Here is a 72,089-nt window from a genome sequence, read left to right as displayed (position 1 = left end):
TCACATTTCCCATTTCTTCCCATGTCTAATAATTTTGCATTAGATATGGTAGAGCATATGCTTTAGGCATTTGAATTGCATCGTCTTCTTTTAAAGACTGTTGCATTTTAATCTTGGCAATTGACAGCCTATACTGTGCTCTCAATGTCATTGTGACTGTTCTCTGCTTTGCCTTACAAAGTCTTATCTTGTGCAGGATGGTCCAGCCTTGACCAGAGCTTTTCCATAGCACTTCCAGAGCCATTCTCTTTATGAAGGGGCTTCCTTTCCAGAACCCTGTCCTTCAAATTCCAGCTGCTTCCTCAGTGTCAAATTCTAGTCTGTCTCCTCATCTCAGCAAGACCATCATGGACTTCACCTTCCTGTGTTTTGTCAGGAAACTGTCCCCACACAGAGTACAATAAACATGAGACTCGTGCATGTCCTGTCTTTCTTATATTTGTATGATGTTTTAAAATAGTTATCTTTAACATTTATTCAGTTATATAGAATTTATGGTGAACAGGTGAGCCTAACACCAGTTACTCCATCTTTGATAAAAACAAGTCTGCCTCCTGTTTTTCCTTCTCCTTTGCCTCTACTATATCTCCTCTGCCCCTCTTAGTTCTCCTGTTTTAAAAAGGTGATGTTACCGTAGCTTATATTTATCATATTTTCTACTTTCTAATTCATGGCACAGTCCCATTGCCATTTCCAATGTGTCAATCAATAGCATTTCCATTATTCTGATTCATTTAATAATAATCAAATCAAAACATAGTAAGTTCTTATATGGACCAGGCATTGTCTTGAATTGTGGAGACCCCAAGAAAGACCACAATATCAGTCTTCAAAGAGTTCATGATCTACTGGAAGTGAAGCATTAAAATAATCAGAATACAGTGAGAGAGTTAATATCAAGAAACAGGCAAACTGTGTTATGAAGAGATTTAAGTGTGGACGGGGAAGGTCAGGGATCTTTTTATAGATAGGATAGTGCTGGAGAGCAGTCCTGGAATAGCAAGAGAGGGATAAGAGATGAGGAAGGTGTCCCAGGTAGAGACCCCCATGTGCAAATACATCGTGGCACACCAAAGTATGTGATATGGCAGCTGCCCAGGTAGTTATTGGGTCTTATGCCTATGCAAGAGCTAGCAGATCATCAGATGGGAAAGGCAGTCTTAGCCTTGTCTTGAAAGACCATCACACAATCTTCCGACAGTAATGGAAATATGAAGACTCTTCCTTCTGCACTAACAGTATGTTTCAAATTAACCAGGATCTCTTTCTCTCCCATGCCAGCTTCTATAACAAAAGATCTGCTGGTCTTATCTCAGTATTATTACCTGCAAGTTGTAATTTATATATCCAGGTAGGAAAAAATGTATTTTGATCCTTACCTTATTCCATACAAAGAAACTAACTTTAGAAAGTTTACAGACCTAAATGTGAAAAGCAGCATAATAATATTTTTAGAGGAAAAGAGGAAAAAACATCTAAAGTCTTGGAATAAGCAGAGGTTCTTTTAAATAGGACACACTAATTGCTACTCATAAAAGAAAAACAGTTGATGAAAGAGAATCAGAATGTCAAGATTGAGAATGCCTACCTATCCATCAAAAGGAATGATAAGTGAAAAGACATTTCCAAGATAGACATTTGCACCTACAGCCTCATGTCAAAAATACATGCATGTACGAGTACACCATGATGAAACCTGCTGTGCTGTATAATAAATAAAAATGAAAAGAGAGAGGGGAAAAAAAAGAAAGAAAGATTATACACACACCCAGACATACCCCAAATTGGATGTAGTGGTACATGCCTGTAATCCCAGTTACCTAGGAGGCTGAGGCAGGAGGACTGCAAGTTTGAGGCTAACTTAGCAAAACTATCTAAAAATGAAATAAATATAAAATAAAATTTTAAAAATGCTGAGGGTGTAGCTCAATGATAGAGTGCTTGCCTAGTATGTGCAAGTACCTGGGTTCAGTTCTCAGTAATACACACACACACACACACACTCAATCTATCTATACATACACACACACACACACACACACACACACACACACATAAAATTCCTACAAATAAAATCAATATAGAAAAAAATAACCTAACAGAAAAATGAGTAAGATAATGGATCAGATAATTCATAAAAAAGAATGTCCAAATGACACTAGTCTTCTAGGGTATACTGATTAAAACTACCATTCAGTACCACTTACACACCCTCCAGGTGGCTAAAATGGCTAAAAGACAAAAAAATCCCAAGAGTTTGTAAAGACATGGACCAACTGGAACACGACTCGTTAACAGTGTAAATCGATGCAGCCACTGTGATAACTGTTCAGCAGTCTGCTCAGGCTGAACTACATATATTCCATGATGCAGAACTTCTACTCCTAGATAGTGTACTCAAGAGAAAGTCATATAGATGGTCACTAAAGATAGTATACTAAGGTGTTTACAGGAGCACAATTTGTAATAGTCCAAAAGTAGACCCTCCCCAACTGCCCATCCATGGTGTAGCCCAGACAAATAAATGGTGGCATGGTGACACCGTGGAATGCTGTGCATGGAGTAGTAGTAGCCTGAAAGCTCAGGTGACAGATGAATGAATCTCACAAGCCTGGCAATTGAAAGAAGTCACCACCCCAAAGTACACACCATCCTTTAGAATATGAAACAGACAAAGCTAATCCATGCTGTTAGCACTAAAGATAGCAGTAACTCATGGGGCAGTGACTGCAAAGAAATAAGAGTGGGACCTTCAGTGGTGTCAATTATGGTCTGTTTAATTTTTTTTTTAATTTCAGAGCTGGTTACATAGGTATATTTGAGTGGTACACAAGATTTGGGTATATATAAATATTAATACGTATATATAAATATTAATTTATCAAATCTACCTCAGTCTCTATCTCTATCTTTGTATATATTTATCTATCTTACTTAATTTTCTTTTTTTGGTTGGCTGGTGGCAGAGCCGACAAAGATTAGTCCCTTTGTTACTGCTGATTGAATTGAACCAAATGAGAATTTTATGGTTATGATCGCTCTTCTGTCTTGAGTGAATGATTCAGTTTGCATTTTCCGCAGCCCCTGTAAGTGCCATTTTAAGGACCAGCGTGGCTTGCAGTGGGTTTGGCAGGTGTCCCAGCTTTTCTCTTCAAGTGGAAGGTGTAATCTGAATTGAGGGCAAACACACCTCAGAAACACGATTGTTCTTTGGCTAAGACCAGTGAGCTTTAGAGCCACGGCTCAGCTCTGCTCAGGGCTTACCGGATGCTCACAGACTTGGAGCTGCTATGTGGAGAACTGGCTCACGTTTACCTCTCTTAATGTCTTTAATTCTAGAAGGGCCAAAGCTCCCCTGCGGAATCCCAGAGAAGTCTGTTCTAGCTCCTCCCTCCTGCAATTTTGTAAGCTCTGCAGTCATTTGCTGCTAAGTTGTGTGTCTTTATAGTCACTTTGCTTCTTTGGCTTTTCTTCATCTTTTAAGGCTCAGTTCAAATGCCAAAAATAATCATGTCAGCCCTTGTTATTATTATTTAAGCAAAGTGTTGGTAGGTCCTTGTGGATCTTAAATTGTGAGCATTTGGAGGGTTGGTGTAGAATCTTTTTTTTTTTTTTTTAATGTCCTTATGAGCTTGACTATTAACAGAGGCATGAAATTTGACCATGTTGTCCACAGCTAGTATATCTCAAACACCTGTGCAGTGCCTGGTAGGGTACATAGCAGGTGCTCGATAATGATTGGTTGAATAAATGTAAGCAAGATACCTGCTACTCATGTTGCAGAGTTAGCTTTTTTCCACATTTTTTCTTTCTTTCTTTCTTTCTTTTTCTTTTTTGCATATAATTCTATTGTAAAATATATTTGGAAAATCTCCATCCTCTACTCCCCTCTTGCACATGTTAGCATTCTAACGGCTCTGAGAAGTCCTGTAGGATTTTTGAATTTGGCATTTCTCAAACTCCCTAATTCAGTGAACTAATTCCTTATACAATACCTGTTAAAATCCCAAAGAATTATTCCACAGAATACAATTAAGGGAATGTATCCCTACATTTACTGAGATTTCTTGACAATTGACGTTCAGCCATCTTTACAGTACCACGGTACCTGCTTTCAAAGACTCTACTGTGCACAATTTGGGGGGATATTATGCAACCTGCACTATTGTAAGAGGTGGTCCTGATTTTGTACCATACTCTGTTTTCCAAGTACTCTGTTTTGCAATTCTTCTAAGGGAAAGGAATGTATTTTCCATTTCTTCCTTCTACTCCAAGTAGCAAAAAGGGCTTTCTTGGCACAGTGTGAAGCTCCTTCTGGACTTCTCTTACAATAGGATGACTTCTCCTATCCCATTAAAGGAAGGCTAGTCTGATGGAGCCAGATATATTATTTCTTCTTTGCATCTCTCTTCCTCCCTCCCTTTCTCTTTGGCAGTATTGGGGACTGAACTTAGGGTGCTCTACCACTGAGCTGCATCTTTTTAAATTTTATTTTGAGACAGGATCTTGCTAGGTTGTCCATACTGACCTGGAACTTTCAATCCTCCTGCCTCAGCCTCTGGAGTAGCTGGGATTAAAGGAGAGGGACACCGTGCCCAGCTTGCAATTTTCTTTTTCTTCCACTCCACTGCATGAATACTACTATGATACTGTGGTCTGAAAGTTTGTGTACAACCCCCAAATTGTATATTGAAGTTCTAGCCCCCAAGTTTGTGGTTAGGAAGTGAGACTTCGAGGTGATGGTTAGGTCATGAGGAAGGAGGCCCCTATGAATGGAATTAGTACCCTTATAAAAGACACCCCAGAAAATGCCTTATCTTTTCCACTGCGTGAAGTTACAGTGAGTCCCTCTATGAATCCATCCATATCTTGATTTTGAACTTCCCAGCTTCTAGAATCGTGAGAAATAAATTTATTTTGTTTCTAGTTCACCCCGTTTGTGGCATTTTGTTATAGAATCTCAAACGGAATATGACAGATACCTTTTTCCCTTCTACTGCAATTTAAAGAAATTCTTACATTGGCCATTTACCCTTTAGTCTGAACTTACATTTTAGTTTGAATTGACTCCTCTTTCCTAGAGGCATTTGTACCTAAAGTTTTATCTTCTTTGATGGAAAGAGAGCATCAGATCTCTGCTAAAGCTACCCCGGGCATTGGTGAGTCAGGCGGGGCCACATTTATGGCAGTGACTCTGAATCACAAGCTAATTGCCAATTTCACCCATGATTAGGCCTAGGCCTGTAGAGGACATCTATTATTTTTGAAGTTCTGCTCCCTCTTACCCTTATTCTTTAAGCACATCCTGGTCTTCCCTTCCCTGGGTTTAGCCTGTGTGCCTGGATAGAGTTCTGTGCCTGCATGGATACAGCTCACCATCAAGGGTCAGTCACAATAGGATCCTTTTGGTCTTGACAATTGGTTCAGGGATGGCACTTGACTTCATCAACTGCAGTGAGACGTGATGAGGTTTTACAGAGAATTCTGGGGCCTTAGCATTAAAGCGGAGGAGATATAAGGTCTATAACAACTGGCACCATCTTGCTCCGATATGGAACCAAAGGATGAAACCAACAGAGGAGAAACTCAATTGAAAGAGAGAAACTGACTCTCCAGACGTGTTTCTCTCTTTCCTGCTGCTTGACAGTTCAAGAAGCAGAATATTTAAGACTGCCTTTTCCAAATAGTGAATTATGGCCATTAGTGAGTTGTGAAAATGTATTCAATGGGTCACTATCAGCATTAAAAAAAAAAAAGTGAAATAGAACAGAAAGGAATAATTGGGTTACAATGCAATGTATTTTCTATTGGGGGTCAGAAAAATATTAAAATGTCACTGCTAGTAAGTGCTAAATTTTGGTTCATTTCTCTCTTTATGTGAAACAATTATTTTAAAAAATCCTGAAGTGACTTAAAAACAACAAATAGCATTTTCTCATTTATAAAAAGAAAGACCCAAGCTATACCTAAAGCCATTCTTACCCCCAGTTTTCTCAGTTGAGTTTGCCTAATAATTTCCTTTTTTTTTTAAGCCGGTATGAGATGGATTTTCTGTCAGTAGTAACAAAAAAACCCAATATATCTAATTGACTGAAACATTAGCCAAAGAGGGGCTCCTGAATTTGTAGGATTTATGATTCCCCTAACTACTTTCTTAGGAGCATATTTAATTCACCATTGTCAAAAGAATAGGAAGAAGAAAGAAAAAAATTATTATTATTTTTTAAAAGTCTACTCAACTCCAGAATTCAAGTAATGCCTCTGGGGGGAGATAGAGGGGCTGACTTTTCTTTTGGGCTCACAACTATGTCGACTCTGATGCTACCTGTGGGAATAGTACCACTCCTCAGAACAACCCCAAAGAAGCCTAATTAACACATGTGCACTTACTCGCAGGTTCATTCGCTCAGGCAACACATCAGGGGAGGCTAAGAGAGACAAAGGGGTTCAGACATGTTTACAAAGCATGAGGCTTGTGCCCCAGTGGCTTTAATCACAGCAAAGTCCAGTCATTTGTCCTTTATTTCTGCAAGGTCCCGTTGCTATTACAGACTGAATTGACCCACATGGACCACAGCGGGTACCTCTTAAACCTTTCCTAGGAAAAAATCTCACCAGTGAGAAACTTCTGAGAGCTTCCCTATATTGCTGTGTTATGTTCCACCCTCCAGTTCCAAACACTTGGGTAGAATCATGGGGGAGGAGGGTGCACCATCTTTTAGGCCATGAGCCTGCAGGGTTACCCTTCAAAAGGATGCTAGGTTCCAAATTATCCACACATTCCAAAGAAGGGAGTTTCTGGAAGAAATCTGAGCTCACAAACAACACCTGGTGACAGGTCCTGCTTTTTCTCTTGTCTGTGTAAGAACGAGGACAAGAGGACAGTAAAAGGAGCCATTTCCCCAGGATTTCCTATTGAAGACTTTGTAACATCCGTTCATCAAGACGAGGATACAAGATATGAAGGAGTAAAGGGTGTTTTGAAATAACTGGCAGGGAGCCAGTGGAATCAAATGCTATTACTCCAAAATCTTTCTCCAAGTCTGAGCAATAACCTAGTGAGGCCCAAGTGCCCCGGCTTTGTTTGTTCTGAAGTTGTTTTTATTATGTATTTTTATTGGTTATTTTCGCCTCTGTCCCCTGTTGATGGAAGGTATGTAACTGTTTATGAATCTGTTTTAGGGTGATGCTTTTGGTTTCCTGCTTTTGGTAAGGCTGAGATCACTGAGATTCTAAGCACATGGCAGTGAGTGGGGAGGATAGAGGAAGGTCACTAAAATGGGCTGAGGGATGGGGACAAGCTCCTGGTGGACCCTCGTGAGCCTGACCTGCACACACACATCATGACATGCCACTGGGCTGCTCAATGCATCAGTGGCTCTTCTCTACTTCAGGATCTAGCCTTAAGGCCTTATTGTGACCTTTTGAGTCTCTCAAGGTCAGATCTCATCTCCTGGCTCTCTGGCTGTGCTACTGCCTCTTTCCAGTTTCTTAAAGCAGCCGTGATTTCTTCTGACTCTGGGCTTGCAAATGCTGTTCCCTTTGCCTGGATCTCTCCCTGTGACCCCATCAGACCAGTTGAGTTTCCCACTTTATGGTCTTCACAGTTTTTTACACTTTTTACCTTCATAGCCTTTGGTCTCAGTTTGAATTCCTCCAAAGCAGAACCAAGTTCAGGATCTGGGAGGTGATTCCAGCCAATGTGTCCACAGATGGCCCAGGGAAGCAGAGAAGTAGGAAAAGAAACAGCTTGGCAATGAATGAGTTACAGTTTTGGCCAATCCCCCTTGGAGCCCCCTGAGACACTTTAGAACAGGGTCTGGGGGTCACCTGCCTGTTTTTGTAGATAAAGTTATGTTGGAACACAGCTACGCTCATTTGTTTATGTATCATCTGGAGAAGAATACTTGTGACAAAAACCATATGGCTTACAAGCCTAAACTATTTACTCTCCAGCCCTTTAAGAGAATATTTGCTGAACTCCGCTCTAGAACATGTCCTCAAATTTTCAACCCAGAGGCAAGGACCTTGGGTATTTACTGGCCAACTTCCTTTCCTCATGGGCTGCAGGTTGTTCCTGGGAATTATTTTTAAGCAGCTCTGTGTGTATATGATTGGTAATAAATATGGAAACTGAGGCTCAGAGCAGTTATGTGTCTTTGCTTAGGTGAAAGAGGTATATGCCCAGATCTTTTGACTGCAAATCAAGGAGTACATTTTCTGTTTCACAAGACAAATTATTATGGATCATCCAATGTGTGGATGATGAGCCAAGAAGAGAAAAGATGTTTAAAACAATCGTGGAGGAGGTGGGTCAAGTTGAACAAATGATCTTGTGCAGAAAGAAAAAGTCTAATGGATCCCTTAGAGTTTCCAGGAAAGGCAAGAGAAGATGGAATTTCACGTGGGAAGTTGTAGCAACAGCCTCATAGAAGCTGGATGGGCTCATCCCATCATAGTGTTATGTTCTTAGGGTACCAGAGAGCATAATCTCACCAAAATGAAGAAGGGGGCAATGAAGTTTGGGTAGATTATTCTGTTAAATAACCCTTTCATTAATTGAGTACTTTCTTTTCTCCAGCATACTAATAATAACAATAATTAATAATACTTCTAGAACTTACTATGTACCAGATATTGTGTAAACTCTTTATATGAATTAAACTGTACTCTTAACCATCTCATGAAGTAGAGGGGATTGTTTTTACGACTGAGGAAATAAAGTCAATGAGAGGTTAAGAATTTTGGCCAAAGTCACACAGCTTCTAAGGACTGGAGCCAGGGTTCAGATCTTGAGAGTCTAGGGGCAGTAATCTCTGGAATTACCGTATCACACTGCCTTGGAGGGCTGGGGTTGGGGGCTGGGTGGAAATTCCACCGGGATGTGTTGGTTGGAATTCTCTAAGGATTGGTGCCCTTCAGCATCTCTGGAAGTCTCAAGTCTACAACTTCTGGATATAAAAATTTTTATGAAACACTTTTCCTGGGGGGAGATTTCCCCTGGAATAGCATCTTCCTTTCAATACAAGGGTGGTTGAGAAAAAGGCTGAGATCACTAGTGTTGGGCCAAAGTAAATGGGGGTAGAATTTTCAAAAGGCATTGTCATCATCAGCCAAGTGGGACAAGTCAGCCAACACCTGTCCTTCCTCAATCCCCACAGGTCCCAGGGACATTTTTAAGGGAGTCCCAGTTTCACCTTAGATTATTCCAGAAATGACTTTGAGCCAAAGATTTAAGTGCAAGTAGTTCATCTGGGAGGAGCAGAAGACACTAGTTAGGTAATAAGGGCAAGGTGCTTATTAGATCAGCTAGGACAGTGGATGGCTAGAGCTTAGTCCTAGAAGACAGTGCTGAGAAATGGTGCTCAACACAGCTCTAGAATTATCCTACCCAAGGGGTGGGGGAGCTGGGATCTTTGTACTCCAATGGTCAACAATCATAGGTCGAGGGCTCCCTGCAGGGTTGTGAGTTCCCCAGCACTTCCAGCCAGCTCTGCAGGGACACTTGTGCCTTCTGGAGGTCTGGGGAAGACCCTCAGGTCAGGTGAGTCACTGAAAGCAGCCTTGAGCTATGGCTGAAGACCAGGTGTATTGGGGTGGTTTATATAATAGCCGGCCTAGGTTTTAGCCCAGGTTCACCTCTTACACACTCTGATCTTGGGCAAGTTACTTAATTTCTCTAAACCTCAGTTCCCTCATCTATCTATACAACATGAGTGCAAAGAGTCCCAGCGTCTCTGGGTCATTGTGAACACTGAGTAAGGTTGCACATGCAGAGCACAAAGCGCTGGGCCCGACTACAAAACACGGCTTCTTATTTCTTTATGATCGTTATCATTTTAATTTAAAGTGATGAGTCCAAGTGGAAAGAGAAAGACTTCAGAAGGAAATTCTGGTCTCTACGGTGCTTCAAGCAACCCAACGCTCGCCAAACAATTTGGAGCTGTCAAAGGCATTGAAACGGCATGAGGCTTCCACAAGAATTTCCTTCTTTTTCCTTCCCCAAAAGGTCAAACATATGCTTCGAGTGGGACATTTCCTTCAATCACTTTCAAAATAGCAATTTGCCAGAACATTTTTATTAACCTTGAAACTTGTCCAATCTGCTGAGGAATAATAGGCTACAGTGATACCGATGATAATAAAATCCCAAACAAACCTGGCCAGCAAATGACACATGGACTCTCTCTTTGCACATAATTAAATGTTTCTTTTTCTTTTCTCTCTCTCTCTTCTCTCTCTCTCTCTCTCTCTCTCTCTCTCTCTCTCTCTCTCTCTCTCTCTCTCTCTCTAATGCCGAATGTGATCAGCACACAGAGTTGATCTTCTCAAGGGGCAGTGTTCATGTGGCAAACTGCCAAAGGAGGATGCAACCCATTTGCTCTAATAAAGAGGTAACAGCAACGGGTCCCTCCTGAGCAGCGACTCCTGGCTTGGAAGCCATTCTGTGTGCACCAGCAGGTGGGAGGATGAGGAGTCCTGGAGCTAAAAGTACAGACTAGAAAGGCCACCCACAGGGAGGCATTCCACAGGTGGAAAATCCTATGGGACCAATTAGGTATGAGAGGGTGTTGTCTCTGACGGTGTCCCCTGGGAACAGATTTGTATGCAGAGGGTTGATGGGGAATAAACTTTTGTAGGAAAGGAGGGAGGGCAGAACCAGGCAAAGGGACAAGCTGATCTTGAACCATCTTATGGGGATCTCTGGAGCTGAGGGAGCCTGTCAGAGGTGTCCCTCAATAGGGGACCTAGCATGAGTCAACAATTCTACAAAAATCATTTTTTAAAAACGATTTTGGCATTATGACACGTCACTTTTTGTTGAATAGCTTCTAGCTTGATTTTTTTTCTTTCTTTCTTCCTATTTAATTGTGACCTTAATGGTTCATGGACATTGATACATATTCACATTTACCTAATTTTTTATTTCTAGAGCTTTTGAAGCCAGTTATTTTTCACAGATCAATATTTTGAGGACTAGAATGTTTGACCAGTATATTTCAGTTTTGTGTTCTTTTATCTTTATTTTTATAATTTTTACTACACACACACACACAGGCATTTCCACCTGTGGATTTTTACCAGGGTCAGGGTTATGGGGCTTATATTTTTTTCTCTCACTTATTTGTTTCCCTTGATTCTTCTCTTTTCTTCAGAGAACAGCCAGTATCTATTGTTCTTTCACTTTTCCTTTAATTTTTTACTTCAATCTTCTCTCCTTCTCCCTCATAATCATCACATCCTACATCACTTCTGTTCTGTCTCTGGGTACTATTTGAAATTGTAAACCCTTTTGCAAACTTACTGTTTTTATTCTAGCTTGATGTTTTTAAAGTTTTTTTAGATGTTGATGGACCTTTATTTTTTTCATTCGTTTGCATATGGTGCTGAGAATCGAACCCCGTGCCTCACACGTGCTAGGCAAGCGCTCTACCACTGAGCCACAACCTCAGTCCCCCCAGCTTGATTTTTAGCTCAGAGCTATACAGACACATGCCAGGTGGGCCTCTAGGCACAGTCCTGCCCTGGGCCTTACAACACTAAGGCGGCGTGAAGGATGGAGGTCCACAGAGGTGGACACAGGTGTGAGTTAGCACAAGCAAGGAGGGCAAGCACTACCAGATTTTGTCTGCTAGACGTAGGCATAGTTGATAGTGCCCTGTATGTGCACTGAATCTAGACAAACTGAACCCAGAACCTGTATTCACAGTATGGCCTCAAGTCTAGGGTGAAACAGGAACCTGGTCAATCAGAAGATGCTTGTATCCATCTCTCTATGTGCTGAAAGTCCAAGAGAATTTTCTTGATTTTCCTGACATTTTTTTAACCATGTTTCTTCTTATATTTGACTTATTCTGTCTCTGATATGAGCTGATATACCCCGGTTAACATTAAAATTACCTCATGTGTATCTTATCTTTTCTCAGGACTAGAATTAGAATATAAATTCTCTGATGCCAGGGATCCTGCCATATTCATCTCTCTATTCCCTTCTATTAGTTGTCTTTTGCTATGCAACACATCTGCATGAGCGTTATCAGCTTAAAACAAGAGGAAGTTATTGTTTCACCATTTCTGTGCGTTGTAGGTCTTGGCTAGGGTGCTTTTCCAAGCTTGCTGGTTATTGGCTGAATTTATTTCCTTGTATCTGTAGGACTGAGTTCCCATTTTCCTGTTACTCATTTGCCAGGACCTACAGCTCCTAAGAGATGCCCATAGTTCCTTGCCACATGGCTCCATGGACAGGTCATAGCATGGATGTCTGCTTTATGCCAGGCTTTCTGGAGTGCATCTGTCTGATTTTCCTTTAAAATCTGATTTTAAAGCACTCCTATGATTAGGTCAGTTTCCCAGGGTAATCTCTCCCTTTTGCCATAAAAAATAACAATCGAAAGTGTGATATAACCATATTCACAGGTTCAACCCAAACACAGAGGGGAAGAGATTTTTACGAGGTTCAGGGTTATGAGGCTTATAGAATTCTCCTACATTACCCTCTACCATCTGAAATGTATCCCATTGAAGTTTGCCCCATAGCTAACAATTCCTCATTTAATTTCCCCATTTAATTTGCATGTGGCACGAGGGCAAACAAAAATTCAGAATGCCTAAATTCTTTCAGTCTGGAGATAAAAGAAGGTTCCATTGTTAAAGAGTCCAGGGCGATTTTTTTTTTTTTGCCTTTATTTCTCTAATCTAATGTTTCCCAAAACAAATATATTGCTGATGAAAGATGATTTTAAGTGGTGCATAGGTATGGCATTAAATAATATTGAAGTCCGGGGTTAGAAATGCACTTCTGCTTTAATTCTTTCCCAGTACCTGCTATTATATTAAGGGGAAAGTCTGTTTGATGTCAATGTGTCAATACCCCTACACTTGTGGGTTTTCCTTTTTAACAAAGAGAAGGCAAGACTTAGGCTTAGACACTTAAAGGGGAAATGATATCAAAGCAGTATTGAACAGTTTTTTGTTTCTATTATTCTTATTTTTTAGTTATAGCAAATAGTACCAGCTTTGGCTTATAGTATTAAAAAAGATTTATTAAAAGTTTGTTTTAAAATTTTTTTTAAAAAAACTTCTATTTAGTGTCAACTTAAATAAAAGTATTACATTAAAAAATGGTTGGGTAGTCCATGAAAGTGCTAAAAGTTACTGATGTATGATGTGAAGGGTGAAAGTTGGGAAACAATGCCCTAATCCAGATGTGGTTTCTGGGATGGTGCTGGACCCGTGGATGAGGGTTAAGGGGAGGCTGGCTTTGGGAAAGGAAGTGGGAAGAGGCCTTGTGAGTGGCCTGGGAATTGGGAGCCTGGCTTCTTGTCCTGGCTTTAGCCATATCCCAATGGGTTGGCTTTGAGCATTTATTTTCTTTTCAGGATCTGGAGGATCCCCATTGTAGAAGAAGACTTTCAACTTGATGAGTTCTAGCCTTCTGCCTGACTTTCTGTGTTCTGTCAAGGAGGCAAGCCGTAGTAGAGAAAAATCTCAATCTTTATCACCTGCATTTTAATGTTACTATGAAAAAGAATCCCTTCATGCTCCATCACTGAAAGCAGGGTTTCTCAATGTTTTCACTGTTGACACTGGGGGCCAGATAATGATTTATTGTGAGTCTGTCTTCTTCATTGTATATTGTTTACAATAATCCCTGGACTCTACCCCCTAGGTGCTAGTAATAACGCCAGTTATGATGACCAAAAATGTCTCAAACACATTGGCATATATCCCCTGGCAGGCAAAATTATCATTTGGGAATTTGGGGGGAAACTCATTTTGTGTGTGTGTGTGTATGTGTGATATCTGTTCCATTGACTCTGGTAGCAAGTCATTCAAACTCTACTTAGCTCTACCTTTAGACTCCTATGGAGCAGTAAGAGTTAGTAAGCCACCAGATTGATTGATTGATTCTTTCATTCATTAATTCACTTACTAATCATTTACTGATCACTAACGGGCATACAACAGCAAACAAGAACTTTCAAGAACTCTCAGCTGGCTACTATTGATTTATGCATCATTTCTTGCAAGCCATATTAATTAATCTATGACTTAAATGCCTGTTTTACATCTAACCAATATTTCTTACATGTCTAATTTTTGTCAAGTACTGTGTTAAAGCAGAGAAACAATGAATAAGGCAGTCATGCTACTTGCCCTTAAGGGATCCTAGCCTGCAGGGCCCTGAGACACTCTTGGGCACTTGATGACTATGATGAATTAATGTGAATATGATGGATATGAGGCTACTTCAAATAGGCTCCAATTTAGTGAGGACAGTTAGGCTACACCTGAGTCTTGGAAGACAAGAAATGGGAGAGATTTATTTTGGCTAGGGAGAGTTCACAATGTTTGAACTGGTTAGCAAAGCTTTTATCAGGTGTTACGGTGTCCCGTCCGGCAGGTATGCCCATTTTAGAGATGTGAAAACTTCTTCAGAAGGCTAAAGAAATTGCATAAGATTACCTCCATAATGGAATCCAGCCAATGAAGTGAGAGGTGGAAGAAGGCAGTTGGGTGCAAGCAATTTACCTGGCAACAACCACCTCATGGACTGGTCTACTTTCCCAGCCAGACACTAAAGGGAGAGAATACAGTAGCCGCAGCAGAAGAGCTGAGCACATTCTGAAAGAAGAGAAATTAGCGGCCAAGTTCAAAGTGAGCTGCACAGAACATAGAATTTTCTGGCTTTAGTTGTTCAGATCCATGAGTCCTTATAGGATGTGACATCACATAATTGCTCCCTCTTCATGAAACTTTTATTAAAGTCAGCTTTTTCTCATCCTTACTGTTAGCCTAGGTATTCTCCTAAAATTTGCTTGCAAAACAAATCCACATCTCAAAGACTTCACGTATTATGGAGACAGACATCTCTGCAGGTTCCTTGCAGGTCTCACTACTGAGTGAACTGTATAACCACGGAGATGATTTTACACATTTGGCTAAGGAGCAGGGGAGCGTTTTCAGTACACGCTGCACATAACCCAAGCCTGTGTTCCTATAATGTGCTTTCATCTCTGCTTGCTGCCCCCTCCCCCTGTGATTTCTGATTTCCTCATAAATAATACAAAATTTGAGAGCAAATGGAAGAATTTTATCTTGTTCCATCAAAAGAATTTCTGTGGGAGTGGGGATTTTTTCTTTTTTCTTTTTGCTAATGGTCTTGAAAGACCAGTTGTGTCTAGCCACAAATAGCTTAATGTTGGAAAAAAAATTACCCAAGAACCCTCTTAGAGTGTGGGTCTTGAAAATATAATAAGGTAGAACATTTAAAGTAGGTGGAATGATTGCTGCATTATTACAAATTGTCAACCTATCAATCTTTGAGAATTAAACCTTTGGGAAACTCATTGTATTTACTTTGATGTGCTCTAAATAACACTAAGTACCAAGGCTGATGCAGGGTGTTTTTTTTTTTTTCTTCTTCTTCTTCTTTCTTTTAAACCAAAGCAATTAATTAAAGTGCAGGTATTGGTGTCTCCTCTAGATTGTAGACTCACTGAGGTCAGGGAAAGGGGTTTTGCATCTCTCAAACCAACAAGTTGGTGAGTTTCATAAGAGGGTGCTGGCATTGACTTGCACCAGCTGATACAAAATACAGAAATTTGGCAAGTCAGTTGTTCAGCCCTTGGTAGCTTGAAATTAGCCATAATAATATATTGACTCCATAGAAATAAACTAATGCTACATATAAAGGAGGGGGGAGGGGGAGAGAGAGAGAGAGAGAGAGAGAGAGAGAGAGAGAGAGAGAGAGAGAGAGAGAGAGAGATTGATTGTATGTTATTTGTTTGTTTTGAGAGCTGTATTACCAGCACATTACTGTATATAACCAATACTCAGGAAATGTTTGCTCTTCCAGAAATCAGGAACATCTATTTTAGGGAAATAACAATATCTTAAACTAATACATTCTGATTAACTGAGTTGAAATTTTCTCCTTTGTTGCTTGCATGCACCTCTAGACTCCATGTCTTCCTCAACAAAATTTGCACAATATGTATGAAAATATCAGGGTGGAAAATTATCCCAATTTTCCAATGACACTTGTCAAATAGGCTATGTCCACACAATGAAAGCATTTCTAATTCTATGGTGTATTATATTATTTTCATACAGTCTTCTCTCTTTAGAATCAATACTCTGATACTTCACTCATTAGAATTAATACTTTGATATTCATTTTGGAACTCTTCATTATAAAAGGTACTTTCCCAGGAACAACAGGACACTCAATATGATTAAGAGCTAGTTCGTTCAGTGAGATCTCCCTCTTCTGGCAGGAGGAGGAGGGGATACTAGAGCTTGAGGAAATCAGGCCATGGCTATGCTTTCGGATTACTGTGATGTGTGGAGCCAATATCCACACAGAGTGATAGGTCAGAGCCAGGATTATACTTTTAGCTAGAGTTAGAACAAAAACATGAGATAAGGAAGGTGTAGGGAATGGTGGGAGTTGGATCTGATGAATGCTAGAACTGAAAAGTAAGTAATGGGATGATTCAGGAACTAAAGCATGGGCAAGGCAATGGCAGTTTTTTTTCCCCCCAGTTCTTGTGAATGTGGGCATGGGTGAGCTGAGGCCATGGTAAAGTTCTTTAGCAGAGCCTCAGATGGCAAAGAGCTTGAAGTCAGCTCAAAGGGCCACTAAACATGCAGGAAAATGGAGGTCATGATGAAGTCACAAGAAGTAAGCATTAAGTAAGTAGCAATGATTGAAGTCCAGCACATCTCTGGATGGAGAGATGACCATGGATGTCTTCAAGGATGAGGTTAATGTGATATTTGCAGATGCGGATGGTATATGGATCCAACTGACTGAATGGCCATATTTGATAGGAACTTTGGTTAATGGTGTCACTAAAAGGTTTATTTTTCCTACAAATTAAAATGCAATAACATTTTTTTAAATGTTAAAAGAACACAAAAGCATATATTTGAAAATAAAACATAATTGAATGATACTATTTTTAGGTCCTTAAATTATGTACTTCATAGTGATTGTCATTCTTTTCAACACATTTCTGAAAACTAAGTTGGGGGAGTGCCTTCCAAGAGTGGGAGAGAGAGGATTAACATATGTGTCAGAACACAATGAAATCATGAATGCTCTTAAGAGGGATATGGATTTTTAAAACTATAAACAACATTAGGAAGAGATTGTCTGTGACTGGCAGGAATAAGGAAGTTTCATGCAGAGTGGGAAGGATTTAAAACATCTGCTCAGCTTAAAAGTCATCTCGGAAGAGAGGTTACTAAAAGCCAGTGTAGGTCTTTTCTTCCCAGGCATAGCATAGATTTTCTGCCATGAGGAAATCCAGGAAGAATGAAGCACTAGGGGTCCTCAGCCAAGATCTGTGTCTGGAGATCACCATCCTCATTCTACTTCCATTCAGATTGGTTGGTTTTCTTAAGTTCATTGATTCATGAAATATTTCCTGGAGTCTTGTGCCAGGTATTGCTCCAGGAATTGGGGATAAAGAGATTAACAAGACAGACACTATACAGGCCTTCATGGAGCTTATGTTTTCTGAGAAAACAGACATCAATCAAATAATCAGATGAGTACACAATGACAACTGCTAAGTGCTATGAAGGAGAAGAAGCTTGGGAAATGGAAAACTGTCATATCTGGCCAGATCTGGGGGCCCAGGAATCCTTCATAGATAACCAACTGCAATAGAAGAAAAAGTGGAAATTCACTTAGCCAAAGGGACAGTGGGTGGAGGGAACAGCAAACAGAAAGTTGGTGAAATGAGAAGGTCAATATGGCTAGAGAATAAGGAAGGAGAGAAAAGGGATCTACAAAAGACCCGACCTAACATCATACTTGATGTGAGATTGAATGTCTTGACAACCTGAAGGTGAAATTATGAAAACAATTTTATTTACAACAGCATCAAAGTAATAAACTACTTAGGAATAAAATAGACAAAACAAAAGAAACACAGTAATCTACTCTGGCAGCTAAAAAACATTATTGAAAGAAATGTGTCCCGACCGGCAGGACACATCAATGTGGGCATCGAACCTAGATGGGGAGGAATGAAGGGACAAGAGACAGGAAGGATGACAGCAAGACAGGAATTCTGATCAAGCTGCAAACTTTTATTGTTCACACAGGGGTATTTATATGCTGAGGATGGAAAAGGTCTCTAATCAGCAATCGCTGGATGTGGGTGGTAAAACTACCAGCTGCAAGATGTCTGATGATCCTGATAACCCCAGGATGTTCCAAGGAGATAGATAGCTGCAGGGTGTCTCCAAGGGGGCTGTTTCTTGTAAATGTCAGGCTATTCTTTGAAGAAGAATTTCCTTCTAGCCCCTGACAGAAATGAACATCTAAATTAAAGAAAAGATATCCCATGTTCATGGATTAGAATATTTATTTTTAAGATGACAATACTCTCCAAAGCAAACTAGAGATTCAGTGAAATCTTGTCAGTCTTCCAGCTGCCTTTTATACAGAAATTGACAACCAGACCCTAAAATTCATAGTACCTGAAAAGCCCTAGAAACCCTGGAAAAGAAGGAGAAAGTTTGTGGAGTCACACTTCCACATTTCAAAACTTAGTATAAAGCTGCAGTAATCAAGACAGTGTGATATTAACATAAGAACAAATATATGGATTAATGGAATAAAATTAAGAGTCCAAAATAGCTCTTGGCCCTAGCACCATCTTCTTAGAAATCTCTGTGTGTGCCAAGAAAGCCAAGGTAAACAATCCCTAGCGGTGAATTTGGGAGTGGAAGAAACAAATGTGCAGATCAAAGTGCAAAAGAAGGAAGATGAGGCAGAAGTCCAAATAAACCAGATTGCGCACCATGAAGGCCAAAGGCACAAAAATTAGGGATACTGAAGGTAGGGGATGCTGGTAGAAATTGTTGGAGTGCATGCTGTTGTTCAGAATTTGCCTCAATGAATCTAGAACTTCCATTGCCATCTGGTCACCAAGATCATCTCTGAGACACTCACATTACTCATAACAAACAATCCCTGTTGGTCTTTTGCCCTGGACCTCTGAATTCTGGACTAGTTATGTCAGTGTGGCCAAGTGTAATATGTCCACTATAAATAACCTCTTTTGTTGCTTAAAATCTTTTTTAATTTAAAAAAGAGTCCAAAGTAAACTTTATGTCATAATTAATTAAGTTTTATGAGGGTGCCAAGATCATTTAATGGTCAAGAAATATTCTTTTCAACAAGTGGTATCAAATTTTTTTTAAAAAATGGATAAAGTAGATGAATAAATATTTTTCCCGAAAAGATTAAAAATGGTCAAAAAGTGCATGCAAAATGATCATTAGTCATTAGGAAACTGCAAATCAACATAATAATGAGATATGATTTTACGCTTATTAGGATGGCTAACTATGTATCACTAAGAATGTACAGAAATCACATTTTCTAGTGGTCAGACAATGAGATGGTATAGCGGAGGGGAAAACTGGCAAATCTTCAAAAAATTTAAAAATAATAGAATTGCTATGTGATCCAGCAACTCTACTTCTAGGTATCTAACAGAGACAAATGAAATTAAAGTATATGTTCATACATATGAGACACAGGATAGAAAGCCAGTCATAGGAATCTCTAGTCCCTGTCACATCACCCAGTCCCAACCCAGCTCAAGCCCCAGCTGTTGTCAGTGGAACTGGAAATGATGGTGAAGTAGTTTCATTCTAGCAGCCTGTTCTTCCTGAGCATTTCCCCCAGCACAACTAGTTACTGAGCAGATTGCAAAACAAAGCTGACACAGAGCTGGAGTTAAGTAGTGTCATGGTGGCCCTGAAGACAGATCCACAGCTTGGTTGCTTTATTTAAAGCAATTTGGATATTGACTCAACACGGAGGCTTACTTAGTATCCATCCTGGCTCTATGATAAAATATCCTCCATCCTTCAGGTCCTTATTTCAACTCAACTGGCCCCAACTAATGTTCATGGTATTTGCTGAGCAAGGCTTTGCTTCTGTTCAAGCTGTGAGCATAGTATGAATGTTGTGTAGTGCAATTTTCATGACAGTCCATCAGGTCGATATTGTAATTATCCCTATTGTATAGATGAGTACATGGAAGCTCAGAGGTTTAACTAACCTGCTGGAGATCTCCTAACCAGTTAAGGATGAAGTCGTAATTTTTATCCAAGTCTGTCTATTTGCTAAATGCATAATCTTTTTAAAAACTTTTTATTTGTTCTTTTTAATGACATATGTATGTATGTATGTACCATACATACATGGAGTATAACTTCCCATTTTTTGTGGTTGTACATGATGTGGAGTTACACTGGTCATATATGAACATAGGAAAGTTGGGTCCAATTCATTCTACTGTCTTTCGCATTCCCATCCCTCTTTCCTCCCCCCACCCTCCCTGTCCAATCTGGTGAACCTATACTCCTCCACTCCCCTACCCCCATCCCACCACCACTTATTGTGAGTCAGCATCCGCTTATCAAAGAGATCATTCAGGCTTTGGTTTTTTTGGGGGGGGTTGGCTTATTTCACTTAGCATTGTTACCGCTGTTGACGGTGACGAGTCCTTGCTTCCCCAATGTTGAAGAATAACACCAGAGAAGCACGCAGAGGCAAGGTCAGAGTAGAAGTTAGAAGTTTATTAAAGGACAGCAGAAAAGACTTCTCCCAGAGGAAGAAGGGGACCCAAGAGGTGGAATCCATGGAAGTGTGGTTGTCTCCCCTTTTTATAGTTTTAGTGATGGAATGTAAGGGGGAAGGGTTGGGACACAGGTGGGCCAAACAAGTAATCTGGGCAGGAAGGACTTCATTATCACTTCTTTGGGATGGGCTATCTCCAAATCTGTTGGGAGCTGTTTCCTGGGTTCCATTAACATTCCTTTGGGATGGACTTTGGACCTAGGGGCTTTTCAGGGCCTTCATTAACATTCCATGAGTTGTCCTGCATTTCCCCGAATCATTCTCAGCATGGCCTCCATTTTAGATTTCACCCCCTATTAGAACCGATTTACCTAACTACACTGACTACCTAACTTTAAATCTGGCTTCAGCATGATGGTCTACAATTCTATGCATTTACTGGCAAATGGAGCCATAATTTTATTTGTCATTATGGTCGAGTAATATTTCATTGTGTGTATGTACCACATTTTCTTTATCCATTCATCTGTGGAAGAACATTTAGATTGGTTCCATAGCTTAGCTATTGTGAATTGAGCTGCTATCAACATTGATGTGGCCATGTCACTATAGTAGGCTGATTTTAAGTCCTTTGGGTATATGCCAAGGAGTTGGATAACTGGATCAAGTAGTGTTTCCATTTCTGAGGAATCTCCATGCTGCTTTCCAGAGTGGTTGCACCAATTTGTAGTCCCACCAGCGATGTATGAGTGAGTCTTTTTCCCCACGTTCTCGCCAACATGCTAAATGCATAATCTTTTAACTATTTAACATCTTTGTAGGATCAGTTACATAATAACAGCACCTAATGCAAAATGGAAATGCAAGGCCCTTTGTTAAAAAATTATTAAGAATTTCAAGGGGGAGACAGCAGAAGCAGAACATTAAGAACATTAAACAACGAGTGAAGATCTTTGGGTGCAGAGCCCTGTTGGACTATGTGGATGGCTCACTTTTGAAACCAGCTCTGCATCCACGTTTCTCCCGTTGGCCCAATGACAAAACCCATCTCAGGGAGATGCGTTGATTTTACAGATTTTTGGGTCATTGGAGAATCCAATACAAAGGATTTGGGTGGAGCCTTGGAATCTGTTGGTAACAGGTGTCTTCAGCCGTTTTTTGTCAAGCAAATAGGGGATGTTGCAGAATACTTTGCTTTGTGCGTAGCCCTGTGCCAGGCACCGTGTGCACATGTGTGCTTGTGTGCGTGGGCTAAGGTAGTGGGGCTTGATGGTGTTGTGGGGTAGTTCAGGTGGATGCACTATGAAAAACTTTCATCTTGCAAACTTGCCCCCTCCGACACCTCTACATCCAGGAATGGGGTTCCTTTATTCCCCCAAGTTGGAACTGCCTGAATTTTAAAGCACTGCACAATTTATTCAGAGGAAGTCTTTCAAGAAGGAGTGGGAGCTGGGCCGCAGGATTCTAATCTTGAATATTCAGGGAAAGCAGCATGTCCTATTCAACACGGCTGATCAATAATGAGTGCATTCATACTCTAAATGTGTGCATTATGTACAGATACAAAATATACAATGCCCCCAAAACGGGGAAAGACATTTCTGATTGAATTTTTTTGTTTGGGTTTATAAAAATAACTTGTGGTGCATCAATTACTCTCCATTTCCATGGATACAGGCAATACTTTATTATGTAACTCTACAGCTGTGCCGGTTTTTAATATAAAACCCAGATTTTTTCATCTATTTCTCTTTCATAGTTACTGAACTGAGATAATAACATCTTTTACCTATGAATGTATTCAATTCCCTTTTTTTTTTCCCCCACCATCCTGCAAACTATTATTGATTAGAATTTCATTTTGTGGCTTTTGTAATAAAATCTCCAGTAAATGTTACCATAGCAGGCAGTGGAAGGGTGGAGTGGGGGAAGGTCATTCTTTACGTATATTGTGTGTAAATATGTGTGTATAAAGAACCCAGCGAGTGTGTGCACATCCTTCCAGTTCTAACAAGAGAGTGTCTGGGCCTTCTACTGACTTCAGATTTGCTCAAGGGCAGCTTTCAAATGGTTGTTTATTTCATTTGAAATATTCCCCTACACTTAAAAAAAAAAAAAGAACCTGCCTCCCCTCCTGTTTTAAGAACAGAGCTCTATCTCTGTGCTCTACAATTTATAATTCAGCACCATTATGTTTACCTTCCTAGTGATACTCAAAAAAGTTGATTGACATGAGGTAGATTTTTCTAGGTCTCCCTGCATAGAAATGGCCTCCCACCATCCTAGCAGTGGTTGGAGCAGAGAGTGATGGAAAAGAGGAAGCGGAGAAGTGGTCTAAAAATTGGAGGCATGTCTGAAGTGGGACAGATTAGAAGAATGAAGCTGGGTGGGATTTGAGGAGCTACAGGCAGCGGAAGGGTTTACAAATTGTAGAGCACAGAGATAGAGCTCTGTTCTTAAAACAGGAGGGGTGGCAGGTTCTTTGTTTTTTAAAAAAAAATAAAAAGTGTAGGGGAATATTTCAAATGAAATAATACAGGGAGGACTTTTGCCTCTGCAAATGATTGGTCTTTAGGAATTCTCCCTGCTCGAGGTTCAAATCCTTTGTGCAAACATGACTAATCTTGGGGCCTGGAATGGATCTGAGGCTCCCAAGGATCCCTGGAAATTTTATGTGAAAAATTGCACGTGTCTGTGGATGTACTCTTTTGGAGGAGAGAATCTCTTATAGGACAATTTTGGGTGGCTGCCTAGTTGACAACAACCCTTGGAGAGGTCATTATCCCTTTTGATGAGAGATCTTACAAAGACCGGTTGGTGTTATTACGCCGATCAGCCAATCATCACTGTCCTGGTGAGAGCCGATGGAATGGGTACCCGACCCAAAATGAGTCCATAAGAATCCTTTCTTGGGAATTTTCCAAGTTCACTGGGAAGAAAGCACTCATGCCCATCTCTAGTGGACGGTATGAGGAGTCAGCTCTGTCTCTGCCAGGTGGCGCAAACCCATCTACAACAGGAGGGGACCAGGCTGTCAATCAGAACACAGCAGAGGTGAGAGCGAGCCCCAGAGCAAATTGGAAATCAGTGCAAGTCGGAGGAGTGAGGTCTGGGAAACCCCAAAAAGACTGCCAGCAACACTCCACAGATCTGAACACCCCTTGGGCCAACTCCACCCAGGTGTCTTCTAAATTTGAATATTTGAATCAATAAATGGCCTTTTGGGCATAAGCTAATTCCTCTGGGAACGTGCCACTGACAGCTGACAGAATCCATAGCTTTCATCAGATTTGCATGGCCCCAAGTGGGGTGAGCACACCCCTGTACAGCCTCCTCTCCTGATGATCGTCTTAAATTGTCACCGTTTCTGGGAGGGATGCTCAGGAAGGGATAAACAAAACCTGGTGGTGTGAATAGAGAGGAGATGATTAGATGTTTTCTCCATTGATAAGATCCTGGGAATGAATGCAGGGCCTCCCAGGACTTGCTTACTTTACAGTTTTGCTTGGGATAATCCCTGGAGAGATGCCGCTGACTTTGAATAAGCACTTATTAAGCACTGCATGCATAGCTCTGGTTTGGTACTGAAGCCAGAATTAGACAGGCAGTCAGTGTAGATAGGTAAATCGAGTCAGGGCGGATCTAGGAGGCCAATTTTGAGCGAGTCTGGGAAGTTTGGAGACTGTGCCCTTCGGGACCTTATCAAGAACCTGCCCCTGCTCCAACCTGTGGCCAAGGTAACCTGTCCCAGGAATTTCCCCTCCCTACAGGGGGCTATAAGTTTGTTAATGTGTCCTGGGCTGCTCCATCCTGCCCTTCCCCCTTCAGCCCACCTGTTTCCCACCTTTTGGCCATCCCACCGAGCATTCCTGGGCCTAGTCACATCCACAGGAAGGAGAAAGATAAGGGGAAAAAACAGGAGAACACAGGAAGCCTAGGACATGTAAAAAGGGCAGAATACCTTGCTCTTGGGAGAAGTCTATGTTACCCCTTTTTAAAAATAAACCCTGCTTCGTAAGCTTGCCTCAGAGTGCTTCTCTAATGTTCAAACTTTAACACATGGGGAAGTAGGAAACCCGCGGTATCAGTACTGTGGGATGTGGAGTGAGGACCCCAAAATGCCTTTACATCAATCCCAGCATTCTTTCTGCCTCAGTCTGAATGCGTTCAAACCTTTCTGGCTCAACTGGAGGATTTTTTTCAACACAGCTCTCCATGCAGCCTCTACCACCCATTGGAACCGGTATGTAAAAGGAAACCCGACTGTGGTCCCCGATCTAGGTTCTTGAATGGTTTGTGTCAGGGTTTCAGGTTTGGGGATCAATTTTCTAAGTAATCACAGGGGAGGGATAAAGATATAATGACATGTTACCAAGACAGGGACAAAGTGGTGTAACTGTTAGGCAAACACAAACAAGAAATTAGGAGTTAGGAGAAAGGGGTTGCATTTTGGTTATTTAAACATCTTTGTTATCATGAAAAACAGAGAAAAGGAGGGTTAGCTAAAACTCCCCTAATTACTTCTCCCTGGGCATCCCAAGCAGTGAGTCTAGACCTGAACAGTCTGAAAAGCCAATATAAGACGCAGAAGAAGTCCTTATTAACCTTTTGCTCCCAGGAATCTAAGAAAACAAGAAATAAACAAAACAGAAAAATAAACAAAACGAAAAATTTGCTAAAAAAGAAGTTTGGGGCAGTTGCAGATGAGAGTGTTTGCATTCCTATTGTTATGTTTATCTAGAAGCCAGCAGCCCTCAGCAAAACAGGAACTCCAACAGCTCATTGAAAGCAAGGGGCCTCTAGGCAGGGACCCGAAGCTTTAGAAAAGTGTCTTTCAGACACAGGCCTCACCTCAGGCTCACCCCATCTTGCCAGTGGCTTCACTGGACATTCTGGACAGAGCTAATTTTCTGATTTCCACAAGATCTTCTAGGCCACTAGAATCTCTTTCCAAGGCCTCCACATCTTCAGGATCCCAGTCCTACCTGGTCTGGATTCCTCACACAAGCTGGGCCAATTAGATTCCCTTTTCCTACGTTTAGAATTAAATGACTGCATCTCTAGTAGGTGTCATGGGACCTAGCAGGCTATTTAGATGTGAGAGATAAAAGTTCAAGGCCAAGGTGGATCAGAGTAGCTTTTTTGAGAAAGGAGTAAGGGAGATGAGTGAATGTGCTTTCTCAAGATAAATCCCTTGAATTTCAACTGCTTAATCGGGCTTCTGCTCTCTATAAGCAAGCCTATTCTGACCCAAACTATTTCTTAGAGCTGGACTGTGTACCTCTGGGACTCACAAGCTGATTTTCAGGCAGCAGGAGAGATGATTTTACACGATACACAGCCACAGCCCTTTAAAACATTACCATTGATTTCCACCCTGAGAAAGAATTTCCCTTTCAGCCCTTTTGATTATCTCAGTTTGGTGCTTGTCTTTAACACCCAAGACTTGCTAATTTCCTATTTCGACAAAGAGAGAGGCTAGGGCTTAGGCTAAGAGCTTTCAGTAAGTAATCAACATTATCGGACTAGAATTTAGTAATATTATTTTGCTTTATTTTGCGGTTGCCTTCTTTTTTCAATAGGTGATCTGACTTGTCCATTCTGACCCACAGGAACCAGGAGAAATATCAAAATGATTGCTGTTGTTTAAAGTCACTAAGTTTAAGGGTGGTTTGTTATATATGGCAGTGGATAAGGGGAACAGAATCCATGCCAGATAATTCAATAGAGGGGAATTAATGTCAAGAGCCAGTTAGAAAAACGTTGGAAGAGCGTAAAGGGCAAGTAAGGGGTGGGAGGCAGCCCAGAGTGAGCCAGGGCCATAAGCCATTGCCGCTTGTAGGCCTGGAGACAGAAGGAGAGCAGGAGATGTTACGGGTGTCCAAGAACCACAGCCACCTGGTGGGGGCTGGAGCCACAGTAGGGACTGTGGGGTGGAAGCTGGAACAGAGGTAACATAACTACTGCAAAAGAGTCCAAAGGATGGGGCGTGGTGTACAAATATGGCAGCTTCCTCCCTTCCCCCATTCTCCAATCTCTTCCTGAGGCATCCCAAGAGAAGCTTATCCAAAGCCTGTTGCTATGGATTATCAGCATTATCATTTGTAGAGGTCAGTCCCCTGGGATACAGAAAAGGAAGGGGCAGGTGTGTCCAGTGCATCTAAGAGCAAATGGGGCAAGTGACCAGTACACAGGGTCATACGACACAAAACGAGGCAAAGAAACTGCCATGTTCCCCTGGCTCAGAATAGAGCCGAGGACATGAAAGGCACATGGAGTGTCATAGATTGGCCATTAGTCAGTAAGGCCCAGGCTCTCTCGAGCCATCCCCGCGATGCCTGGAGGTTGGACTTAATCCCTTTGGCACAATGTTGTTCAGATCGCAAATGGCTCACTTTTCTGAAATACCCAGGGTGAAAAGTCCTCCGGCAGAGCAGGGTGCAGATGTTCAAGGATATCATCCGCTAACTGTCCGTGTCCATCTCTCAGCTCTGCTCTCTGCCTTGTCTTTATTCTGAAGGAGAGTCTCCACATGCAGGAGCAGCACAGTTGCCATCAGCTCCAGGTTTGTGCCCCTTGGCTGAGCTGATCCAGTGGAAACTCAGTGGGGCCAGCCAAAGTTCCCAAGTGGAGTTTCACTGGCCTGGCTTGGGCCAAGTGTCCATGCTTGAACTGACCATGAGGGGGACAGGGGAGTGGAGTGGAATGTTCTGGTTGTTTAGACCCAGCTCAGGTAGCTCATAGCTACAGCCAGGGCATGAAATGGGGGTGGGGTAGGGGTCAGCCTCACCTGTTCTTGTCTCAAGAAGAGGGGATGCTGAGCAGGCATCGATGTCCTCTCTGAATCCTTCAGCTCTTCCATTCGCAGCCTTGCTCCTATTTCCCTGTAGTCTTGACTACAGGAAATTAATTCTAATGGCACATATTATGCCTCATTCATCCCTATAACCCACCAATGTCTGGCGTGGTGGCTGGGACTTAGTAAGTGTTCAATAAATGTTTGTGCATTGAATTAGGTGTAAACACTTGCACTGGACATTGATTTCTAAGGCAGAATAGGGCACTTCCCGTGTCCTGGGGGGTATACTGTATTTCTTGTACTTTCCCTATAGTGGGTGGTGGGCAGAGGAGAGTGAAGCAGCACGGGCCCAAATGCAGCCCCCATCCCATTCCTGAGTCTTTCCCCTGCTGCCTGATCTCTTGGGGGACCCTGGCCAAGCCAGCTGAGAGCTCATCTCCATTTGCTACAAATTAGAAAACGGAGCATTTTCCCTTCAGTTGGCCTGAGGCACAATCCTCCCCTTCCAATTTGAATTGCATATAAGTACCATTTCTTCCCCTTGGATGTTTAAGGACAACCTGACACTTCAGTTGTTTCTCCTTGTCTTTCAGATTTACCAGAAAAAAAAAACCAAAACACATTTTAGAGCCCTATTTGGTATTCCAGACCCTTTCAGAAAGCACCTTTCGCATCACATCGCAAAACTGAAGTTCTTCAATTACTCTACGCAAATTAACTTCAGATGCAGTCTTTGTCCACCAATGTAAACCTGGACTCCTCTAGTCCTTGGCCTCCAAACCAGCCTCCAACTAAGCAGGACCATTAGGAAGCCTGTTTATAACAGTGCCATTAAAAATGAAGAGCTGTCAAGAATCCCTTATAACGATGTTGGAAACCGTATTCGCAAAGATTTTTTTAATGACTGGATGGTTTTTAAAAAGGCATTGGAACACTTTTAATGAACTATAATGTAATAAATCAATCACAGTCTTTCTGACTCGACTGCACTGTCTTTATATTTATGGCAGCTCATAGGAAAGCCACACGGTTAATCTTTTGCTACTCCACCCCCAGGCCCCGTCAGAACTCAGAGACATCTAGGTAAAGCATATTTATATTTCAAGAGATCTATATTTACCCTGAGTATTGTTTACCAAACCCGATCTTTAAAGTACCTACTAAAGCAAGGATTGATTTTATTTCCACTGTTTTTTAGAGAAGTCAGTGTAAGGGCCTCTCTAGTCACAGGCAAGAGAAATGGACGCCAACCTACTTAAGAAGAAATTTATTGGGATTTATTGAAATTTACCTTGAATTTGATCAGGAATAGACAGGGACCAGGACAACTCTGGAGGGCTAGAAAACAGGAAATACCTTGTAGTAAATACCTAGCCAGATGCTGCCACCACCTCCAACATGAACCCTCTCGCTCTCCCCTTATTTCACTCTCCCACAACAGAGCACCTCAGTCTTGTGCCTGCTCCCTGGCTGACCTGGGGGTGGGGTGGGGAGAGGAAAGACAGGGTCTCTCTGACTTCTGTCACGGAAAATGGGCATCTGATTTGCTATCCTATTCAGATGACACATCGTGGGAGAGGTAATTTCCCAAAAGGAAATCACTGAGCTGTTCAAAAGCGATATTAATTAAGGGAATGTCAGCGGCTGTAACAGATACTATCCCAATTCTCTTTATTGGCTTTACACAGGAAACGTTTACTTCTCACTTTACCTAATAGTCCACTTTGGTTGTTTCTAATTAGGAGGCTCATTTTTAAGGGCTAAACCTTTCGTGGTGTAGCTCCACATCCTAACCTCCAACTTCTGTGAGTCTTCTGTTTTCCTGAGGGAAACACATGGAGCTTGCTTTCCCTTGACCTTTTTTTTTTTTTTTTGAGTTGTTGATAGATCTTTATTTTATTTATATGCAGTGCTGAGAACCGAACTGAGTGCCTCATATACACCAGCAAATACGCTACCGCTGAGCCCCAGCCCCAGCCCCAGCCCCAGTCCCAGCCCCAGCCCTAGTCCTAGCCCCCCTTGACCCTTTTATTTGTTTTGTTTTTGGGGCTTGAACCCAGGGCCTTGTGCATGGGAGGCAAGCACTCTACCAACTGAGCCATATCCCCAGCCCCCCACCTTGACCCTTTTTTGACAAGCATTATTTCTGCTCACATTTCTTTGCCTACAACTCGTTGACATAGCCCCACTGAATTGCCAAGGTTGGGAAATGTCCTCAGCGGTGGGAGAGGCTTCCTAATCACCCCTGCACCATGGAAAGAAGCCGAAACTCTGGAGACGGAGACTAGCCATTACCAGAGCAGGGGAAAGATGAGTGGATTGGCAGCCCCCTCAAATGGACAAAGGTCCACCATGGAGTGTGAGCAGGCGTTGACTTTCTCTATTTGACCACAAATGTTTACTGGAATGAATTCTTACAGTTTTGTCAACATATATTTTCCTCCATAATCGATTTCTGAACCAAAAGTTCTTGGTGAGACTGGATCTGTATTGCTGCTAGTCTAGTTTTGCGTCTTTGAAAATTCAGCTCTTTGGACTCCTAAAAAAATGCTCCTTTTACTACCTAACCCTGTTATCTAGAGCATTTTAACATCTTGTTGCTTCCAAACAGAAAGTTCTGGAATAACAAAATGAAATCCTACTCCCTACTCTAATGGAAAGATGGGAGTGTACTTGTGATATCTTTTTTTAAATGTATATTTAATTCTAGATAGACTTAATGACTGTACTTTACTTATTTATTTTTATGTGGTGCTGAGGATCAAACCCAGAGCCTCACATGTGCTAGACAAGCACTCTACCACTGAGCTACAACTCCAGGCCTTCCTAATATCTTAAGTAAAACTCTCCTTCATTCTCTTCCCTAAGGGCACCCCTTTGAGTCAGCTCCCCAGCTCAGCTATTTAGACTTGTCTCACAAGTTTATTTTTTTTCCCCCAGAGAGGAACGTTCCTTACAATGACCTCCAGCATTTTAAAACAAAGATCTTAGTTGTTATGCAAACAGTTTATTTTCACAAAAGAACATTATACAAAAAGAAAAATAAATGTCAGTTGGGAAACAAAACAATACAACAACAACAACAACAATAACAAAAGAAAACAACATAAACCTACCAGGAAAGATGCCCTATAATGCCAAGTTGCCTAAAGTGTAATTTTCCAATGTCATTGAGGTTGGTGAAAGAGACTGGCCTGTGACCAAGAACTTTCTGACAATTTAAAAATTGCGTGTGTGTGTGTATGTGTGTGAATATACACATAAGTGTGCACACTATATACATATATAGTATTAAGATATATTTAATTTAAACTAATGTCCTATTTTAGATAGAATGATAGGCTAGAAACAGTAAATATAAGTTTATTGCTTATGTTTCTTGCTTTTGTAGCATTAAGTCTACATTAAATATTAAGCAAAGTGATAATTAGGAGATTTAATGTAGATTAATGCCAAGACATTGAGAAGAATGGACCAGGTCTTTCTTCCTGTGGCTGTGGTGTGGTGTACCCGGGGTGGCACAAACACTGGTCTCAGAATTGGTAGAGCTGTGCTCAAGTCCCTTCTTTGACGACGACTGTGGGTACAGATCTTAACTTTTTTTTTTTTTTTTTTTTTGAGAGAGTGAGAGAGAGAGGGGGACAGAAAGAGAGAGAGAATTTTAATATTTATTTATTTTTTCTTAGTTCTCGGCGGACACAACATCTTTGTTGGTATGTGGTGCTGAGGATGGAACCCGGGCCGCACGCATGCTAGGCGAGCGCGCTACCGCTTGAGCCACATCCCCAGCCCAGATCTTCACTTTTCTGAGGCTTAATTTCTCCTCTCATAAGTGGGTTGATTAGAGATGATTTTTGGTATCCCTTCCAGCTCTAAAATTTCTCTCTGGTCCCCAGTTATAGTAAGCTCTGGAAAAGCAAGTATGTTCCCCTTATTATATCTCTCCTTATTTCCTATTGTCCTGGGTTTTCATATCAACTCCATAACCTGGAGAGCCTTTTTGGGGGGTACTAGGGATTGAACTCAAGGTACTCAACCACTGAGCCACATCCACAGGAGCCCTGTTTTGTATTTTATTTAGGGACAGGACTCCCTGAGTTGCTTAGCACTTCATCATTGCTGAGGCTGGCTTTGAACTCAAAAACCCTCCTGTTTCAGCCTCCCAAGCTGCTGGGATTACAGGTGTGCGCCACTGCCTGTGGCTGGAAAGCCTTATTTATTCCAGTGCGGGAACAAGTTCATGTGCCTCGTGGGATTTGCCTGGCCCTGCCTGCCCACCAGAACCACAGGTCCATGGGGTGGGATCTCCAGCATTACCTGTCCTGCTGTGTCACCCTACAGAAGAGGCGATGGGACTGCTGAGGGCCACAGAACTACATTGTGCAATGGCGTCTCCCACGTGCTTATTGCAGCCTTTCGGTGTGCAGAAAAGGACACGGAGGAGACTCAGCCACTGCCACGTGATGTCACCACATCCCCTAACACCGTTGGCCTCTGAGCCTCCCAGGTGTGAAGTGACATTCCAGCATGACCACCACCACCATGCTGGCTCCAGCATTTCTAGTGCCCAGGCCTAACTAGACTGGATCCAAGGGGACAACATAAACCAGGAGTGTGGAGGACTGGGGGCCTCACGGTACAAACGCCATCCAAAGAAAGAGGAAAACATTGCTCATGGGTCCCTTGTCCTTTCTTCTTCTGACACACACAGTCCCACATTGAAGCCCTTCCGTGGCTCCTCCAGAGATGTCCTACTTGGCCAGGCAACTGGCTTTGTTACCTGCGAGGCTGGGACCAGCTCAGTAAAGCTGCTTGCATCTGTCTTTCCTTCCTGCCTGCCTCTCATCTCTTTTTCCGCCCTTTTGATGCCCTGGTGCTGTATCATCCCGGGAAAGTCCTTGCCCACAGGCTTTGCCCCAGGCTGCTCTGGAGAACTGTGCTAAGACAATCCCTCTCAGCAAGGTTTCCCCTAGTATTGGACATTACCACTGGCTTTCGGGAGATTCCTTTAGATATCCCGCTCAAATGTGATATTAAATCAGATGGTGAGAAATTTGCTTCTTGTCCATTTGCTTTCAAGTCTTTCATCAGCCTCATTTCTGTTTGAAGGCCTCTGTCTTCACTAACCCTCTACTGCTCTGAACAAATTCCCCCTCAGTGAGCAGATACCGGGTCTCAGGCAGAAAGACATCAGTGGGAATCATAAGCACTTATCATGTATCACCTTGCTTCATTCCAATGTATTTTGTGCTTATCTTAGGGAGATGCTCATTTTCCAGTAATAATAATAGCCAACTTTCTTATAAATTTAACTAGAAAAATAAGTCAATTAAAAACAAATAAGCAAATTACATAGAGCTGTGATCAGGAAGCGTGCAGAAATATGCACATTGTATCTGCGCATGAATTTTCTCTATCTATGACGGCAGAACTTAAGCAGATGAAACTTGGGAAACTCTCGTAGAGCAAAGACTTGTGCTTGGTGCTCTACGGGCCTCAAACTCAATTTCAAAATCCTTTTAGTTCTTTGGAAGCTATTCCCTGAGATCTTGTATACTTGGTGGCCCAGGGTATAGATGTCTCCTGTCTAAGTGATGGGTCCTATGATACACAACTAACCAAAATTCCAAAGAACAAAGGAGCCCTCATGGCGACCTCTGAGTCCCCTTCCTTTACCCCTATTTCCACCATGGTGGTTTTCCCAAGCCCAGTGTGGTGGATGGTTTGCCCAAGGCCTTCTGCAATCCTGCTCTTCAATTTCATTATGGTTTCATACACCCAGGGTTGGCCTTTATGCCCCCATGATCTCCACTGCCCCCACCATTGTTTGAGATAGTAGTTGATCCTCTTCTTCTTCTGTAACGAATTCTGGAAGGGCATCTTACAGAAATTCTGTAGCCTCTACTGAATCCTTCTCGCTCCTCTTATGCTTGTTGCTCCGGCCCAGTGGGGCTGCCTGCCAAGTTTCTTTCTTTTCCCTCCATCTCTCATTCCAGACCTCTCTTGCTTGTTTTTCCTCTCGTACATTCTCTGGACCTTTTTTTTTTTTTCCCAGAATTTCAGATTCTACGTTTAAATGTCACCTTTCTTCCATAATTCATGGAGAGAGGTTTCTCGGGGCTGAGGATATTGCAAAGACCCTTTCCTGGTACCTCATCACATCCTTCTCCTGACAGCCACACCTTAAACCAGGTGCAGGGATCTTCTTTGAGGTTTGATGTTTGGACAAAGGGCCCAGGAGTACAGGAAATTTGCCCCCTAAGCAATTCCCTCTATGCCAGACCAGGAAAGAACTGAGGCTTGCCTTCTGCTGCTGCATGCTCAGAACTAAGGGGCTGAGCTCTCCCCAGGCCCCAGGCCTAGCAGGACACAGCGCAGAAGGAGTTAATGTGAGCTGCAGCTCGGATGACCCCAAGAGCCAAGGCCTCATTCATATGGATGAAGTTCAGGGAAGAGTCTTCAGGACACAGAATAGGCATCCTGTGGCCCCAATTTCATTTTTTGAAAAAGAAGTCAAAAAAGAAAAGAAAAGAAAGGAAAGAAGTAAATAATAGAAAAGAGGAAGAAGAAAGAATCAAAATGTACAGGAGACTTCAGCTTAGTGCTTCTGTGTGAAATTCAAGTCTTATTAGACCCACCTTGCAACCTCATAGAGCTGGGTCCCTGTCACCACTACCTCTAGAACCCTGACGACAACAGGACACAGTTTCAAATTCTACTCTAAATCCGAAGGGAAATGAACTTGGTGGAAATTTGCTGAGGCCTCTGTGCAAGTTGGAACAGCAAATCTGAGCGTCAGTATTAGAGAGAATCAAGCCTTCATGCTGTGGGGGATGGGCTTCCCGGGGGAGGGGGGGGCCTCAGGGCAGGAGTTGAGGGCACCCCTCCCCCACAGCCACAGACCTAACAGTCTGGAAGGAATGGAGCCTTTTTTCTGTAACTTCTTTGACACAGTCCGGGTCCCACCACCTCTTAGAAGCCTTCCTGGATTATCTCAACTCCTACTGCGTTTCCTCTTCTCAGGAATAAATAGCACAATACCTAACCTAGTTACTACCATCCTGTCTCTCTGTCCTAAGCACCACCTTGTCTTTCTTTCCATCTTTTGCCCCCCAAATACATGTCTCTCAGAGATGCACTTAGTAGGTACCCAGTCATTACTATTTCTTGAGAGAACAAATGAGGGAAGTACTGTGGTCCAGGGAGCAGACAATATGGGATTCTTTGGAATGTGGGTTCCAAAGAATGTTTCCAGCTGCAAACATTTCTTTAGCTATAATGGCCCCTGGTCAAGATCCAATTCTCTGACCCCGAGTTTCCTCATCTGTAAGATGAGGATGTTAGCACCTGCCTTACAGGGATATTTCAAACCTCAGAGGTTATAGGAGGCCAAATAATGCTTCCTCTGCCCCCCAAAGATGTTTATCTCAGGTTCCCTAATCTCTGGAACCTGGAAATATGTTGTTTTACATAGGGAAATGGAACCTGTAGATGGAATTAAAGATGCTAATGCACTGACCTGGGGAGAGGGAGATTACCCTGGGTTATCTGGGTGGGCCTAATATAATCACAAGGGTCTCTAAAATTGAGAGAGGGAGGAAGAACAGAACCAGAGAGAAGGCACTGTTAGAAGGATTCAGACTAGTGTTCCTGGCTTTGAAGATAAAGAGAAAGTGGGGGTCACCAGCCAAGGAATGTAGGTGGCCTGGAATTTGGAAGAGGCAAGGAAATGATTCTCCCTTAGTGTTTCCAGCAAGAATGCAGCAGCTCTGACAACACCCAACTTTTAGCCCAGTGAGATGAATTTCAGATTTCTGATCTTCCAGGATGGAAGAGAATAAAGTGGTGCTGCTTTAAGCTGCTGAGCAGCGATTTGTTACAACAGCAAGAAGGAGCTAATACACAAGTGTTGTGTGGCAAGCACTTGGCACATAGTGGGTGCTTTAATTTGGTAGCAGTGAGTGAATGAATATTAGTGCTTTCCTTACTGCTATCAGCAACCTGAGGACAATGCTTCTCACTTCTCTTGATGAACACACCCAAGACCTCTAGACTCAGCTGGAATTTTACTCTGGGGCCTTGATTCCAGTAGGAAGGATGGGAAAGTGATTCAGTGTAGAAGCAGGGAAGGGGGCTTACAAAAGAAATCAGCTTCCTTTGGAAGTGTAGGTGTGGTGAGTGCAGGCTACCATCCAATGCACAAAATACAGGTTGCCATGCTGATGTGCCCGGACGCTCAAGCAAAGGTGCTTGGGGAGGATGGGGGAAGAGAATCTTTTCCTCATCTCCCCAGAACAGAAGAGGCCATCTCTCTGAGTGAGGGATGCTATTCATCATGGGTAACCGATCATTTTGAGCAAGCCTGTTTCTATTTACCAACACTGTTTGCTGAGGCTGAATTCACCAGCATATCCAGAGAGCTGGGTCCTGGTATACACTAAGACAGTGAACGCCATCACAGAGCAGGCTTCTGCAAATTTCTTAACGCATTGGGGCCCTCCCTGAACCTCAGGATCTAAATAGAAGAATCTTGGTTCTGGGGATACTGCTGATCAATTGATCAGTACGATGCCGCTGCCAATCATTGAATGTCTTCCTTCATTTTTCAAAGAAAGGGGGAAAAATTGGTTTCAGTTCTGAATGCACTGGGTTAGAAACCCAGAGGTCACTTTCTCTTTCTCTTGAGCTCTCTCTCACTCTCTTAAATAAGGAGAAAGGCTATATTTTTCCATGGATTAAGTCCAACACAGAGAAAACTGTCACTGTGAAAACAATAGAATTTATCTCCACTGATATAGCTTGACACTGGGACAAGTGCCTGAATTGTTGCCATAGCAATAAATGTGTCGGACTTATGCATGCGTTTTCTGCTATAGGATTTTGATTAATGGCATTGACTAAATGGTGTGAAGGGGGAGAGACCGAGCAGAAGGCCCAAGGAGAGAGAGTGGGCTGCACAGGGCTTGCTGAGGCCCTCTATGGAGGGGTATCAAGTGGGGCTGGCTAGAAACCAGTTAAACCAGGGATGGAACCTTTTCCATGCAGCAAAATCTGTGAGTCAGCAGCAGCGCCTTGTGGAGGGGACCTGGGGTGCAAGGTCCTGAGTTTAGAGATCAATCAGGGCCACAGATCTGATGAAATCTCATTTATTGGGTGCTTCTGACATGTCACCCACTGATCTAATGCTTTGATGTGTCTCAGTTTACTTAATCCACACATGAACCCTATAAGTTGGTTATCATTATTATTATTATTATTTCTGATAAAGGAAACTGAGAGACAGAGAAGTTAATTAATTAAAAAAAAAATCACACAGTGGGGGGGTGACAAGACCAGGCTGCCTGGTTCCAGTAGTCACTGTGCTTGGCTCTGGGAACAAATACTGCACTCCTGACCTTGCCCATTAATGCTACATTGAGCGTGGGGATGAGGTGGGGCAGGGGACAGTATGGCTCAGTGAAAACCATCTCCATCTCTGGAAAAGCAGCTCAAGGTCTGATCATTGCAAACATCACAGATACCCATTAAGTGCCAAGGGCCTGCCGTGCAGCCTCTACTGAATCCTACATGTTCCCTAAGAGGCAGAGTGGCAGGATGGCCAGTCAGGCCTGGGAGGCAGAAAGGCAGGATTCCTGGCTCATTGCTGTCAGTGTGACCTTGGGCAGCTCATTTGACCTCTCAAGACACCCATTTCCACATCTGTGAAATGGGCATAATACTAGCACACCCCTGCCTGTGGGCGGGGGCATTGTTGGGTGGTGAACACTGAGCCGAGATCAGCCCATGTCCATCCTCAAATTAAGTCAGTGCTTTAAAAAATTTATTTTTATTTACCAAGTGTTCAGAAAAACCTTCAATCTGCAGATTCAGATTTCCTTGTAGCTCAAACAAGTTCTTGACTCTCTTCTTTCTTTTGATTTTTTGCTGATTATTCTTTTTATGTGTCCACTGGATCTACTGAGCAGCGCCTCCGCCCCATCACTTTTCTCTTCCTTTCATTTTAACTCTTTATTCTCCTTCGACTGAGGTTGTATTTATCAGTTTGTTCTCTTCTTAACTCATTTTGTATTTTTCCTCATTACGTGTTCCATTCATTGTTCGCGCTCCTGAAATGATTCCTAATTTTAGATTATTCCCTTAAGACTATTTAGTCTATTTTCACAGATTCAATCTTAGATCAAATAGTCTTGAAGTCACTACACAGAATTCCTTTAACCTTTTTTTTTTTCCAATTTTCGGCAACAAAATCTACTCAGGAAAGAAGGCTTCTCCAACGTGTCCTTGTTCTGCGGCGAGTCACACGGTCGGTGTGACTGTCTGACTTGGCTCACTCCTGTGCTCCCTCAGGATCATTTGGGGCATGTCTGTGGTGCCATTCATCATGTCACATGGTCATAAAAGCTCAGAAGGAAAGTGTAGCAGAACAAAGTGACAGGGACAACCATCGCATACAGTCAGGGGTGGCCTCTTGGCAAAGATGACATTTGAGCAGATCCCTGAAGAAAGTAAGGGAGCAAGAGTTGTGGCTACTGGGAGGAAAAGCATTGTAGGCAGAGGGAACAGGCAGGATCAAGGTCCCGTTTTTTGTTTGTAGGAGCAAATCTATTACCGTGGAAGTCCGCTTCGGTTGGAAACCCCAGGAAGACGGTTGTCACCTGGGTGACTCTTTCTTTCTCCGGGCCTACCCACCACAGTATGCATTTCTTTTGTTAGCATTTTCTCTAATTCCTAAAATAAAGTTTCTCCCTACCCTGAGGAGGGGAGTTTTTGAGTGGCCCATGATGCCTCCTTCAGTTAGATTCTTTTTGAACTCTAAGCAGAAATCCTTAGTTTTTGGCATGGGGGTGGCTCCTGTCCTGGTTTTAGGGGCGACTGGGGTATGCTGATGACTTGATAGAAGGGATTATTCTGTACCTCACTGCAGGAGATGGGGATGGCAAACGCTTGGCACACATGTCCCGATCCTGTGGCAGACAGGTATGACTGTGGTACTCCTTTCTGCTGGGACTAGATACCACTTCTGAGTCATGGTTGGCACCCAGGATAAAATCTTTTGACCATTCTTGATGGTGATTCCTGATAATAGGCATATAAACTGAATTTTTGTTTTACACTGAACTGTATGCAATTGCTGATAGGCATCTTTTTAACCTCAAAATGGCAAATTGTATATGGTTCAATCTCATACATTCAATCAAACACAACTCTGTTCAATGGACCCTTGTTGGGAAGTCGATTACTAAGCAAAGGTTTAAGTGGCAAAGGGTTTTCTGTGAACACTTAAACCCTAATACACACTTAACTTTTCACGTATTGAATTTCTTAAAGTGGGACCTACGTGTATTCATTCATATACGAATGTATCTACCATGGCCCAATTTCCAGCCCTTGTCTCATTTTTCTTTTCACTTTCCAGGATCATGAAGTGCCTGAATCTAGGACATGAAATTCCTACCAAACATTCCCCTAGAACACAGCGTTCTCCTCTGATCTCTATGTAGCAGCTGTGTTATTTTTCTCTTCATTCACTCTTCTTTACAGAAGAGGTTCCACTTTCCCACCCACCTGTGACTGCAGTGCCTCTCTAGGGAGCAGTGAACTCCCAGCCTCCTGGCTATGAGACTTGGTCATGTGACTTGATTCCTCCAATGGGATGCCATGGATAAAAACTGTGGGCAGAACCTTAAAAAGACTTTGCACTGCTCATTCCCAGGGCTTTTTTATTCTCTGTGCCTTGAGACCTGGATCACAGTTTTGGGGAAGGTATATGGAGCAGAAGTACAGAGCCTCAGCTTTGCTACTGTGCCATAAAAGGGAATGAGAAATCATTAGGCTTCATAAACCCAGCTGCTGGGGATTGTTTGTTATTGTAGGTTCACATGCCAAAGCTAACTAATATAACTTGTGGACATCAGATACCATGTTCAGAAAGAACTGTTCTAATTAGGTTATGTACATATGTGAATATTCACAATGAATCGTACTATTATGTGTAATTATAGTACACCAATAAAAAAAATCAAATAAAAGAAATAATTGTCCCAGATGCCTGCCCTGGGTGCACATCACAGAGCTTCACGAGAGTGTTTTGGCTTATGTACATTGACACGGAGGGCATGGATGGTCCACCCTCTCCAGAAATAACACAATGGAAGTGCTACATAGAGACCAGCACAGGTGTCCAAGTCACATAGTTATAGATACTTTTGTGATTTTTTTTTTTTTAAAGGAGAGAGATTTGGAGTTCAAATAAGCTTGAAAACACTGGATTGAATGAAAATCGACCAAATTTCTTTTTTCAGTGAGACTTCTCAGCGCCTTCAATAGGCTACTGCATTGCCATTCTCTCTAAGGGAAGAGAGCGCATGCAGAAAACACTGTTTTCCAAAACTGTTTGATAATAGAACTCTTTGTTTTATAGAGTGTTTCACGGGTTTAATATTTTGCAAAAGCCTTGGCAAACATTGCTTCTGATGGGAGCAGAATTTTGCCTATTTCTCCCATACTTCCCATCTCTTCCAGCTATCCATCTTTTTAACTATTTGTGTTAACTATTTCACTTTTGCCTTTTCCTTCCTTTCTGCTCTCTTTTTACATTTGTTTTTAGAGAGAGAGTGAGAGAATTTTTTAATATTTATTTTTTAGTTCTCAGTGGACACAACATCTTTGTCTGTATGTGGTGCTGAGGATCGAACCCAGGCTGCACGCATGCCAGGCGAGCCCGCTACCGCTTGAGCCACATCCCCAGCCGCTCTTTCTGCTCTCTTGCTCCTATTCTTCCCTCACCTCCCATTATTCCACCTTTGCTTCCATTTCTTCCCCCTTTCCTCCTCCACTTCTCTCTTCTCCCCAGGCCTGTCCATTCCTCTCCCCTGTTCATTCTCTGCACCCCTTTCTCTTGCTCTCTTTGGTTTTCCAAGAAGCCAGTGAGTTTTCTTAGACTGGATGACCTGAGGGAATGTCCTGCCTGATTGTCAAGTGTCATTCCTGAGCAGGAAAGCCAGAGACACACCGCCTGCTCCTCCCAGGTGTGGTGTTAATTTTAAAGTGATGGACTTTAACATCACATCAGCCTCCTTAAGGGGAGATCCTTTGTTCTAGATTCAGACAAAGCAGCACAGTCGGCCTTAAAAGAAAAAAAAAAAAAAAGCTGTTTCATTTTATATTGGAAAAATACAATGTGACATCTGGAGAATAAATTGTTCAGTCAGCCAGAAATACGCCTTGTAAAAATTGCTTAGGTTTCTGTAACAAGATTATTTACTGAGAGTGTTCACCTATAATACAGCACACTTTTGAAATGGACCTTTTATGAAACACATCAAGAACTGTAGAAATGTATTCAGTGCATTAATCTACAACACTGCACACTTTACCACACTCTTAGAGCAGATTTCAAAACTCAGACCATCTAATGAGATAGAAAAAAGTGATTCTCGTCTTGTGTTCATTCCAGCCATGTTCTCTACTGAGCCCTTGGGATATTTAACATAATGCAATAGGTTTTTCAACACACACACACACACACACACACACACACACACACACAAATGTGCTCTCCACAGTCACGCACAAATAAAATATATGACTGTTCAGATGAGTCTTCCATTTAGAATGCACTAGGCCTATATTTCAACAGCCCACGTGCAGGGCAAAGGCTGGCTATTTTAGATACCAGAACTTTATAAATATTTAAAGATCTTGATTTAATCCAAATGAGAGATCGCTCAGGTGCTGTCAGTTACTTACATAACTCCTTCTTTTCTGATCATGGGTGACAGTTTGGATAGCGATCTCCTGGTAATTTGTGGTACTGCCTCGGTTGGAATCTGGCAGCCGAGATGGGGCCTGAGGTGGCTGAAGCAGGTGGATGGTGGAGAAGTGGGTCAGGTGGGGGAGGCAGGGAAAAGCATGTCTGCAGCTCTGACCTTGGCTTTTCTTTACCTTTCTGATGACAGTAATGGGTTCTTCCCGATGGGCTGTTCAAGCAGGTGATCCAAACCCTCTGCCTCAAAGTCAGCTCAACTGTCCCCCTGGTTCAATGAGTATTAGTTCCAGAGCACACAGAGCAGAGACCTGCACAGTGCTTCCTCCACGACTCCAATGATAAGCCCTGGTTCTTTCTGAAGTTGACCTCAGTCTGGTCACCCCAGTGATCTTGCTGGGAGAGCTCACTACAGAAAAGAAATACAAGACAGGAGGTAAAGAGCCACTTTCCACTTCTCTCTCTCTCTCTTTCAGTGCTGAAGAGTAACTAATTCTCAGCCACCACTTTCCATTCTCTCAACGTCACCCTGCACCAAAAGTTACATTAAACTTAGCACAGGGCTGGTGGCAGCTGGGTGTCATCTGGGTCTTGGAGGATGGATGGCTAGGACTTTCCAAGCTCTGCTTTCTAGAGGTTTCTTCTTCATGGATTTCAGTATTTTTATTTCTGTTTTTCTGCATCTCACTCTGAGAAGTTTCTGGCCTGGCTGAGAAACTGTCTTCTTCTTCCCGCTTCCTTTCCTTTTGTGAGAATCTTAACCCAAGGTTTTGTCCTCTATGAGGCCTACCAAGGTCCCCTGGCTCACACTAACATGTTTCCTTCCTGATCCTCTCATGTAACCTACTGGACCATTTAATTTAGCACTCGATCATGCATGGCCACACCTTGCTTCTTCTTGTGTCATCCCGCCCCCCTCCCTCTCCAGTCACAGGGGGATGGAAAGCCCAGTGCATCAAAAATAATCAAACTAGGACTCTAGTCTCTCCTCCCCATCATTTATTTATGCATCATGTGAACCTTGGACAAGTGCCTTGACCATTTTGAGCTTCCCTTTCCTTGCCTATCCAGTGGAAGTGTTCTTCACATTGCTTGTTTTATAAACACTGTAATGAGAAATAAGTAAAAGCATTTCATAAACTGAAAATCGTGGAACATCTATAGAGAGTTAAAAATACAAAATTTCTTGTTTTCTATTTGTTTCCATTTTTCCACAGTGGCTAGAAAAGAGTTGAGCATAAAGCAGAAAACTAACAAATATATGTCAAATATATGGCAAATAGTACACATCCGATTTCCTTGCCCAGGGTGGTATTCACTGCTTTCATCTGGAAGATCTCCTACAAAGAACAGAGCAAGCCCTAATCAAGATGGTAAAGACTGAAGGGCCCTGTTCGTTCTTTTTACAAGGATTTAGGGAGTTCAGTTTGTGTTTCTCTTACAATTATCTAAGAACCTGGGTTGAAAGTTTTGATTTGGAGCACTCTCTGGAAACATCTGGATGGGGCTTGAAAGTTTAACACAAACTGTGAGATGACTTTCTCCTTCTTTCAGAAACAGAGAATACCAAAACTTTGGAATCACTGTTGGATAAGACAGAGGTCATCGAGTTACGTCCTATTAGTCACATATTGAATGCTAGAGGAAAGTGAGAAACTCCAAAATCTTGACAAGAGCTCATTTGGTTGGGAAATCCATTGGCTTCCTTCTTGGCTTTGTATCTCCCCACAAATGACCTTTCCCTCATATTCTGAAGAAGGCAAATGGATTTCTCTGTGGGCAAGAAGGACCACATTCTTTTCCTTTGTTGCACTTGGGAGAGAAAGTTGGCTAAAAGGTCTTCGTCATGGCTTTGAGGCTCAGAGCCACTTAAATGCTAGAGGAGTCCATGTTTAGGCAGAGGCTGAAATGTGTATCATATCTGGATTGACTATTAAGATTGGGAATAAAGGGAATGTGAATTCTTTTGCTCATTCTCTCCTGGGAATTTTGGAATCTCCATCTCATTGTGATAGAAAGGAGACAGTGTGCACAAACCAGTTCAGAGAGAGATGGGCATTAAGATTGACAGCTCCTTTGAGAGATCCTGGACTCTGCACCCTGGCTGAAGCGATTCTGCCTCTTTTCCCTTGTTCCAATGGATAGACACAGATCTAAATTTCAAACAGATGTAGGGAAGCTGCAGGCTCCAAAGTGAGTCCCCATCCATAGAATTCATTCCCTTTCCCTTAAAGTTGTATCTGAAGGGGGTTGAAAAAATATCTTCACATGGGTGTCATTCATTGGTGAACCTTTCCCTTTAAGACATTTAAAAGGCATTCATGGATTCAGTGTTTTGTGATGAAAAATGTGGGAGAAATAGAAACAAATAAGATAGAGTCCTCTTCTCTGGTGACGCCCATCTTCTTGGGGAGACCGTGGTTCCAGTGATGGCAGCAGACTGACTCAGGTGCCGTAATATGCAAGTGAATATCACTAAAGGTCAAGAAGGAATATGTGAGATGAGGGGTTAAATGAAAGCTTTTTGGAGGAAAAAGACAAACTAATGGGTGCTATTCAGGGCCACCCAGCCAAATATTTAGCCTCTACACTCTAGCTATGACTTCAGCATCAGATTGATCCAAGAGGTGTTTGATGAGTTTGGGGCACCATGTTGGAGAACAGGAACACTGAGTGCATTCAGGGTATTTAGATAAGGGGATTTGGTTTGGCTATAATAGGCCCTGAGGCCTTTCTCCTCTTGTATATCTTCTTGGTCTGTATCACTCTTAGTGGCCCCTAGCAAGTGGGAACTGATTTAGGTGCTGTCAAAACCATGTAAGTTTGAGGATATAGCTCAGTTGGTAAAGTGCTTGCCTTATAGGCACAAGGCCCTGGGTTCAATCCCTAGCACCAAAAAAAAAAAAAAAAAAAAAAAAAAATTAAGTTTCAAGGAACAGAAACTCAAGAGAGATCAAACAAAAAGTGTTGGCTTCCTAAAGAATGTGAATGCCTCATAGAATTCAAGGGAAGGAATATAGTTGGGCTTCGGAAAGGAACTGGTATCAGAAGCTAGACAAGGTGCTAGGAATCCAAGGAGTATTTCCTTGCTCATGTTCCCACTTTTCTCTGTCTCTTTCATTCTTGTCTTTACATGCCATTTTCTTTCTGCTCCTAAGTCCAGATATAAAAAGATGATAGTGCTTCAAAAGCACCTCATCAAGCCTCCGAGATTCAAGCAGACTTCATTATTGATTATTGCTTACTCTTCCCTATGCTTTCAGAAAACAACAAACTGATCCAAAATGCACCCCCAAAGGAGCCCAGATTTTTTCTCCCACTAGCTCAATAGTTCATTTACATAAAAAGGCCTTTGGACTCAGAATGGGGACAAGGTGGCCAGGGGTGGGGGTCTTAACGGATGAGTCAGGAGCCAAGATGTTAGATGACCTTCTTGAGGGCCTGTAAACACTTGTTTATATGTTTCTGGAATCTTCCAGAATGTTCACCAGCTGAAGTCACTGCAGTTCAATTTTGGTAAGTTATTGTTTGAACACAGGCCCTAGTCAATTGGATATTGGCAAGAGGACTGGACCTGGTGTTTGGAGAACTTGTTTAGGCCCCGGCTGAACAGGCCCTAGTTATCTGATGACCCTGGGCAAGACATTTAACTTCCCTTACCTTGATTCCCTCACCTTCCTGCTTCTAGGGTCACGATGGGGAGGAAGAAAATGCAAGAATGTGTACCATCTGAATGTGTCCCATCCTCCAGGAAGTGTCAACTAATCATAGACTGTGAAATGAAATAGATGGAGTAAGCTTTTGGTGGTCTGGCTTATGCTGGGCTTCAATGACATCATCATAAGCCTTGGAAATGGCCAGATATTATTTGTGGTAGACATTGGCCTCATTCTCAGGCCCTCTGTGGCATCTACCCTGTCTTTTCCCTCTTCTCTGCACATGTGGGACTTTCTTAGAACCATTCCAGGAGTCAGTGCTACAACTTTCATGTTGGTCCCTACAGTGAGTTCTGGTGTTTTCTTCAAGAACCAAATTTTGTGTAGGTTCGTTATTATTAGAACATGTATCATTTTTCACAGTATCTAAAACACATTTTTTTTTTTTTCAGTTCAACATCTCTGGGGTTGGGTTGTGTCTCTCTATCATTGTCAGGTCAGAGTTTAATTAGCATCTTTTTTTTTTTCCCATGCTTAAGGTCACATACAGTCAAGATGAATCTTACAATAAAGGTCATTTCAAATGTGATGGAATTGTGGGTCTGTTATGAGCAAGGCTCCCTTCTGGGTGCTAGAGACAGAATAGGGCCCCTCTCTGGTGGTGTTAACATCTCAACCCAAGTAAGCAAGTCGATAAGAGGATTTCACATAGCATTGTATTTCGGAACTACACATCAAGGGGAAATCATAACAAATAAGTTTTGGGGACTACTATTGAGAGGATGGTCCTCCAAGGCCTCGCTGGCAATGGGGTAAAATCTACCCAGGAAGTAGAATGCTGAAAGGGAGTTATATATTAGTTTTGCTTCATTATAATGAAATACCTGAGATAGACTACTTATGAAGTAAGGAGTTTTATTTTGGTTCATGGTAGTAGTCCCATTGATTTGGGGGGCCAGCAAGGATAGCACAATATGGTGGGACTGTGTCAAAGCAGGTGCTCACCTCTTGAGTCAGGAAACAGGGTGAGAGAATGGGCAAAACCCCAATGACCTAACAACCTTCCGCTAGGCCTGCCCCTTAAAGGCACATAGTTCCCCCGCCCCATACCTGGGGACCAAGCCTTTACTTGCAGACCTCTGGGGCCATTCATCCAAACCATAGTACATGGTAAGAGCTAGGACAAGAGTTTCCAATGTGAGGGATTAGCCAAGTGGTCACTAAAATGGGAATAAGCTTAGTAGGTTGTTGGAGGCGTAGTTCTTCTGTGCATATTCTCTAAATATGTACAAATGAGAATAGCCATATATTTTTCCAGACACCTAATTTCTGAACTTCCTTAATTTTTCTTTAAATCAAGACTGCAGTTTATCTTCATCAGAAACTGCATTAGTTTTCTAGGGCTGCTGTCACAAAGGACCTCACAGTTTTATAGGCTGGAAGTTTGAAGTCAAGGTGTCATCAGCAGGGCCATAGTCTCTCAGAAGGACGTATGGAGAAACATGTTCCATTCCTTTATCTTAACTTCTGTATTTTCTGCGAATACTTGGTGTTCTTTGACTTGTAGATATATCAGTGCGATCTCTATATCATGATCACTTGGTGACCCGCTGTGTGTCTCTTTTCCTCTGTTTATGAAAGCATAAGGCCTATCATATTGATGAGGACCCAGTATAATTCAGTATGACCTCACATTTATTCGATTATATCTGCAAAGACCCATTCCCAAATAAGGTCATATTCACAGGTATCAGGGGGTTAGGACTTCAACATCTTTCTGGGGGGACACAATTCATAAAAGAGACTTTGATCACACATCTCAGAAAGATGTTTTGATGGAGTTCAGATGCCTCTTGGAGGACATGGGTTCTAAACCCTCTTACCTCCAAACAGATCTTCCACATTGTGTCTGCTGAGGACAAAAGTCATGACCTCATCTTCAGTGTGCAAGATACCAATACCTGACTTCCTTAAGGGCATTTTCCTATTTCTTTATTGGCTTCAGTGATTTGAGATGCTAAAATAGAAGCTTTATTTTAATAGCAGCTGGAAACTTCATTTATATCCTCCACTTTAATCATTAATTGCAACAATTAACAGTGCAACCTTTGGAAAGCACAGTGGCAGCCATTGCCCATGGAGAAGTTTCAAATAACTTAGTAGCCAATGGTCACCAGTAGTGTTGGTATTCAAATAGCTTCCTATTTCCTCCTTCTACTCCCTTTACTATCTACTGCCACCTTTGCAAATCCTCATAAAATAATAACAGCTAACATTTATTGAGTGTTACCATGTGTTAGGCATTATGTTACATGGTTTCAATGTACGTGAGCCCATTCAATTCTCCCAATTACGTGAGCCCATTCAATTCTCCCAATAACTCTATGAGGTAGGTACTATTATTATTCTCACTTTATGTAGGGAAAATGAAGGTTAGGAGAGCTTATGTATCTTGTATAGAGTCTCAAGGCTGGTAGGTGATGGAGATGAGATTCAAACCTAGTAACCTTAGTAACCTCTCTGCCCATTGCTCTCCAACAGGGCTGTTCCTTATTTTTTATTCTAGAAAAGGGAAATAGGAAAATCTCCCTCCTCCTCCTCCTCCTCCTCCTTCCTCCTTCTTTCTCCTTCCTCTTTTCCATTTTTTTTTTTTTAAGACAGGATCTCACTAAATTGCCGAAGCTATCCTTATCTTTGATCCTCCTGCTTCAGCCTCCTGAGTAGCATGGGTTATAGGTGTGCACCGCTGCATTTGGCTGTACCGCCCACATCCTTTCAAAGCTATTAGTTGCCTCAAAAGATTCCGAGACTGGGTATCTTGCTCCCAGTCTGGAAAGGGGGACTGGGTGGTTGAGGATCAGGTTCCCAAATATTTCCTTTTTTTTTTTTTCCTTGTATTTTTTTTTTTTTTTTACCCTACAAATGTACTAGTTATGGAAAAGTTCTGACAACTGGCTTTGGATTCACGAGAAAATACTAAATATGTTGTACTCAATTGGCACAGGATAAGGCAGTATTACCACACAGGCTGACATTTGTTACTTCTGGAGACTTGTCAAAGATTCATAATTTATACCCCATGAAGATAGAGCTACTTACCTCCCAGGAAGAAGATCTCAGGGAAGTTGTCAATGTTTTTCCCATTTCACGTTCTTCCTCAAAGCTCATCATGGCTACATGAGAGTCACAAAATAGGTTTTCACAACTTCTCCGCTGTGAGAGGGAGAAACATTGACAGAGGCATGGGGAGGATCTACTTTACGTCTAACTTCATTCCCTTCTGATGCCTTCATTGGAAATAGGCAGTAGCATCTTTTGTTGCCCCTGGAGGTGTTCTTCCTCTGTGCCTCTGATGTCCTCCTCCTTTCCTTCTGCAGGAATTAGCACGTGTAGAGGTTCCTCTCCCCTATTTGGGACCACAGCCTCCAGCAGGTTTTTAGATAGAAGAGGAACACAGGTGTGGAGACTCAGGATGAGCTGTTTCGTGGCTCCTGCCTGGGAAACCTGCCCTCAACAAACACATTTGTTGCTCATTCATTATCTGTTGGCTATCTACCCATGTGCCCATCTGTCAAGATGGCAATGTGCCTGATCCCAGACCCTGAAGCCAACCCCATTAAACCTAGGTGCCAATCACCAGCAAGCTGGCTGCAGGAGAGTGCACCCTCTGGGGACTCTACTCCCCACCTCCCCTTGGTAGGACTGAGACTACCAGCAAGCTTCTGATTTTCTAGCCTGATTCCTGGCTAGAAACCTAGCTCCCTTAGGAGATCCCCAGCTTGAGGTAAGAGGGGCTTGTCCTGTGGAGAGGCCCAATCTAAGCTGTGTTCAGGGGCAAAGGTGAGGTGGTAAAATTGAGACCTGTGCTTGAGCTGAGTGGGATCCTGCCTGCCTGCCTGCACTGGGGACAGCAGGCCACAAAGATGGAGTTATCGAACCCACATCTTTTCCACTGAATCCCATACGTGTGAGTGTGTTGGGGGGTATGACCAACCTCATCTACATCATCAGTGATGAATTGAGTGTTTTTATTCCCCTCCCTTCTTCCAAAACGAATTTGAAGGGGCTGATGAAATGCCAAGAGTCTGAGCGACCAGCTAACAGGGGCATGTTCCCATCTCTTGCGACACATCTAGGCCCCCAAAGCATCTGGCAGAGTGGAGGTAGAAGATTAACTGGAGTTTTTGGCTGGCGGGGGGCCAGGCACATATTAGACACTCAAGCAAGGCTGGAGTGAATGAATAATAGAGGTTCCCTCACAGAATAGTTGTATGACCGAAAGGTGATGTTTGTTGATATTAGTTTTTGAGTGCTTTCTGTATGCCAGGCACCATTCGAGGCTTTTGGAAGGTTGTAGTAAGCAAGATAGATAGAATCCCTGCTTCCAGGTAGCTTACCTTCTATCAGGGAACAGACTAAGATAAACAGTGCACAATGGGAATCTTCTTGCCCCTGTGGAAAACAGCAAAATGGAGGGGACTTGCAAATATGTGTTAGGTGAGGCTCACTCACTTGCTTTTGTTTAATGGTTTTCAAAGAACCTCCTCACCACCACCACCGCTACCACCACACAAGCTCACGTGTCTAAATGTACACACTCATACACACACCGTCTTCTTGAACTTGGAATGCTCCTGAAATTCATTCGCATTATTTTTTTCCCACAAAACCTGTAAGAGACAGATGCATGTGGCTTAACTGGAGATCTTGGCAAGAATCCAAAGAGATCCCAGTTTGTTTGGACTGGTTATCAGGTTCTTATACCTCAAATGAGAACATCTGGGCACCTCTTTGCAGCCCTAACACCTGAGAGTAGACTCTGTCTGCACCTGGGAAAAGATTGTGGCTTCTCGGTCATATCTTCTTTTTTATGTACCCCAGAAAACTGCAGAGATGAAGGGTGGCTACTGCAGAATCAGGACACCTGAAATGAGAACATGGGGGAGATTCCTAAGTCAGGGGTTATACTCCACTTCCTGTAAGACCCCATCTGCCTTATAGATTCTGTGATTCTGGAACATGCCTGAGTCCTAACCTCCTTGGGCTAGTCAGATGCTCAAGAGTTGAAGGGTGGTGGGATCTGGGGCATGGCCCTATGGTTGAAGTCATTTGGATGCTAGATCTGGAATACCATCTAGACTTGAGAGACTACACTCAGGGAAATTTAATTTTCTATGGGATGAGACTGAGTCTCCTGTCTGGCACACAGGGTCCCCTCTGATATGTCACATAACCAAATTATTCATGAATAGCCCATTATTGCGCTCAGTCTGCCAAGATGACCATCTCCAATTATGACCTGCAGAATTAAAAAGACAATGCCCATGAAGCTTTTCACAGCAAGTGAGTGCCTGTGGGGACAGAGTAGAATCTGGAGTGGGGACTGCTTCTAGTGGGCTGAGATGGGAGCAGACCCTGAGCCCCAGACAGGAATCAATGGAGGCCTTCTGATCCATTAGGTTGGGGTCTTATAAGTCTCGTCCATCCCTGTATCATCAGTTATCATCAGTCCCTACAATAACGATGGTATAAAGTAGATAATAATATTGGTGTAATGAACGAACAAATGGTTGTAACTTTTTTCTCCCCCAAATGAAGTCAAGGTGGTAGGAATGTTACAGATGTTGGGATCCCTAATGCACAGAAATGGAGAGTGGTACTGAGCAGAACGGAGTTACTTGACACATGTTGGTCTTTTGCAACCCGGGTAGTCTTTTGAAAAGCCCAGCAAATTGCCAAAGACAAAAAAAAAAAAAAAAAAAAAAAATGATGATGATGCAGAGCATGAATGAACAGGCAACTTTGTAAAAGCATAATTTTATACTACCTGTCTGGAGAAACATGTCCACAAGAAGCATCAAAAAGATTTAAGTAATTAATTTAAATATTAATTTGCCCAGCTAAACTAGGCTACAAAAAATTAGTTTTGGTGTTTATCCTAAGGAGATATCTGAGGGTGTGCATGGATATTTAGCTATTAGGTTGTTCATTGATGCCTTAATTAATGGACAAATTTGGGGAATATTTAAATATCTTCCAAAAGTGGGTGGTTGAGTAAATCATAGTCTTTTATATCCTGGAATACTATGCTGCCATTTAAATGGTATTTTAGACCTATATTTGTCAAGATAGAAGCTTGTGTATTCACTAGGGTTAGGCTAGGCTGCAGGTTGCAGAGAAAAAAAGAGTGTGATTTTAACAACGGAGGAGTTTATTTTTGCTAGGGTGTGAATGTCCCCTTTCAAACTCATGTTGAATTACCACTGTAATAGGATTAAGTGGTGTGAACTTTCCAAGGTTATTAGGCCATGAGGGCTCTTCATCTTTCAGGTCTTCATGAACAGATTGATGTTACTTTCATGGAAGTAGTTTCCTTACAAAAGGATGCTCATTCTTACCTTCCTGTGCCCTTCCACCTTTGCTATGGGACAATGCAGAAAAAAGAACTTTATCAGATACTGGTCCCATCATCATGGACTTCCTAGCCTCCAGAACTTGCGAAGTAAATTTCTGTTCATTATAAGTGATCCAGACTGTGGAATTTTCTTACAGCACCACACACTGGACTAATACAGTTTCTCTTTTAGGGGACATTTTGGGCTACGATGGAGCTCCTCCATCTTCTAGAATTGAGCTTTCAGGTTTCTGTTGGTAGGAATGGTAAAAGAGATCCATAGCACCAGGTAGTTGTCCAAGAGTTATAAGCAGCATAGGTTGTACCCTCTGCCTTACCACTTCTTTGGGGAGAAGCCCTTATTCTTCACAAACTTTCGAGGACTCAGTCAGTGCTTATGAGGACTTCAGACAAAGGATGAAGGAATATGGGATCCAGATGATGATAATCTTACCTGATTACATTGCTTTTAATTTTTGTTTGTTATTTCAATTGCATTATTGTTCCAATTAATAAAGTTTGGAGAGAGGCATTTTAAAAATTTTTGGTACCACAATAGTAAATGAAAGGCTTAATGGGAAGGGAAATCAGGTTTGTTTGAGGATTTCCCAGCATATCCCCTCGTGTAATTGTGCTGGATGATCTCTGAGACGTAGAGAAGTATTTGTAAAGATTTTCTTTACAAGCCCACATTTGCAGGCTTCTATGAAAGGGAGGCCGCTTTTGCTCATTAGGATGGACCCCGAAGCAAGGAACACATCACCGGTCTTACTGGAACGCTCAATTCAATCAAATTAGGTAGGCGAGGATCCCTTCAATACCAGCTCTGCAAGGCCGTGGCCTCAAGCCAAAATAACTAACACTCACTGTTGACTATGATTACTTCTGGGAGGCAATAGAGTTCTGGGAATCTGGGAGGAGTATGAGAATTAGGGGATCCCCAAGGACCAAAGTCTGTAGGGGAAATGGTGACATATTAATGGCGGGCAGTCGAACTCCAATTTACTGGGTAGGAAAGAGTTAGACACAGCATGGTTCCTGACAGAGATGAGAGCAGTTGATCAGTATATGCTTTTCGATAGCAACTCCCATTTTCCTGGTTTTTCAATAGGTACCTTAAATCTACATTTTCATCAGAGGTGTTTAAAACAAAAAGAAAGAAATGAATGATGAGCATACTGTATTTATATTAGGGAATCTTTGGGATGGAAGAAATGGCAACTAATTTGATTGAGCTATTGTACAGGGAGATTTATAAGCCCTAGAGTAAGTCTCTTAGCTAGGGGACCAAAGACTGGGATTAGGAGTAGTAAAGTTGCGAGTCTGGTGCACTTAGTTATCGAGTCTGGTGAACTTAGCTAGTTAGAACTCTACCTAGCAAAATGGCTACCTTGTCCACCCTCTATATAATCCAATAATCCAATAGTTTCAGCTCTCAAAGTTAACCAATACTGTTTCTTCATGATCCAGTTAAGAAATCTAAAATAAAAATAAAAATAAAACCAACAACAACCAAAAAAAAAAAAACCCAAAAAACAAAAAATCAAACCACAGAAATGTGATTGGCCCACCTTGGTTGCTAGAGTGGATCATTATAGAGGTTAGAAGAATAGAGTCTTTGACAAAGGGCAGATTCTCTAGGAAGGAATGTAGAAGGAATAGACATGATTAGCAGAAAAAAATTATTTGTGTCTGTAATGTTTATCCAAATGAAGAAGCAAATGTATTAAACTCAAAGCCTAGATGGTAGATTCCTGGGAGACAGAATCTATGCTCTGCTTTCCCGTCTTACGACTTCTCCATTTATTTCTTCTCGACTTTTCTAATTACTACCAGCAGAGCAATCAATACAAGGTTATCAACAATAAGGACAAGTTAATTAAGATGAGCAAATTAATCAGGTAATTAAGTGGCCCTCTCTCAGAAGGTGAGGCTGTCAAGGTGCTAGTGACACTAGGTCACATCAAGTTGTCTTTATGCAGGCATAAAATAATCATGGTATCTGTTTGATCATGCCAGCCTGAACCAAAAGCAACTTACCATCTTTGATAGTAGGCACATGTTTCCCTGTCTTACCCATAATAAGCCCATATTCCAATCTGCCTCCCAGGGCCTTGCTCTCATTCTTACTCTTTGACTTTTTGTTTCAGGGGCAGACCTGGGTAGCTAAATAACTCAATATCTTTTTTTTTTAACCTAATAAACAAAACCCCAATCTATGGCTAACATTCCAACTTAAAAACTACATTTCCCAGCCTCCCTTTCAGCTAGAAACTGGCAGTGAGATTAAGTGGTGATCATTCAGTGGTCCTCTGCAATTCTTTGAAGAGGCTTAACCCCACTGGGAGACCCACCCTTTCTATTTCTGTTATGTATTTTACAGTTCTATAGTTTCCATTTGGATCATTTTTTTTTCCAGTTTCTATTTCTTTGCTGAGATTTTCTATTTGTTTCAAGAGAATGTGTAACTGATTATTGAAACAGTTTTTATGATGACTGCTTTAAAAAGACTTCTCAGACAATGCCCACATCTGATTGTCTTTTCTTGTGCAAGTGGTGATTTTCTTGGTTCTTGGTATGGTGAGTGTGATTGTATCCTGGACATTCTGGTTATTGTATTAGAAGACTCTGGGTCCCATTTTAATCTTTTATTTTCACAGGCAGTCACCCTGATAAGGTTCAGTACAGAGGTCTTTGGCTTACTTTCGTGGACTGTGGTTTCAATGACAGTTTAATTTTCAGAGCCTTTGCAGTGTTGCTTGGGCCTGCTTGTATAGTTGCTGCTGCTGCTGCTGCTGCTGCTGCTGCTGCTGCGGGAGCTCCCACTGGTCTTTAGGGGAGCTGACAGAGGGGAGAAGGGGCTCCTCTGGCCCACAGAAAAGGAATACTTGGTGGAGGAAGACAGTCCCAGGCTCTATGTGGAAACTTGCCTGGCTGCTTGTTTTTTAAACATTGAAATATGTTTTATTTGTGAGACTGGGGACGTAGCTCAGTGGTAGAGTTCCTGCCTAGAACGTGTGAGGCACTGGGTTCGATCCTCAGCACCACATAAAAATAGAGATCTTGTGTCCATCAACAACTAAAATATACACATACACACACACATACACACACATATGTGTGTGCATACATATATATAATATCTGAATGTATGTATATATATATTTTTTTGAAGAAATGTTTCATTTGCCACACAATTATACATACTCATAAGGTAGAGTGTAAATTTTCAATATATGTATACAACACATAATGATCCCTTCAGGGTAATTAGTGTATCCATTACCTCAAACATTTATCATCTCTTTGTGCTGGGAACATTCAAAATCTCTTCTACTTGCTATTTTGAAATGTACAATTAGTTGTTGTCAAGCATAGTTACTCTACTGTGCTATAGAACATTAGAAGTTATTCCTCCTACACGCTCATTAACCATCCTCTCTCCCACCCCCATGCCCACCTTCCCAGGCTCTGGTAACCACTCTTCTATTCCTCATTTCTATTAAATCAACTATTTTAACTTCTATGGATAAGTGAGAACTGGTCTTTCTGCACTTGGCTTATTTCCAGGTTTATCCATGTTGCCAAAAAATGACAGGATTTCGTTCTTTTAATGGTTGAGTAATATTCCACTGTGTATATGTGCCACATTTCCTTTACCCATTCATCTGTCAATGACACTTCAGTTGATTCCATATCTTAGTTATTGATAATAATATTCTGGCTGCTTGTTTTCAGTAGAAAACTGCAGAAACCTGGTCTTGTAAACTGGAACATAACCATGCTTGCTTTAGGATATATATCCCTGGTCTTTTCTTATATAAGAAGGAAAAAAAAAGGTAACTGTTTCAATCACTATTTGTGCTTTTTGGAATATGCTACAGAACTTATTCCTAATCAATGTGGGAAGGTGAAATTGAATTAACTGGCAGTCCTAAAAATAAGTTGACCCTGTTTCTCCAAGTAATTAATCTGTTCACCCCAATTCTATGGCCTATTCTTCTCTCCTTAGCTAACAGGTACCCTCTCTTCTGAATCAGAGACCTTTCTGTATAAAGGGACAGAGTGACTATGTGAAAGAGCTTAATTCTGATGAGCTTGAGTCTGAATTCCAGCTTCACTACTTACAAATCTTGTTACTTCCTGCATATAACTTGACTTACAAATAGAAAACCAGGATAATAATAACTGCGATTCAAGGTTGTTGTGAAGATTAAAAAATATAATGGCCTGGCATGGTGGTGCACACCTGTAATCCCAGCAGCTTGGGAGGCTGAGGCAGGGGGATTGTGAGTTCAAAGTCAGCCTCAGCAACAGCAAGGTGCTAAGCAACTCAGTGAGACCCTGTCTCTAAATAAAATACAAAAATTGGCTTGGGATGTGACTCAGTGGTGGAGTGCTTCTGAGTTCAATCCCCGTAACCAAATATATATGTAATGAACATAAGCCACCCATCCTGATTGTTATCTTATCATAATCACCATTGTCACTATCATATTCTACTCATAGCAAACATCAAGAGTTATTTTATAAGAAACGAGTCACACAGTCACACAAAATACATCATAGAAACAATCAGAGTACTTGCTGTGACCCAGGAACTGGCCTAAAACCCTTGTGTTCATTTAATCCACACACACCAGTGAAGTTGTTATTATCATTTTCCTTTAATAAACCATGGGGCTCAAAGGAGACAGAGAACTTGGAGGCAGGAGGTGGAACTCAGATCTGATCCTGGTTCTGTCCAATTTCAGACTGAAAGCTTTTAACAAGTACAGAACAGCAAGAGTCCTCTCCGACTTTGGGGTCAGTTTTAGTCAGCTTTTTCACTGCTGTGACTTAAAGACTCAATCAGAACAATTATAGAGGAGGGAACGTTAATTTGAGAGCTCATGGTATCAGAGGTCCATAGAGGGCTGGCTCCATTCCTCAGGCTCAAGGTGAGGCACAACATCATGGCGTGTGGCAGAGGGAAGCAGCTCACGTGATCATCGGGAAGCAGAGAGCGACTCCACTGACCAGATACAAGCATATACCCCAAAGCCACGCCCCCAATGCCCCACCTCCTCCAGCCACACCCCACCTGCCTCCAGTTAATTCCATCAGGGGGTAATTTACTGATTAGTTGAAGGCTCTCACACCCTCATCGTTTCACCTCTGAACTCTTGCATTGTCTCACACGTGAGCTTTTGAAGGAGACCATATCTAAACTGTAACAGGGTCTGAGCAATTAATTTACATCATTCCTTCCTTCATAGGAAATTCAGACTTTCATAGGAAATTCACTGAGCTCCTATTCCGTGCCAGTCTTGTGTTAGACACTGTTCCTATGAAGATGTAAAAATGGCTGTGCCATCCATGGGCTTCTAGTGTAAGTGCAGGAAGTAGACATGTCAAAAGAATGCACCCTCAAAATTTAGAGGCATGATGAGGTTGTGTGCAAGGGGTTCAGGAGGAGTAACCAGCAGGAAGCAGTTCATTCTAGGGGAGTGGAGGAATATTTAGACCCATAGCACAGAAAGCCCAGTTCTGCCGTGTATCCTGAAAGGTCTGTCTTTTCACGGAATGTGGGAGGATTCCTGTGTTCCTATTTTGTTTGTGGCACAGAAGCATTACCTGCCAAAAGAAGTCATCCCTTAGTAGCTCATGGGGGATGAGTTCCAGGACCCTCTGGGGACACCTGAATCCTTGGGTGTCCAAGTCCCTTACATAAAATGCCAGAGAATTGGCGTGTAACCTGAGCACATCTCCCAGTACACTTTCAATCATCTCTAGATTACTCACAATACTTCATACAATAGAAGCACTGCATAAAGAGGTTCTAGGGTATTGCTTAGGGAAGGATGATGAGAAAAAAAAAATCTACATGTCCAATACAGATGCAGCAATCACAACCATCGGAGGCCTAAATACATAACACTTAACAATAATATAAAATTTCTTGCTATCTTGGCTACGACAGAATTTGTCCCAGCAGTTTAATGTGACTAAGTTCCAAAGATGAAATGGGAGTAAATATGGATGACTTCTAACTCTCGAAGTCACCAGATCCCAAGGCCAACCAACTAATATTGGTCCTGACACTACACAGATCAGGCAAAGGGAATATCTGAACTGAGTCCTTAGTTCAGTTACAGCTCTGGCCAGTGCAAAGGAAGAATACCTCAGTGCCCAGCAGACCTGGTCCAACTTCAGACAGTTCCCACCTAGGGAAAGCGAACTAATTCATGCTAAAGAGATAAAAATCTAACACCCATCCTATTATCACCTCCTTCACACTCATACAGATGTGTTAAGACTTTGATCCAGTTCTTGAACTCTCCCTTGGGGAATCAGCAAGAAGAAGAAGAAGAAACATTGACACTCTATAGTGCTACTATTTCTATATTCTCTTCTAAAAGTATACGAGATTGACACCAAATAAACCCTTAGGGCAATTATGAACATACAAACAGTTACTGGTTGAGGGGTGGATTTTTCTTTTCTAGGACATTCCAAACTCTAGCTCATGCCCTCGACTTTTGCTCGACATTTCCTGATGGGGGAGAGAGCCCATTCATCCTTCAATCTGAAAGAAAACCTTGGGACTAGAATTCTCCATAAAGGCAGGTTTGTTGGTGCTGGTAAATGAACAATGTCGTGTACTGTGAACACGAAAAAATTGATGAGGTCAGAACCACCCCAGGGACATGAAAATATATATTTATGTAAGAGGCAGTGAAATTTGTCTGCAATTAAGTTTTTCAAAACTCTCAAATCTGTTGTTTGGTTTTAAGCAGATGTTGAAAAGGTTTATCCTGGATTCTGTCTTTATTGATAGGATGTCTTTTGATCTGCAGCCAAATAAGAAATCTGGATGTTATTTTGGATTTGGAAATTTCCTTTAAATAAACATATTAGTTAAGTATGTAAATCTGCTTATCATCACTTTGGGCATATTGCCAGAGTAGGAAACATCTGGGGCCTGGTGTCAGCCGACTTATTAATTCACACTTAGAGTATGTTTCACCCAGGTTATTGCTGAATATTGTTATCTTGATTGCCTAAGTCAGCTGTGTCTTGACAACACTTAGTTACAAAGTTTTGAGGTTTAAATTTTGACTCATGAGCAATTCACTGAGCAGGGCCTGCCTGAGCCTAGTGGTTTAGGTTTCCAGTCCCCCTCAGGATTGATTTCGGGAAATTAATTGTTAACATTTTGGATTATGAATGGCGGAGATCTGTGTTATTTATCTGAACTGGCCAGCATGTAATTCCGGGAAAGGATTATATGGCCTGCTCCTGATAAGCACAGAAGTGAGGTCATTAATACAACTTTCTTCTGTAAAGCTCTTGCTGCTTTAGGGAAGTGGCTTTCCGTTCAGTTAAAACGATGCTCTGTGGACTTCAACCTTCAAGTCCAGGGTGAATCATTTTGTCTGGTGGGCTACTGGATGATGAATGGAGGCAGCCTGGTGTTCTCACTAATACAGGTAATATAGCACTGGAATCCAGGGAGCCCTCTGCTTCTCACATATTTCACTGTCACAAAATGGATACCATGGAAGGCAAACATTTAGAGAGCACCCCAATGAATGAAGACTCTGTGCCCAGTGGTAAAAATGGTTCTAGACATTGGCTAGAAAGCAGCAGGAATTCACATTCCAAGGTCCAGAAGACATGATATGTGGTAAAGAAGATCTTTAGAAAAATGGTGTTCAAGTGTGTGTTCTTGTTAGTCCTGACAAGGCATCTAAAGGACTTTCTTAGTTTTAGCTAGGGTAAGTAACATTAGCTGCTAAAACAAAGAGTTCTCAAATTTCAACCACATGGGAAAGATGAATGTGCATTTTTAGCTCACGTTCCTATGCACTGTGGGTCAGAAGGTGTTGGTGTGATCATATGACTCTGGGGAAATCATTTTAGCCCTCTAAAACCCAGTTCGATGCTCATCTACAGAACGGAGTTAACATTAAATGAGATGATTTACACAAGGCATTTACTGCAGGACTTAATTCCACATAATCATTCATGGATCATGCTTTTTCCATCCAGTGGTTTAACTATCCCTTTGGACTTCGAAGTCCTCCATTGGATCTGACTGGAAGATGAGGGGAGGTGAGAGAGTGTGAAAGATTTTGTAAGCCAGACCCAGAGCCCAGTCTGTAGGCTACATCTAACTATAAGGTAAGCTGAAAAATAGAGTCAAGATCTATTTTTCTTAGAAAGGAACATTTGATATATGCTCAATCTTACAATAGGCATTTTGGCTATAATAATAACAGCAATAAAAGTAATAGTAATAATAGCTAATGATTATGACTTGCTTAATATGTGCTAAATGCCTTGTGTGCATTATCTTATTTAATGTTATTTTAATCCCACTTTGTAGATGAGTTGCAAACTGAGTCTTAGGAGGTTGCAATGATTTTCTCAGAGTCATATGACCAGAAGGGACTGCAGCTGAGACCCAACACCAAGTCCACCTGACTTTACATCACAAGAGCTCAGTTCCTCTATCTACCCCACCTGCATCTTCACGTCCTTCTGGTCGGTGTTGGCCCAATCTTGATCCCACTTTTTCTTTTATTTGGGCTGAAACAGTGCTTACTTCTAACTCAGACCTGGAAACTTAGTACTCTGACTTAAATTCCCTCTCATTTGCATGCATGCATAGTAAATCCTAATGAGAAAGAGACATTGTTGGATATTCAGTCAAAAATAATGCGTTGTCCCTGCTCTGGGCTGAGAAATGGGTGAGGCCAGTACCACTGTTGTTTAGGTACCAAATATCACTCTAATTATAATTTTATCCTTCATATGTAGTGACATTTAAATAACCCCTCAAACTCCAAATTACTCTTCAAATATGTGCCATTTCATTTTTTGTTTTGTCTTAAACTTATGTTCTTTGGATGTATTAGTCCATTGCCTGTTGCTATCACAAAATTTCTGAGGCTGGATATTTTATAAATATATTTGTTTGATTCATGATTCTGGTGGTTGGAGCATCCAAACATCATGGGGCCAGTGTCCTGGTGCAAGACAGAAGTGTGTAACAGGTGGCAGTATTGCTCACCTATGGTGAGCTGGTCTGGGGAACTATTCATGTCCCTCAGGAGCAGGAAGTGAGAGTTGAGTGTGGTTCTTTGTCACAGCAAGGTAGAGAAACAGAAAGAGAGGGCTAAAGGTGCATTCAGTGGTAGAGTGCATGCTTAGAATATGTGAGGCCCTGATTTCAATCCCAAGCACACAATAAAGGAAAAAGAAATGGTAAGGGGGGCCTGCAGAAGAGGCCAAATATTTGGGGTAACCTTGCTTTGTATTAACTCACTCTAGTGAGAAAAAATTCACTCTTGAGCATGACTCAATTACCTTGCACTAGGCCCCACCTCTACCACCTGAATACCACTGTCCTGGGACCACGATCCAGCAGAGGAACCTTGGGGGACACACTCAAACCATATTAAATCATAGTCCTGGGTAAATAAACACCTTTCTCTACACCCTTTTATATTCTATTTACTCTCAGTAACAGCCCTCATAAATAACTTTTCAATACTAGCTGAATTTCTTCCCTTCCTCCTTCCACCTCCATTCATAACTTTTTTCCTCCTTCCCTCCTGACCTCCCTCTCTCTTAGTCTTTGGTTCATTCAAAAAATATGTTCGAAGCACCTCCTTGGTACTAGATACAATACAGTAAGAAAGAAAATAAATATTTCCCCTTTTGATGAGAAGTTTACATCTAGCCAGGCACAGTGACCTCATGCCTGCAATCCCTATGATTAGAGAGGATGATGCATAAGGATCACAAGTTTGAGGCCAGTCTAGGCAACTTAGCGAGGCTCTAAGCAACTTGGTGAAACCCTGTCTCAAGATAAAAAATAAAAAGGGCTGGGAATGTAGCTCAGTGGTGAAGTGTTTCAGGTTCAATCCCCAGTATAAAGGAAAAGAAAAGAAAAAGAAAAAAAAAAGAAGTTTACATCTAGTTGGATGAAGGTTTTACTGTTGTCCACATGAAGAGGGAAGAGGAGTACTGGGAAGCCATTCATGATGTGGGTCTGAGGAAATTCCACTAAACTCCACAGCAAAATCACTTGTTCCCAGATACCAAGGATATAGGATTCAAATCTAAACCAGACAAAAATGGAAATTAACATGTTTTGGAATATTAGTAAATCTTAGATTTATTTATTTATTTGGTACCAGGGATTGAACCCAGGGGAACTTACCCACTGAGCCATACCCCAGCCCTTTTTTGAGAGTCTTGATAAATTGATTAGGGCCTAGCTAAGTTGCTGAGGCTGGCTTTGAACTTGTGATTCTCTTGCTTGAACCAGAGTTGCTGGAATATTAGTGAATTTTAAATACATGAATGCTCAGCTTTTACTGATAGGGTGACAGATATGCCCAAGAGTTGTCCTTCTCCCATTCTGAGCTTGTGCAGACATTGTTAATTGATCACAGCGCTCTGCCACTGAATACGAATGCAACCTCTGAGTCTTACCACCCTGTAAGTGCCCCCTACTGATTTTTTACCACCCTTAGAATTCTGTATACCAACTGTTAGTATGATACTTACAAATATACAAAGATATTTGACATGCTTGTCTCTGGGTAGTATTTTGGGGGCACAAATAAATATGTTTTTTGACTAAATAGAAAGTACTAACACAAAATTGCTAAGTTAGACAGAAGAAGAAATGAGAAGACCAATGAGGAACTCAAAAGCAGAGGTAGCACACGGAGTGGATTTCTATTGTGCGTAGGGTAGCCTACTGGTTTTGGAATGTGTGTCCAATGGCAGGAAGCAGGGTGACAGGTCCCGAGCTCAGCATTATCCTTGTGCTAACAGCCATACTTGGTTGAGTGTGGAAGGGCCAGCATGGAGGTGAGCAGTCAGTGTGACTAATCCCTAGGTCTCTTGCCATCATGTGCTTCATTATGTCAGGATAAGGAGACCAGTTCTCTTCCTCCCTGAGCCCCACTCCATTTGTATCTTTGCCCAGGTGTGCCACTAATAGAGTGGGGATGCCAGGCGCTGTTGGTTGGCATGGTTTGTGGACATAAATAGAGCTCTGTGTGCCCTCCCGAGAGGCTAGCTGAAGGAAAGGGAGTTCTGCCAGGGGCAGGAGGAGAGGGAGCCTGCAGGTATAGGGTTATTTACTGGCAAGGTGTTTCAGTGACGTGAGGGCAAGGAGTCCCAGTAGCCAGGGCAGAGATTCTAATTTTTACCAGGTTCGCTTCTGTGTATGTTTGTAGGGACAGGTATGCTGTCATGGAGCGGGCCCTCCAGGGTGCCTTCGAGGACACCTGCTCTCCCAGTGAATGTGTGCAGTCAAGTACCGGAACAGCCCAGCAGAGTGTGAACATGGGGGTGGGGTGTGAGGTCGGAGCATCCACCCAGGGTGCAGGCAACCGGGCTGCGTAGGTTGTAGAGAATTTCTTAAAAATAATACAATTGACTACCATTGTCTTACTTTTATTTTCACCATATTCTGGCAATTCTAAACCACTCTCCCTGCTCCACAGGATATGCCACCGTAAAGCATGTTTGAGACTGCACACTTGGACTCCTGGGTCCCTCAAGTTTGGCCACCTGTCCTCCTTTCTCTCTTGGCTCCCTACTATTATAAGCCCTAGGGGCTATGATGGTTCATGAGGCACCAATGAGAAATATGAAGAGCACATTTATTGTGAGGACCACTAATATTTTTGTTTTATGAAATAAATTAATAGTTATTTAGTCAATATTTTATTAAATAACCATTTAATGGTATTTTTTTTTCTTTTCTCAAGCTTACACATTTTTTTTCCATTTTATTTCATTCAAAAAGTATTTACTTGGGGCTGGGGATGTGGCTCAAGCGGTAGCGCGCTCGCCTGGCATGCGTGCGGCCCGGGTTCGATCCTCAGCACCACATACCAACAAAGATGTTGTGTCCGCCGAGAACTAAAAAATAAAAAAAATATTAAAAAACAAAAACAAAAACAAAAAGTATTTACTGAGTTCCTACTGTGGGTCAGGCCAGGTGCTGGGCCGGGGGGTTACTCCATAGTCAACAAAACAAACAAGGACAGGGCTGACATTCCACAGCAGACAGTAACGAGTAGACAAGTGCAGACACGAGGTGGTTTTAGCAAATGTGAAGGGTCATGAAGGGGAATGTTCTAGAGTAGAAGGTGATGGGCAGGAGGAGGTATTTGGGCTGAGACCTCAAGGATTGAAAGAAAACTTTTATGGCAGTAAAACAAACAAACAGACAGACAAACAGCAAATGGCAAGATCCGGAAGCAGGAACAAGTATTTGAGGGAATGAAAGAAGGTTAGTGTAATTGGGATAAGATGGAGCCATTCTGGGGAAGAGGCTGAAGGGGGCGGAGGAGCAGGGTACCCTAATAATGTAGGGCCATAAGATTTTGTTATGGAATTTGCATTTTATAATGCAGTATTTCCTCCTTATCGGTGGTTTGGCTTTCTGTCATTGCAGTTACCCACAGTCTATGAGAAGAATAAGAATGAGGACAGTACAATAAGGTATTTGAGAGACAGAGACCACATTCATATAACTGTTAACACAATGTATTGCTACAATTATTCTTTTATTAGTGTTATCAATTTCCTTCTGTGCCTAATATATAGATTAATTTTTTTCATGTATGTATGTATGGGAAGAATCATCATAGGGTGTATAAATTTCAGTGTACTTGGGGTTTTGGGCATCTATTGGGGCTCTGGGAACATATCCCCCATTGATAAGGGAAGACAATTGAATTAAATGTGTTCTTCCTACTTTTCCTTCCCATCCCCCTAATTTGCATTACCATTTCTCCTGCTTTGCCAGTTTCATGCTTAGTTCCTTCAACTGAGTCTTCTCATGTTCCCAAATCCCTGCATCCCCACCAGGTTACCTCTCCTAGTTCCCTCTACTCATCTGCCTCCTGAAGTTCTTCTCTGTTGGCACCCAATGCCCCAATATGCCGTCTCTCCATTCTTCTTGTAATTGCTTGAGGAAGGCAGGCTTAAGAGGTTCCCAAGCCTCACTCTGATCCATGGCAATTTTCAGAACCAATACCAGTTGTCTAGGTGGAAGGAGAGACAGTAAATTTACCCACGTCTTTCTTTTCTTGTAAATGGAATTTATTATCTTGGACTTTTCCTTGAACCTAAAGAGACAGGCCTGGGAGTAAGGAGGAGGAGAAGAAAGGAGAAATTCAGAGCCGTTGAGGCCTGGGAGAGTTTAGAGAGAAGGCGAAATGTCAGCCGGTGACTCCCTCTCCTGACTTCTGGGCTGAGACACGTTTTCTCCATCCACCAAGGATATTTCTCTTTTCAGTCTTCAACAAATTTTTCTTCCTTCTGATCCTTGTCTGCAGCTCCGAGGGGAGGGAAATTCAGTCACTTAAGAACTTAAACTATAATTTTGCTTGGGGTGGAGACAGATTGGTTATCCTCTGATTTAAGAATAAAAAATAATGTCCCCCTCTTTTTCCTTCCCTCTTCCCAAATGTATACTCAAAATTCATTCACAGTTGGTGAGAATTGGTTGCTGGATTCCATTTCGACACAGAGAGAGTAGGTCAGGTGAATTCCACTTTTTTCTTGGAGTAGGGTATGATCCCTGTGGGAACCTTGCTTCAGCTGTTTCTTTTTTAAAATAAGAAAATAAATTGTAGGAATAATGCAGCAAGTTATAGTAAATGAATAGAGGGTGTCCTCGTGGACAGGAAGGGCAGACGAATCTGGGCTTCTTGCCTAGAAACAGTACATGCTCGTATTTTATTTTAGAAAAAAAAGATGACACTTAATTCCAGGTTTCTATAGCAAGGAGGGTAGAATTGAGGCCCAGAATTTTCTGGATTCCCTTGAGAATGAAGGCTGAGTTGGGTTCTTTGGACACTATAAGATGCATCTGTTTTTGTCTATGGGTTTGGTTGGAGAAGGTCCTTGTATCTTTCAGGTTTTTGTTAGGGAGCGGTGTGGTTTGAATATGGTTTGACTCCCCAGTTCATGTGGTGGAGACCTGGTCTCCAATGTGATGGTGTTGAGAGGTGATAGACCTTAAGAGAAAATCAGCTCAAGGGAGATCCACCCTTAATGAATGGATTAATGTCTTTCTCCAGAGACTGAGTTAGCTCTCTTGACTGGGTCAGTTCGTACAGGAGTGGACCAATTCTTGCAAGGCTAGGTTGTTATAAAAACCCCTCCTGCCTTCCCTTGGTCTCTATGGAACACATGCTCCTGACATGAGTGCCCTTTCTCTGTCTGCGTCTCACCATGATGTGATGCAGCACAAGGAACTCACTAGAAGCCAAGCAGATGCTAGCACCGTGCTCTTGGTCCTCCAGAAATGTGAACTAGATAAACCTCTATTCTTTATACTATATCCAGCCTCAGATATTCTGCTACAGCAATAGAACACAGACTAAGACAGGATAAGCCATGTATACTACAATACCCCTAGAGATGGCTTTGTAGATTCGAGGGCAAATCTATCCTTTGCTCTTCAAAATGTGATTTGTGAATCTTTTCAATATTACATGTCAATTGCTTACTATTCATTGATAAGTCACTTAGCTTTGGATCCAGATAAGACAAGATCCCTGACAATGCTATCTGGTTGGAGGAATGAAGGCATATTTGATGTATTAGGAATCTTTTTTTTTTTTTTTTTTTTTTTTTTGCTTTTTCACTTCAAATGACAGAATACCCAACCTAAATTGACAAAAACAAAAAGATAAATTACTGGCTCATATAAATAAAAAATCTGGGGGTGGGTGGGTATATATTAGTTAGCAATTGATGAGTAATATACTACCTCAACACAGAATAGTTTAAAACAACTGTGTATTTGGCTCGGTATCTGTGAGCCAGCAATTTAATGTGGGCTCAGTAAGATGTTCTTCCGGTCTGCACGGGGTGCAGGTGTAACTACGGGGTACTGTGGATCAGCTAAGCGGCAATGCTTCTGGTGGCTACTGGCTTTTGGCTGGCTGCCTTAGCTCTCCTCCAGAGTGTACCTATTCTCCAGCAGGCTAGCCCAGGCTTTCTGCACAGTGGAAGGATTCTAAGAGACTGAAGGTGCACATCCTCACTTCCACGCCCTTGTGCTGTCTAAAATGAGCTATAAGACTCATTGGAATTGGAAGCTATCATCAAAAGGAGCAGTGGATGCTGTTGCTGATCATCATAGTGGCACAATATACTTGCCACAGCTCCATTTACTGATTAGGTGTAATAATGCAGTAGGTTCAGAGAGGGGCTATCATTCTAGACTTGAATCCAGCTCTTCAGAGCCATTTGGTCCTGCATTACTTTTCTCAACACAGAACATAATTCTGCATGATATGAGGAATATACTGTGCTAGCTGGAGAGGTTTTTACTTTGTAATAGAAATATCACCCTGATTGATGGTAGCTTTGGCTTTTTGTGATCATCTTCTACGTGTTGTGGGATCAATACACTTTCAGATACTTGCCCATTCACCAAGGCATTATCTCTCCAAACTTCTTTGTCCCTGCTTATATTTGTCAACTTTACAATCCTTTTATTACCAGCAAAAGCTTTGGGAAGCTACAAATAAAAGCCGGGATTATAAAAGGATTCTTATTAAAGCATGCTTTCTTTGAGGCCCGGAGTACAATGCCCTCCGTTCTCCCCTTGTGAAAAGATGTATTTTCCTGTTTAATTAGAATAGACCTCCATTCCATTAGAAGTGGACAAGTAGGGCAGCAGGATTGCAACTCCAGGCTCCAGGAAAAAAGGTTTATTTATTTTCTCTCTGGTCAACTTTTAGAGCATATTACAACTCGCGAAAAAATTCTGTAGTATTTAGGGACGAATGAGTACATGTCAGGCACCAGGTCCCTGCCACATAGGAACAGGTCATAGTCTCCATTTTTGTTATTTTTTTAAAATTGTTTTTACTTTGCAATTAAAGCCTGTGTTGGGGAAATGCAAAGCCAAGTACATCAATTAAGGTCCTAGCAAGAAACAGATGGCACACTCAATTTGGATAATTTGAGCAGAGTTTAGCAAAGGGACTTTCTGCAGAGATGCATACAGAACTAAAGGAAACCAAAAAGGATGGTGTTGTCCTCCAGAGTTAGCAACTGTCTCACTTAGAGCTTGAGTTGGCAAACTGAGGCTCGTGGGCCGAATCTGGTCTGCTACTTGTTTATAAAAATAAAGTTTTATTGAAACACAGCCATACACATTTCCATAAAGCAAAGTTGAATAGCTGCATCAGTGATTGTATGGCCTACAAAGCTTAAAATATTTATTATCCCTGAGCCACATCCCCAGCCCTATTTTGTATTTCATTTAGAGATAGAGTCTCAATGAGTTGCCTAGTGCCTCTTCTTTGCTGATGCAGGCTTTGAACTCATGATTCCCCTGCCTCAGCCTCTTCAGCTGCTGGGATTACAGGTATGTACCACTGCACCCAGCTGGGATGATTTATTTAAAGTGTGTTTTCTCCACTGCAGGCTCATTGATCAATCAGGTCCACAGCCTGATTCTTCAATGTAGTAGTTGTTCAAGAAATATTATTGAATAAACCATACAACAAAGAATATGCAAAGGAACTTGCACTTAAAAATAATGCAATATGTCCTTGAGATGAAGGAGATATGGGCAAATGAAAAAAGTAGTTACATGAAAGTCCTTTCATCAGAAACAACTGAGACAAATAGGTAGTGGTGAAATAATGATTAAAAATGCTACATTAAAATTTTATTTTAACACAAAACATATGTCATTTGGCCAATCATTTGATGAGGGTCTTAGGATTTTTTTTTTAAGAAAAATACTTTGCATTACAATATGAAGACTTCTAAATTATCTTTCTTGCATAAACCACACTTACAATGCATCATCTAGAAACTTCAGAGTCTTTAAAATAAAACGTGAAACCTTAAGAGACTAAAAAGATATTCTGAGGGCAGTTTGCATATAAATCTTTACAATTTTCCTTAGTGTTTTACAGATTTGCCAATTTTTTTATTTTTTATTTTTTTTACTGGGGATTGAACTCAGAGGCACTTAATCACTGAGCCACATTGCCAGCCCTTTTTATTTTCTATTTTGAGGCAGAATCTTGCTAAATTGCTTAGGGCCTCACTAAATTACTGAGCCTGGCTTTGAACTTTCAATCCTCCTGCCTCAGCCTGTGCGCCATCACACCCAACTTGCTAATATTCTTCCTACTTGTTTGCCTTCATCAAATCTTTCCAAAGTATTCTATCTAGTTTTTACAGAAATATCTGTTTCTTTTATCGCTCATGTTACAGAATGTACATGATTGCATGAACAAATACAACTGGAATAAATAGGTTTGGGAATAAATGAGATGGACTCGTAGCAATTGAGCCAGGCCAAGGGCATGTTAGAAAGTAGCCTACTTGCCACGAGCCTTCAATCTGCTGGGGTTATCAGAATTGTGGTTTACAGGAAGAAGGGAGCGACTTGGTTAATTTGGTGAATTAGTTAAATAGTTGTCTAAGAGAGACTTTGTGTGATTATCACTCACTATTTTTTTTTTTTCTTTTTGCAATGCCTAGGATCGAATCCAGGGCCTTGAATATGATAGGCAGGTGCTTTGCCACTGAGCTCACCTGCAGCCCAACACTCAATATTTTTGAGGCTAAATACAAAGGTCAACCTTTTAATCACTGACTTTTGCCTTTCTATCCTGCAAACAGCCCCAAACAATCATAAGGGCGAGAGACCAAATCCAGGCAGTAGGGCTCCTTGCAGTTGGCCACAGGAAGGATATCATCCTGGACTTTGTTCACTGGTTTCTGTCCCCAGCGTAAATCAGATGGAGTCATCTCTTGGCAGCTACATGGACCTGTTTTCCTTTGACCTGATATTTGTCCAATAATTTGGATCCCTCCTGAGTGGGGAGGGGAAGGAGGGGTTAGCCCCAAACTAGATACACCAACCTGAGGCTTGTGTTGGACAGGGGAACAGGGCTCTAGTCTCATCATGGAAGAAGTGTTCTGTGTTGAGGAAAGATTAGTCATCAGGAGACCTGCATTCCAAACCTGGCCCTGCCACTTATAAACTTTGCCACCTTGGTCAGGCAGGACGCTTACACTTGTGTGTCTTTGTTAAATTGCCTATAAAATAAACATTCCGTCCATCATGTGGAATAATTATTCATGAGGAATAATTCTTCTCTCACAGAAACGCTCTTAGTCTCAAGTGAAAAAAAGATTCACATACAAGTGTTAAATATTTTCATTTTTTCCCCTCTTTTTCTGTAGAGTCAGGATAGGCTCCGTTATGCTACAGTAACAATCTCAAACTTCAGTGGCTCAAAAAAGCAAAGTTTTTTTTTTTGTTTTTTTTTGGTCACTCTCATCATGTGTTCACCACAGGTTGATGTGGGACTCTGGTCAGCACACTCACTCACTCTGGGACCCAGGTTGATGGCACAGCCACCATCTTGAATATTGCCAAACACCACAGCAGAGAGAAGAACACTCTGTAGAGAAGCCACAAGTAACTTAGTGTCTAACCTAAAAACAAACCATGAAACTTCTGCTGGCAAGTCATTGACCAAAGTTATGCACAGGGTCCCCTCCTACTTTCAAGGGGGACAGGAAGTGTAATTCTCAAGGCGTTTCAAAGAGTAAGAAATGGAGGATGAACAGCACTCACGATTGTCACACTACCTTTTTTTTTTTTTTTCTTTCACTTCATCTTGCCTGCCTTTCCTGGTCTCTGTGTCCTTTCTTTTTAGAGAATGCTGTGTGGTAGATGTGTAAACATTAAAGACAAGCAAAGCTCACCTCTGTCACTTACCAGGTGTGTAGGCAACACTGGACATAACTCTTAAACTTCTTGTCGGTCACCTTATCTTAAAAGGGTGTTTGTCATGGAGATTAAATGAAGTAATACATGGATGGTCTCCAGGAACAAAGGAGAAACTTCACAAATACCTGTTTCCTTCTTCCATTCATCAGCTTCTCATGTATTCCCCTTCCCTCTTTTCCAAGTTCTCCTTGTACAGAAATGTGAAGGTTTAGGGGTTAGGTGCAGGGCTAGAAAAAGAAAAAAATACTTCCATCTTCAGCCCTGACCTCAAATGATCTGTAAATAGCAGCCAGAGTCAACCCCAGATTATCCCAAGGTCACCTCAAGGTGCTGTGAGTTGCAAGGAAATGTTGAGCTCTTCTTTGGTATGAGGAGTCTCAGAGAGTCCCCACCCCTGAGCCTTGTCTGAGCTCTGCTGTCTCCAGGAGAGGCACTGTGGCACCCAGCACTTCGCAATCTTCATCACGCACATGAATCCCCAGAGTATCCTGTCAAATGCACATTCTGTTTCTGCTGGTCTGGATTGGGGCTCTACCAACTGAGCTTCCAGGAGATGCCAAAGCTGTGAGTCAGTGGTGGCCCACACTTTGAGTAGAGAGGTTCTGAAGGAACGAAATGAGGATTTAAGCAGTCTAGACCTGAATTAGAATCCTTGATCAGCTCCTTGTAAATGGCAAGGCTTAGGCGAAACACTTTTGTCTTCCAAAACTCCACTTCTTCATCTGCAGAACAAGTGACCCAGGGTGAGTTTGCTGGGTGTTCTTAGCTGTTGCTGGTACCTCTTCAGACCTTAAAGCCTGACCTTTCTCTAAACCACAATGATTCTCTTTTCTCTCTTCCTTTGCTCAACAGATGTCGGAAGATGCCTCTGCCCATCTCGGCTTCCAGAGAGATCTACCTTGCCCATATGACAAGCGTCAGAGATGTGTGAGAGAGGAATGCTAAATCCAGACCATGTTCAAGCAGAGAGCATGACGGGAGATTGGGGTGGCCCCGAGCTAAGGGAAGTTGATATAATGGTGGCCGTGAAGGCATCTTAACCAAATAGAACCTTTTAAACCAGGCCACGAGCAGTGAGACCCTACTTTTTCTTATGGGATGCGGTGATAAAGAAATTACATAGTTATTTGAGAGGAACATAAATAAAGATTAATAGGTTAATGAGTTATTTTCCTTTCATTACTACACTATTGTACTTTATTATAATTGCTTTGCACTCATTTAATTAAATTTGAACTGGGGCCAACACAAGATAATTTGTTTTCCCTGTACTGAACAATGAGTATGCAGATTGGATGTACTGAAGCAGTAATCAGCCCTCTGTTTGTAACACTTTTCTACTCTGAGTAGACATTATAATTGATAATTTGATTGTTGCAGCACTCTGTGCAATATATTTTAAAGCAACATTAACATAATGGAAATTATGTTGTGAGCTTAATCTCAGCTTTTCACTGGGAGGCTATCTGGCTCCTCCGTGTAAACCAGCCAGGGTTTGACAACAGCGGGCCTCTCTCCTCTCTCTCTCTCCTTGCTTTTTTCCTCCTCTTTTCATTCCTTTACTTCCTTCTCCCCCCAGTTCTTCCCTCACTTCCTTTCCTTTCATCTTTTTCTCCCTTCCTTTCCTTTCTCTTTCTTTTCTTCCCTCCTTCCATAACCACATTCACTTTTTTCTCTTACCTGATTCTCTAGCTCCATGGAAGAAAGCAATACTATGAAATAAGGAGTGTTCACAGCAACCCCTGGGATGCACGCCTAATTTTGAGACCTGTTCACATCCATGACATTTGGGGAAAAGCAAGCAAGAACTTTTTCCATGAGTGGACTGATTCAAGGTGGGCAATGTGGCAGCCAGTGCCACACTGTGAACACTCTGCATTGATTTGCGAGGGGGTCATGCCCTCTTACAGGACATTTCTGTGAAAAAAAAAAAATCACTGGCGTTTCCTTTGTCTATAGTCAATTCTTCCTTATAGCTGCAAACACTTTCTTGAAAAGAGGTGGCCCTTATCTTCATGAATACATCTGGGAACTAATTCTCTTTGGTGTAGCTTTT

At 41.9% G+C, this 72,089-nt stretch overlaps 1 long non-coding RNA gene across 2 annotated transcripts; it reads right to left on the bottom strand.

The window, feature by feature from the left end:
• Positions 1-37,216: 37,216 nt before the first annotated feature.
• Positions 37,217-70,973, bottom strand: LOC144370858 (uncharacterized). Of its 2 annotated transcripts, XR_013430883.1 has the most exons (5): positions 70,022-70,973; positions 49,599-49,758; positions 47,934-49,504; positions 44,839-44,950; positions 37,217-43,653 (listed from the first exon to the last, which is right to left on the bottom strand). It is a non-coding gene; the product is annotated as an uncharacterized LOC144370858 (long non-coding RNA). The 2 variants fall into 2 exon arrangements; XR_013430882.1 differs by having other exon boundaries at positions 47,934-49,758.
• Between the last annotated feature and the right edge of the window lie 1,116 nt (positions 70,974-72,089).

Source organism: Ictidomys tridecemlineatus, chromosome 15, assembly GCF_052094955.1.
Source record: "Ictidomys tridecemlineatus isolate mIctTri1 chromosome 15, mIctTri1.hap1, whole genome shotgun sequence".
In the NCBI taxonomy this organism is placed as follows: domain Eukaryota; kingdom Metazoa; phylum Chordata; class Mammalia; order Rodentia; family Sciuridae; genus Ictidomys; species Ictidomys tridecemlineatus.
The sequence above is the reverse complement of the archived record's forward strand: the minus strand, read 5'-3'. Positions and strand labels throughout refer to the sequence as shown.